Here is a 72,089-nt window from a genome sequence, read left to right as displayed (position 1 = left end):
GCCTATTACACCTGCAGGGGGCGGTACAGCGGGTGACTGCATGAGAGCCGGCTAGGTGACTGGATAGTGTAACACGTGTAGAGTAGGGAGCAGGCCTATTACACCTGCAGGGGGCGGTACAGCGGGTGACTCTGCATGAGAGCCGGCTAGGTGACTGGATAGTGTAACACGTGTAGAGTAGGGAGCAGGCCTATTACACCTGCAGGGGGCGGTACAGCGGGTGACTCTGCATGAGAGCCCGGGTAGGTGACTGGATAGTGTAACACGTGTAGAGTAGGGAGCAGGCTATTACACCTGCAGGGGGCGGTACAGCGGGTGACTCTGCATGAGAGCCCGGCTAGGTGACTGGATAGTGTAACACGTGTAGAGTAGGGAGCAGGCCTATTACACCTGCAGGGGGCGGTACAGCGGGTGACTCTGCATGAGAGCCGGCTAGGTGACTGGATAGTGTAACACGTGTAGAGTAGGGAGCAGGCCTATTACACCTGCAGGGGGCGGTACAGCGGGTGACTCTGCATGAGAGCCGGCTAGGTGACTGGATAGTGTAACACGTGTAGAGTAGGGAGCAGGCCTATTACACCTGCAGGCGGCGGCACAGCGGGTGACTCTGCATGAGAGCCCGGCTAGTTGACTGGATAGTGTAACACGTGTAGAGTAGGGAGCAGGCCTATTACACCTGCAGGGGGCGGTACAGCGGGTGACTCTGCATGAGAGCCGACTAGGTGACTGGATAGTGTAACCCGTGTAGAGCAGGGAGCAGGCCTATTACACCTGCAGGGGGCGGTACAGCGGGTGACTCTGCATGAGAGCCCGGCTAGGTGACTGGATAGTGTAACACGTGTAGAGTAGGGAGCAGGCCTATTACACCTGCAGGGGGCGGTACAGCGGGTGACTCTGCATGAGAGCTGGCTAGGTGACTGGATAGTGTAACGCGTGTAAAGTAGGGAGCAGGCCTATTACACCTGCAGGGGGCGGTACAGCGGGTGACTCTGCATGAGAGCCCGGCTAGGTGACTGGATAGTGTAACACGTGTAGAGTAGGGAGCAGGCCTATTACACCTGCAGGGGGCGGTACAGCGGGTGACTCTGCATGAGAGCCGGCTAGGTGACTGGATAGTGTAACACGTGTAGAGTAGGGAGCAGGCCTATTACACCTGCAGGGGGCGGTACAGCGGGTGACTCTGCATGAGAGCCCGGCTAGGTGACTGGATAGTGTAACACGTGTAGAGTAGGGAGCAGGCCTATTACACCTGCAGGTCAGTGTCCATTCTGGTGTCCCTGTAGTAAACTAGCGTTATATTGTAGCTGTATAATTACCGATGGATGATTCCCTGAGAGTGGAGGAATTGTATCCCGCAGATGATCTCAGCAGCGTAGAACCTGTAAATGGGAAATAGGTTATATTACAGCACAGCATGGCTGAGAGATTTCCAGCCAACACTCCCCACATTCCCTAACAACGTCCCTGTTTTCTATTCCCATCTGCCCCATGTAACGTGTCTGTTCCTGTAAGGCTGTAGTTACATCACCGAGGCTACTGACTGAGTATGCAGTCACATGATCATGGCCATTGGGGAATAGAAGCCGCAGTCACATGATCATGGCCATTGGGGAAGAGAAGCCGCAGTCACATGATCATGGCCATTGGGGAAGAGAAGCCGCAGTCACATGATCATGGCCATTGGGGAAGAGAAGCCGCAGTCACATGATCATGGCCATTGGGGAAGAGAAGCCGCAGTCACATGATCATGGCCATTGGGGAAGAGAAGCCGCAGTCACATGATCATGGCCATTGGGGAAGAGAAGCCGCAGTCACATGATCATGGCCATTGGGGAAGAGAAGCCGCAGTCACATGATCATGGCCATTGGGGAAGAGAAGCCGCAGTCACATGATCATGGCCATTGGGGAAGAGAAACCACAGTCACATGATCATGGCCATTGGGGAAGAGAAGCCGCAGTCACATGATCATGGCCATTGGGGAAGAGAAGCGGCAGTCACATGATCATGCCCATTGGGAAAGAGAAGCCACAGTCACATGATCATGGCCATTGGGGTAGAGAAGCCGCAGTCACATGATCATGGCCATTGGGGAATAGAAGTCACATGATCATGGCCAATGGGGAAGAGGAGCCGCAGTCACATGATCATGGCCATTGGGGAAGAGAAGCTGCACACATACATGTGACACAGATGTCCAGCAGTCCTGCGTAACGTCCCAATCACAGAGAGCCCAGGACTGCAATGTACTTATTACACCTTCCCCAGTCTGACAGAGGCCTCAGTTATACAGTCACCCCGAGTTTCCTCTGCAGATACAGGGGGTCAGATAGGAGATAGCAGCACAGATACAGCAGTGACCTCCCATATACTACAGACAGCATCGGTTACCTCCCATATACTACAGACCGCATCAGTGACCTCCCATATACTACAGACAGCATCAGTGACCTCCTGTATACTACAGACATCATCAGTGACCTCCCATATACTACAGACAGCACCAGTGACCTCCCATATACTACAGACAGCATCAGTGACCTCCCATATTCTACAGACAGCATTGGTGACCTCCCATATACTACAGACACCACCAGTGACCTCCCATATACTACAGACACCACCAGTGACCTCCCATATACTACAGACAGCATCGTGACCTCCCTTATACTACAGACACCACCAGTGACCTCCCGTATACTACAGACAGCATCAGTGACCTCCCATATACTACAGACACCACCAGTGACCTCCCATATACTACAGACAGCATCAGTGACCTCCCATATACTACAGACAGCATTAGTGACCTCCCATATACTACAGACACCACCAGTGACCTCCCATATACTACAGACAGCATCAGTGACCTCCCATATACTACAGACAGCATCAGTGACCTCCCATATACTACAGACAGCATTAGTGACCTCCCATATACTACAGACAGCAACAGTGACCTCCCATATACTACAGACAGCATCAGTGACCTCCCATATACTACAGACAGCATCAGTGACCTCCCATATACTACAGACACCACCAGTGACCTCCCATATACTACAGACACCACCAGTGACCTCCCATATACTACAGACAGCATTAGTGACCTCCCATATACTACAGACAGCATCGTGACCTCCCTTATACTACAGACACCACCAGTGACCTCCCATATACTACAGACAGCGTCAGTGACCTCCCGTATACTACAGACACCACCAGTGACCTCCCGTATACTACAGACACCACCAGTGACCTCCCATATACTACAGACAGCATCAGTGACCTCCCTTATACTACAGACACCACCAGTGACCTCCCGTATACTACAGACAGCATCAGTGACCTCCCGTATACTACAGACACCACCAGTGACCTCCCGTATACTACATACAGCATCACTGACCTCCCATATACTACAGACAGCATCAGTGACCTCCCATATACTACAGACAGTACGGGTGACCTCCCATATACTACAGACAGCATCAGTGACCTCCCATATACTACAGACAGCATTGGTGACCTCCCATATACTACAGACACCACCAGTGACCTCCCGTATACTACAGACAGTATCGGTGACCTCCCTTATACTACAGACACCACCAGTGACCTCCCATATACTACAGACAGCATCGGTGACCTCCCATATACTACAGACAGTACGGGTGACCTCCCATATACTACAGACACCACCAGTGACCTCCCATATACTACAGACAGCATCAGTGACCTCCCATATACTACAGACAGCATCAGTGACCTCCCATATACTACAGACAGCATCGGTGACCTCCCATATACTACAGACAGCATCAGTGACCTCCCATATACTACAGACAGCATCAGTGACCTCCCATATACTACAGACACCACCAGTGACCTCCCATATACTACAGACAGCATCAGTGACCTCCCATATACTACAGACACCACCAGTGACCTCCCATATACTACAGACAGCATCAGTGACCTCCCATATACTACAGACACCACCAGTGACCTCCCATATACTACAGACAGCATCAGTGACCTCCCGTATACTACAGACAGCATCAGTGACCTCCAATATACTACATACACCACCAGTGACCTCCCATATACTACAGACACCACCAGTGACCTCCCGTATACTACAGACACCACCAGTGACCTCCCATATACTACAGACTGCATCAGTGACCTCCCATATACTACAGACTGCATCAGTGACCTCCCATATACTACAGACAGCATCAGTGACCTCCCATATACTATAGACACCACCAGTGACCTCCCATATACTACATACACCACCAGTGACCTCCCATATACTACAGACACCACCAGTGACCTCCCGTATACTACAGACACCATCAGTGACCTCCCGTATACTACAGACAGCATCAGTGACCTCCCATATACTACAGACACCACCAGTGACCTCCCGTATACTACAGACAGCACCAGTGACCTCCCATATAATACAGACACCACCAGTGACCTCCCATATACTGCAGACAGCATCAGTGACCTCCCGTATACTACAGACAGCATCAGTGACCTCCCTTATACTACAGACAGCATCAGTGACCTCCCATATACTACAGACAGCATCAGTGACCTCCCATATACTACAGACACCATCAGTGACCTCCCATATACTACAGACAGCATCAGTGACCTCCCGTATACTACAGACAGCATCAGTGACCTCCCATATACTACAGACAGCATCAGTGACCTCCCGTATACTACAGACAGCATCAGTGACCTCCTGTCACAAACCGCGGTGTGCAGCCCCGTTTGCGACCACGTCCCTTACCTTCACGATGGTCCGCCCTGCCCTGCAGGTCCAATGCCTGTGCCGCCTCCATTGGTGGATCATGGTGTGATGTCCCCTGTGCCCCCGTGGGCAGTTGGCGATGCCCTCTGCCAGTTTCACGCCAGGCCCACGCACCTGTGACCTATGACACCTGTGACCAGCAATGTGCAAACCAATCACACTGACCGCTGGTCTGAACTCTGACCTGTACACCTGTAACAGAACCAAGGTGTACACTGACACTTCCTGGTTCTGATTGATGCTGCGGCTTGCAGCCAATCACTAACAGGCAAGGGGGATATAGATCAGGCCTTGGGTTTAACTTCCTGACCTTGAACAATTGCTTCCATCTGTTCCCTGAGTGTACTCCTGTGTCAGAGAAGTTCCCAAGGCTCCTGGCTATCCAGTCTCCAGCAATACCATCTCCAAGTGTCCTGTTGCTGCTGCTGCTGCTGCTGCTGCTACTTACCTGGTTCCGTTCATCTCCAGAGACTCCTGCTACTTCCATTACTGAGGTAGAGTGAGCAAGCTATCCCCAGCAGAGGATCCCGCTGGCACTGGCTAGCAATCCCCACTAGCTCCCAGGCTAGACCCATTGGCTCCCAGGCCAAACTGCTTTTAAAACCATCAGTGACTTTCTCCATCACAGTCCTGATCTGTCGACAGGCACTGTCAACATCCAAGTCGACTCTCAGCTACTGTCGTCTCCTAGTGACTAACAACATCTGTGTCATCTCCGACGTTCACCAGTTGCTGTATTACAGTATTGTCGCATATTCACCTGCTGCCGACATCCTGTGTCGACTGTGCACTGAAGTGCCCCCAGAGACTTTGCAACACCTTTCCTGGTTATCGACATCAAGTACTAATGACTCCCAGGTCGTCACCTCCGGCTCCCAGGCCGTCCTGCAGCTCCCAGGCTGCCAACTATCACCTCCGGCTCCCAGGCCGTCCTGCAGCTCCCAGGCTGCCAACTATCACCTCCGGCTCCCAGGCCGTCACACAGCTCCCAGGCTGCAAACTATCACCTCCAGCTCCCAGGCCGTCCCGCAGCTTCCAGGCTGTCTACTATCATCCCCGGCTCTCAGGCCGTCCTGCAGCTCCCAGGCTGCCAACTATCACCTCCGGCTCCCAGGCCGTCCTGCAGCTCCCAGGCTGCCAACTATCACCTCCGGCTCCCAGGCCGTCACACAGCTCCCAGGCTGCAAACTATCACCTCCAGCTCCCAGGCCGTCCCGCAGCTTCCAGGCTGTCTACTATCATCCCCGGCTCTCAGGCCGTCCTGCAGCTCCCAGGCTGCCAACTATCACCTCCGGCTCCCAGAACGTCCCACAGCTCCCAGGCTGCCAACTATCACCTCCGGCTCCGAGGCCGTCCCGCAGCTTCCAGGCTCTCTACTATCATCCCTGGCTCTCAGGCCGTCCTGCAGCTCCCAGGCTGCCAACTATCACCTCCGGCTCCTAGGCCGTCCCACAGCTCCCAGGCTGCCAACTATCACCTCCGGCTCCGAGGCCGTCCCGCAGCTTCCAGGCTGTCTACTATCATCCCCGGCTCTCAGGCCGTCTCAAAGACATTCTCTCAAATCTCCTGTGTCCTCAGTCCCAGCCTGCGTCCAGAGGACCAGGGCAGGGGGCCGCGACCTGCTTGTCAGACGCAGCCAAGTCCATAGTTCCTTGCGGGACTCCCTAGTGAATACCACTGGCAAGTTAGACTCCGCGCCCCTGCTTCTGGTCTCCGCCAACCCTCTGGTTCGCTGTGCCCAGGTCCCCAGTGCATGTCATACATAAAGCCTCCTGCTTTCCAGCGCCCTCCATTGGTCCACCACTGTCACAGCCAGGAACACAAGAAACCCCGGTGCTGACACCCCCCATATACTACAGACAGCATCGGTGACCTTCCATATACTATAGACACCACCGGTGACCTCCCGTGTACTACAGACAGCATCAGTGACCTCCCATATACTACATACAGCATCGGTGACCTCCCATATACTACAGACAGCATCAGTGACCTCCCGTATACTACAGACATCATCAGTGACCTCCCATATACTACAGACCGCATCGGTGACCTTCCATATACTATAGACACCACCGGTGACCTCCCGTGTACTACAGACAGCATCAGTGACCTCCTATATACTACAGACAGCATCAGTGACCTCCCATATTCTACAGACACCACCAGTGACCTCCCATGTACTACAGACAGCAATGGTGACCTCCCATATACTACAGGCACCACCAGTGACCTCCCGTGTACTACAGACACCACCAGTGACCTCCCATATACTACAGACAGCATCAGTGACCTCCCATATACTACAGACACCACCAGTGACCTCCCATATACTACAGACACCACCAGTGACCTCCCATGTACTACAGACACCACCGGTGACCTCCCATGTACTACAGACACCACCAGTGACCTCCCATATACTACAGACTGCATCAGTGACCTCCAATATACTACAGACTGCATCAGTGACCTCCCATATACTACAGACTGCATCAGTGACCTCCCATATACTACAGACAGCATCAGTGACCTCCCATATACTACAGACACCACCAGTGACCTCCCATATACTACAGACAGCATCAGTGACCTCCCATATACTACAGACACCACCAGTGACCTCCCATATACTACAGACAGCATCGGTGTCCTCCCATATACTACAGACACCACCAGTGACCTCCCGTATACTACAGACACCACCAGTGACCTCCCGGATACTACAGACACCACCAGTGACCTCCCGTATACTACAGACACCACCAGTGACCTCCCGTATACTACAGACACCACCAGTGACCTCCCGGATACTACAGACACCACCAGTGACCTCCCGTATACTACAGACACCACCAGTGATCTCCCATATACTACAGACAGCATCAGTGACCTCCCATATACTAGACAGCATCGGTGACCTCCCATATACTACAGACACCACCAGTGACCTCCCATATATGATGATGATGGACTATATATGTCGACGTCGCTGTCCATGTCGGCGATGGCGTCGGCGTCCGGAGTCCGACGAAATCCATGTGGGAACCTATGGAAGGAAACCATACTCACCTGTCCCAGGGCGACGTAGTCCAGGTAAGGGTCTTTGCAAAAAAACAAACCGACACCCGAAACCAGCCGGACAGCAGGAGCCGCACGGTGTTTGTGTACATCGTGCGGCTCCGCCTCCCGAATGCCGCTATTGGCCGCCTTGCGGCCTAGCGGCTCCTGATTGGCCTTACCTGGACTACGTCGCCCTGGGACAGGTGAGTATGGTTTCCTTCCACAGCTTCCACATGGATTTCCTCGGACTCCGGACCGCCGACAGCGAGGACGACATGGACAGCGACGTCGACATGGATCCAGAAGACGACACAGGACATCAGGACCAGGGCTACCTACGGGAAGAAGATAGGTAAGTATTAGTATGTGTGGGCTTTGTATGTATTAAAGTTTTATTTTAAGTATGTGTCAGTGTGTTTTATTGTACTATTTTTAATACTGTGGCACTACAAGGCCCAGCGGGCCCTTTAATGCCCCGCAGGCTGGGACTTGTGGTTCTCCAAGTCCCAGCTTGCGGGGGAGGCTTGCTGGGACTCATAGTGCCCCAGTATTAGACAATAGTTTAATCTTTTTTTTTTACACCAAGATCAGCTCGATGCCCACCGCCCAGGGGCATCGAGGACAGCACCAGGCTTCAGCCTGGTCAGGTAAGTCCTGGAGGGGGGGGACCCCAGGGCCCCTGGCCAGGCTGACTGGTCGGTAGGGCTGAAAGCTTTGGCCGGGGGGAATTGTATAAAAAGTCTCCCCCCGGCTGTGGCATTACCCTGCTGGCTGGGTTGGCCTGGGGCTGGTTCTTGAAATACGGGGGACCCCTACTCATTTTGTCCCCCGTATTTTGGGAACCAGCCCCGGAACTGGAGCCTGGGGCTGGTTGTTAAAAATCAAGGAACCCCTATTTGTCGGGTTCCCTGATTTTTAATTACCGGCCCCGGCTCTGTCAGCCTGGTGCTGGTTACAGCTGTGGGGAGGACCCCACGCCGTTTTTTTTTAAATATTTTTTTTTTTACACTAAAGCCTGCACGGATCTGACTGATCCGTGCAGGCTTAAAGCAAATACGACAGGGAAAGCAAGGTATTTGCGTGGGTGTTTTACACCACTTAGCAGCCGTATTATCAGTACGGCTGCTTAGTACATCAGGAACCACCATTCTTTTGAATGGTGATTTCTGTCGTATCCTATCGATGGTGTAGACATTCGTATTTGTAAATACAAATACGAATGTTCCATCTTTAGGAATACGAATTGTTGTAAATCCCGAAAATACAAATTTGTAAAAAAAAAAGGTGTATTTCTGCCTATGAATAGACCTTTTTTCTACGAATCCATTTTGGTAAATGTCCCCCAAAATCGCATGGCATACACCCAATGCACAGCCATGCGATTTTAAATTGTATAAGCCCCTATATGATGTTTAATTGTATAAGCACCCTAATGGGGGCTTACAATACTGCGGTCGCCACACTATAGTAAAAATCAACTCCATGCTGACGTGGATAGTGGGGGTATGAAAAGGTCGTAGGACGCGTACCGCCACCCCTCGCACCCCATGTTATAGAGGCCACTTTTTACATTGAAAAACCCATTAGGGTGCTTATACAATTTTAAATCGCATACCATTGTATATGCGATACAATGCCATACAATGCGATGGTATACAATTTAAAATTGTATAACATCGCCTGCCATCGCGTAACATCGCATCGCATACCATCGCATGCCTTATGGTCTGCGATGCGATGGGCTCCGTGCTAGTACACAAGTACCTATTCCTGCCCTACATTACCTCACACACCAGTCTCCATCTTTTCACTTTTGTTTTTGCATTAATACCAGCGCTATCCTGCACTGTATTATTTATCTATTATTTATTTATCCCACCCAGCTCTGTATTAATCACTCACATTTCCTAAACACATCAATCACCCAGCGTTCCATCCTCCAATCATACATTAGCAATAATAAAATGCATAAACGTTTTCCATAATTAGAAGAAGAGATGAACGGTGTCTGTCATCCAAGTATATCACAACACGCTAAGCGGGCGAGATGTACTGAGCCTTAAAAAGTGATAAAATGGTGAGTGATAAACCTCCAACCAATCAGCTCCTACCTGTCATTTTTCAAACACAGCCTGCGACATGGCTATTACCAGCTGATTGGCTGGTTGTTTATTACTCTCAATTTTATCACTTTTCAAGCTTAGTACATCTCGCCCGCTGTGATGTCAGGGCATCCTCATATACCTATTGTAGCATTAATGCGACACACAGCACAAGTCACCCGGCACAACTGAGACACTCTGAGATGCGCAGCATCAAATCATCAGGAAAATATATGTATTTCTCTTTACATTTTTATTTCATCAGCAAATCACCTCCCACAGGGCCATATGTACTAAGCCAGGTGACATGATACAGTGGGAAGGGGTTGGGATCATTTGGTCTATTGCATTATGGTCGAAAGTCATTAGGTCGAATCCATTAGGTCGACATGCTAAAAGGTCGACATGACTCTAGGTCGACATGGGAAAAGGTCGACATGATTCTAGGTCGAAAGGTCATTAGTTCGACAAGGTCATTAGTTCGACAAGGTCATTAGTTCGACATTGTCTATGTCGACATTCACAAGGTCGACATGGGGTTTTTCACTGTTTTTTTACCTGAATGTCAACACAGTCGACATGGACACAGTTTAAAGTGCACTGCATCCCCTCGCATCGCTTGCTGCGCTCGCAATGCGTCGGGCACGGTGCCTCGCTACGCTCGGCACACTATTTTATTCTCCCACCATGCCCTAGTGGATGGTAGGGCATGAAATACCGCCTGTCGGCACATGTTGGCTCAAAAAACAGTGAAAAACTCCATGTCGACCTTGTGAATGTCGACATAGACAATGTCGAACTAATGACCTTGTCGAACTAATAACCTGTCGAACTAGAATCATGTCGACCTTTTCCCATGTCGACCATAATGCAGTAGACCAAATGACCGCATCCCGTGGGAAGTGATAACGCACCAACCAATCAGCTCCTAACAGGATAGGTTTAACATTGACAGTTAGGGGCTGATTGGCTGGTGCAGCTTCATCAGGCTTAATAAACCTGTCTCACGGTGTATTACAGATGCTGGGTTGCTAGATTAATGCACAGAAGCTAGTGTTACACATGTACATATGTCTGGGTGTCTGTTTTTGGTCATTTCCCCTGTCCTGGAAGAGGATGATGTGGAATATAATGTAGATGTGATGTGCCGCACGGCCATCACCAACTGCCGCCCGCATGCCACATTTGAATGATGCAGCCTCAGCACTGGCATTTCCTGGGCAGAAGTGGACGAGGACGCAGGGAAAAAAACAGCTGTCAGGTAAGAGCCATTTTCAGGCAAAAAAATCGCAGCCAGTGACTGTAGTGAGTGACCAGTGAGTGGAGCTCAGCGCACAATTACATCTGTGCTTTTTCTTTCTCTTTTCCCCCTTTTTTTCTTCTTTTTCTCACTTCGATCACCTTCTGCCTCCGGCTACAATGAGCCGTCGAGAGTTGTCCCAGCTAATTGGAAACCAAGGTCAGTAAAAAGTTTGTTCAGTAAATTAAATATTTTAGTGGCAATACACACGCAGATTTATCTTCAGATCTGGCTGGTTGGAACAAAAACATGGTTATGGATGAGAGCAAATGGCAGCTGACAGCTTGGAAATGCTGGAAAACTGACAAACTGTCACTCATCCATCACCATGTTTTTGTCCCAACCAGCCAGATCTGAAGATAAATCTTACTAGTGTATGGGCACCTGTCCTTTGTAGTGGGAGGGATTATAGCAGTGGTGGTTGGCCAGTGTCCCTGTGTTACTGGCTGGCACCTCCCATGCTGTTAGTTACAGATCAGGAAGCGCTAAACATTGGGGCCTGCATCCGTACACGCATACTGCTGCAGCTCTGTATTTCAGTTGTATGGTAATTTAATATATAAAATCATGTTATTGCTGGAACTCTTATTGTACACCAGCAATATCTGATCCTCACATGTCACATATGGCTATTTGTTATATCTACAATATATGAAATATCATTTTAGATGGACCCAGCCAGAACATCAGAGAGGCTTGGCTGAGGTCAGGACGCCGCAGACCAACCGATGGGAGTCGATCAGGAAGAAGATCTGGACCATCATCGGAAAGAGGAAGATTTGGACGGAGAGGAAGAGGAGGACATGAGCCCAGTGGCAGTGACCATCAGGCAGAGGCTGTGAGACCAGATCACCTCCTGCTGGAAATATTCCTGCAGTTCTTCAAGCCCCGTCTCCCCACCTTCTGCAGGCACACCATTGCGGAAGGAGAGAAACCAGAGCACTGCGCCATCTGCATCTCTAACATTGAGGTAGGTACAGAAATGGCTTTATCACACTGTCGTGACACCTTCCATGTTCCCTGTCTTACAGAATGGCTGAAGGTCAACAACACCTGCCCTCTGTGCCGCGAGGGACTCTTCAGCCTGGACGTTCTCTCCCACCTCACCTGATGGCTCCCCAGCGAACAACCAAAATGTAAGAGCAAAGGTCTAAAGCGGTAAGTTCCTATTTAAAATTATTAATACATTTTTCCATCTTTTCTTTTACTCCTTTTCTTTTAATCCTATTCTTTTTTTTGCAAACAATCAAATGATTGTAAAGACTTGTTCCTGATCCCTCCAGTTTCTGCAATCATTTTTCTGGAGGGAATTGACGGTAACAAGCTGGGGATTAGGGCTAATGGCGACACCCCACAAAAAAAAACGACATTGAGCAGCCACCTCATGGGTGTGTTGGAAGAGCTGCTGATTATTATTATGGTGACTGTTACACCGAACTTAATGATAACTTAATAACTTGATCATTTAACATTTAAACTTGGGTATGACCGGGTACTTCAGCTAGTAATTAGTAACCCTGACGATTTTCCTCGCCAATAGGTCTCTGTCATTATTTTCGATTTGTTTATTAGTGTTTTACGTGTGTATAAATAAATGTGGGCTAATGGTGTGTACACACGGTCAGATGTGCCTTAAGATCCTATCCACGATCTGATCAGATAGGATCGTGGATAGGATCTTAAGGCACATCCGATTTGCTTCCTATCTTGACTATATAGTGCAGATCTGCATTATATAGACAAGGCAGCCAAGACTTTCTGGCTTCCGATACGTGAATGCGCATCGGGATCGGATCGGGATCGCAAGGGTTAAAACCCTTGCGATCTGCATCCGATGCCGATCCGATGTTGACTATCGTCAACATCAGAAAGGAAATCGGACCGTGTGTACACAGCATTACATTAGCTGATGCAGTGTAACATATTCATTTTATCATGATTTATAGAGCTCCAAAATATAACATTACATTGTGTCACAGGTCTTGCCATACATCATGGAATTAACGCCACACGAGATACAGAAAAACAGTGTTATAGGCTAAGGGGGTTATTTAATGTGTAGGTCACGGCGGACGAGCTTGCTCCTGTCCTGTTCTCAGTCAGCTCGTCCGAGAACATGCAGGCGGGAGTCAATGTCCCCCCTGCCGGGGAGCGAGAAGGGGGCGTGGCCTCGAGTTGTGTCCGGGAAGAGGCGAGCTGCAGCCGGCAGCTGGTCACTTCCTGGCCGTTCTCGGCAGAAAGAGCCCGACAGCTAGTGAAGTCGGGCTCGTTTTGCAGAGAAACCTTGCTCAATGTTGTTGGGGAAGATGGCATTGACTAGGACCCGACGACCATCTCCCCTGTAGGGAGATGGTCGCCCGCGATTGAATACCCCCCTAAGGCAGAATTTCCAAAGCTCCATAATTACTGGCCAGGTTTTAAGGATGTCCATGTGAGAGCACAGATGACTTAACTACATTACTCATTTTGATTTAAATGCCTGGACTCAAGCATGGCTATCCTTAAAACTTGGACTGTAAGGAATATTTTGGGAAACTCTAGGATAAAGTGTGATTTTGGCAACAGTATCAGCAAGTAAACCAATCAGACGGAGCTGGATTAAGGATTGGGGGGGTCTAATGCATCTAAGAAAAGCCCTAAGGTCTAAAATTAAAATCAGAGCATCGCAATCACTAAATTCATTTATTTTTTAAATGATTGGGTAACTGGCCTTATTTGCATGAAGCAATTCATATACCACCGGTGCTCATATATGTAAGATTAGCAGGGCCAGAATCTTAGCATTTATTTAGTGGAGATGGAGCTGAAACTTCACGTTTTCATCTGGAACGCTAAATGCAGCAGCAGTATTAGGAAATACTACTAGAATATCTGTCAGTGGTAACAGACTAGGAAACAGCGAGTAATTATACAGGTTATATTGGAAAAAGAAACATCTGCAATGTAGCCACAATGAGGAAAATTAAATAAGGCACAATAGGCCTTACTGAATGTGAGCTGGAAAACAAAGAACAGACGATCGCTTCTGTATACATGAGCAAATACACTGTGGCCCTTATTCTAGTTGACTCGGTCGGATGCGTATTTCGGACGGCCACCCAGTGTTCTTAGCCCCGCCTACCATACAGATCGCCCACACCGTCCGAATGCTATGTCAGCTGTCCGCCCCACACACGTGCGTCACGGACAGATTACCATACGCATGCCCAGCTATTGCCAGAGGGGAAATAATGCCGACATTGCAGTCAAAGGTCACGAGGGACCAGTTAATAACCGCATAACCATGGACCAAAGTTCCCCACTGATTACTGAAGATCTGATGTACAAAATAGCAGACAGCAAGTAAAATGGCTGCCACCAGTATGCATAGGCGACATATTGTCCTGTGGCATACATCCCTACCAGCTACCACCATGGGAAAATATTTCATTTATTTACCGTTTCTTATATAGCGCAGCATATACTGTTGCGCTTTAAGATTTTGGCCAGGATATAACCTTACCCCCATCAAAAACTACATCCAAGGCTGTGGCACCCTGCAGATCTCGTACCAGCGCCGCCAGTGGCCGACTTGAACTCTAAAATGGCGCCAATATCAGACATAAAATCCTACCAATGCCACCCACAGGAAACAAATCTAAATGACATAGATAGCAACCTCAATCTACTGTATATTATAAAATAATATACCATAAGTCCTGAATAAAACACAAAGGAATGGTAACAAGAGAAATACTCCCTCTAATAATGGGGGCCAATAGCTCCGCAGATTTGCCTACCAAACATGCTGGAAAGGCTAAAAATCATTCCTGTTACTTAAAGCCAAAGCCGTGCAAATGCTTGTACAAGATTAACTGAAATACCGCCCCCGGCCTGGGGTAACCCGGCCCCGCATAGTGTGTATATAAACCCTAACCCTAACTGAAGGGGCTAAGCAGGATACAGCATAGCAGCCCCGGAACCTAACCGGACCCCGCCAGTATGAACGGCGCCAGAGAGATACTCCGCGCGCCAGAGAGATACTCCGCTGCACAGCCGAAACCTGCAGATGTCCCAGAAGGACCCGCGAGTAATGGCGGCCGCAGCTTTAGAGGCTCCATCACAGGCCGCGTCGCTGCTGCGATAAACTACCGGCAGCGCTGTGACCAGGAGGCCCAGCGCCGCAAACCTAAGCGACCCGCGGAAGTTAAACTGCTCATTACACTGTGACGTGACCCGATGCCTATACAGCGCAAGGGGACACGGCAAATGCTCAGGCCCAGCAAATGCAATATGGATAGATGAAGGAGAGAATATAACAAATAGGAAGAAATACAGATTAGAATATAGATGAGAGATTTAGCAGAGAAAGAAAAAGAAAAGTGAAAACAGAAAGATGATACAATATGAGCAGAATTTAACCACTTCAACAATATACTTATCAGCACAACGAATCTGACTGAAAACAGATGGAACCTTCTAGACATAGGCATATATCAGATGTAGAGCCACTCCCCTGACATTCCATCAACCAATCAAATCAGTACTCCCTTCACACAATGTTCCTCCCCTTAAAACCTCACCCACCTGCATGTGGGGGCGCCGGGGCCTGCGGTGCTATAGTCACCCCCCCCCCAATCCCCCGCAGACTTACCTATCTCGCTGGTCCTAGCGGCTCCGTTCTTCTGCTGAGGACCACCACAAAATGGCTGCCCCCATATAGCACACAGTTCTCTGAAACTGTCTGCTGTATGGGGGTGCCATTTTGTGGTGGTCCTCAGCAGAAGAACGGAGCCGCCGGGACCAGCGCGATAGGTAAGGCTGTGGGGGATTGGGGGGGTTTGCATGGGCGGTGGGTGCTTGGCGGGGTGGCGGCGCCAAAACTTAGCTACGCCACTGCCTATGGCCTTCTCTTCGCATCCCCCGCCGCCCTGCGCGTCCCCGTCGATCCGCGCTGCCCTCCCCTGTGTCCGGGCAGCCTCCTGCTGTGCTGCCCAGACAGTGACCTCCTCCTCCCTGCACAGCTTCCGGGTGCAGGGAGGAGGAAACGGAGCCCTTACAGCCAGGTAAGGGTGCAGGGAGGGAGGGGGGTCCCGCTACACATCGCCGGTCATCGCCTTTGAGTTAATAATCGCATATGTTACTGCATATGCGATTATTAACAATGAGAATGCCGGCGATGTGCGGCGGGGGTTATTGGAGAATCCCGCCCATACTCTTTAGTTAATCTTTTTCTCTCTCTTCTCCTCTCTCAACTGAAGTCTGTATCATCACCACACACAGGGCCAGATGCACTAAGCTTCAAAAGTGATAAAGTGGAGAGTGATTAAAACCAACCAATCAGCTCCTGTATGACATTTTGTAAACATAGTCTATGACATGGCAGGTAGGAGCTGATTGGCTGGTGGTTTATCACTCTCCATTGTCTCCCCAGTGTGTGTTACTGTTTTGTATCTGTGTTGGTTGTCAATGAATATAAAAGGGTATGGGTGAAAACCGGACCAACACAAAACCTCCGGACCGCCGGACCGGACATCAAACTCTGCATTTTGTAGCTTGTAGCCTCCGGTCCGGGGGGTGTCCTGTCCGGGGGTGTCCTGTCCTGGGGGGCTGCCTGTCACACCTGTCACCAGGTAGAGGAGGGCGGGGTAGAATAAAGTCTCCCTGTATGGTCCGGCCATGTAGCAAAAACCGGACGGTCAGGACCACCCGGGGAGGCTGTAATCTCCCCTTCCCCATGTCCCTGGTGATAGCAATCACAGGGACCCCCCCGGACAAGACACCCCTGGACAGGACACCCCCCAGACCGGACCCTACAAGCTCCGGACTGCAGATTTTGATGTCCTGTCCGGCAGTCCGGGGTTTAGTCTGGTCCGGTTTTTACATAGTCCCAATATAAAACAAGGTGTGACAGCACCACATAGTGACACACAACAGAAAAATAAACATTGGAAAATTGAGAAAAACATCGGCGGATAAATCTAGTGATGTTGAGGAAACATTGGATTGGGTTAAACATCGAACATTGGAACCATAAATCCGATGTTGTCGATGAAACATCATATGATTACCCATCCCTACCTACCAGTGTCCCTCTTCGCAAAAGCTACAAGTTGGGAGGTATGGGGGAGGGTACAGAAGAGCCTCTGCCTCTCACATCTCCTCCATCCCATGCAGAGCTCTTGTTAGGACTTACCACAGGCGCCTTTCTCAGCATCTGCCGCATACTCCCTCCTGCCGCCTGTCTGGTGTCCATGCCGGCGGTACCAGTGCTAGGGCCACTTGTCACTATATATATCATGGTGGGGAATCAGGGTGTCAGTCTCCCCTGGGCTGCGGCTGGGCTGAGCAGGGCTCCGATCATCCACCCTGCTGCTGCTGGGCTCCCTGCAATCTGGTCTGCTGAAGCGGGGCTGCGGACAGGCTGTACACAGGGAGATGCTGGACTCCTTCCGCCGGATACACTGACTGCTGCTGCCGGCTGCTTCTCTCGCTGCGAATGCGCCCCCGCCCGGCCCAGCAGCAGCATGACAGGGAGCCGCACACATGATGACAGAGGCAGCTGCAATTCCGCCCAGCAGCCACTAGGGGCAGAGTTCCCCGGGGGCGGCGCTGTGTGTGTGATGCTGCGTCACTGTAGGGCAGGTTCCCGCCCGGGCTGCTGCGGTGACAGAGGAGGAGAAGACTCCCGGTACCGGGCATGGGAATGGCCCTGGAGGCACCTGTCAGCACCTGGGCCCAGCCGCTGTGGAGGAGAGGTAGGCGGCCCTCAGGGAGAGCAGGTGATTGGTCAGTGTGTGTGATGTGGGCGGGGCTGGCTCCCTGCGGCCGGTGTCCCCTCAGCTCTCACATTTCTCTCTCATTTATGCTCATTTGTTGTTTTTATGTCTCATTTATTATTAGTTTTATACAGAATTATTGGGGTTATTATATTGATATATAACTGATATTATGTCACATGTCACCGCTGCTGTATACCCGGGGGGGGGGGGGGGGGGGAGAGTGGGAGTTGTGGTGAAACAATACACTAATCACATAAGCAGCTGTATGCAGTGATCTGTGTGTAATAAGAGGGGGCTGCACTGATGCCACCACTGTTATATACACACGCACATTACACTCACACTTCTGATACATACAGGTGACTGGCGTCTGGGATGCCGGCATACAGAATACCGACACCGGCGTCCCGAAGGAGGGAATCCTGACAGGGGTCAGGTAATCTTACTTACTACTCATTTGGTTCCCCCCCCCCCCCCTTCATCATCCCCCAAAAATAAAAAACAACTTCCACAGCCTGTCCCTATCCCTCCACCCCCTGTAACCTGTCCTTAACCCTCCCATCTGCAGCCTGTACCTATCAGCAGGGTCTGTCCTACCATTACGCTGAGTGCGCTGCTGTGTGAGGTGCCAGGCTAAGGAGGGCACCGCAGCCTGGCATGCCTCAGCGCCACTCTTGTGGTCTACGCCTGCCTCGGACACTGACCCCTCTGACAGGTGACAGGACAAGAGCAGCGTTGCCCAGACTGCTGTGTGACACAGGGCAGTTATAGCGACCACATCCTGTGCACTGGAAGACAGGACACTATCAGCCTGGCCAGGGGATTACATCCTCCATCATCAGTCCCTCTGAGCTGCAGGAAGTGCTGTGACTGGTGCCTGTGTTCCCCACACATCCTCCCACCCAGCTCTGTAACTATATACACCCCGCAGCCCCCAGAATATGTACCCCCAGAGTGTGGCTCCTCTCACATCCAGTCTTGGTCCTATACCCAGGTACTTGTGTTGGCTTGCTGAGGGAGGAGGAAGAAGATGGGGTCGGTGATGCCAGGGGTGGAAGAAGGATGGCAGCAGGAGGAAATGGGAGCCCCACTGGCCCATGATGGATGGCGGCTCGGTTACCAGTGTTCTCGGAGAGCACAGGCACTGTCAACTTGGGAAGAGTTACAAGAAGGTGAGTGTGGTCTGGGACCGGAGGCCGATATCTGGATGTGTATGGTGGAGGTGGGCACTGAGATAGTGGTGGGTTCTGTGACTTACTAACAGGGAATATAGGACACAGCAGGGACACAGTAGCGTGGAGCAGAGGGCACAACAGTTAGACAGTCGCATGGAGCAGAGGGCACAGCACTGAGACAGTTACATGGAGATGAGGGCACAGCTCTGAGACAGACTTGTGCAGCAGGGGGCACAGCATTGTCACAGTAGCATCAAGCAAAGGGCACAGCAGGGACACAGTATTGTGGAGCAGAGGTCACAGCAGGGACACAGTAGTGTAGAGCACAAGGCACAGCAGGGACACAGTAGCGTGGAGCAGAGGGCACAACAGCGAGACAGTCACATGGAGAAGAGGGCACAGCATTGAGACAGTCACATGGAGCAGAGGGCACTGCACTGAGACAGTTACATGGAGATGAGGGCACAGCACTGAGACAGTTACATGGAGATGAGGGCACAGCACTGAGACAGTTACATGGAGCAGAGGGCACAGCTCTGAGACAGACTTGTGCAGCAGAGGGCACAGCATTGTCACAATAGCATCCAGCAAAGAGCACAGCAGGGACACAGTATTGTGGAGCAGAGGGCACAGCAGGGACATGGTAGTGTAGAGCACAGGGCACAGCAGGGACACAATAGTGTAGAGCAGAGGACACAGCAGTGAGACAGTAGCTTGGAGTAGAGGGCACAGCAGTGAGACAGTAGCATGTTGCAGAGGGCACAGCGGTGAGGCAGCGTGAAACAGAGCGCACAGCAGTAAAACGGCATGGAACAGAGTACACACTAGTGACACAGTAGCATGGAACAGAGGGCACAGCAGTTAGACAGTAGCATGGAGCAGAGGGCACAGCAGTGAGACAGCATGCAGCAGAGGGCACAGCAGTGAGACAGTAGCGTGCAGCACAGGGCACAGCAGTGAGACAATAGCGTGGAGCAGAGGGCACAGCAGTGAGAAGGCATGCAGCAAAGGACACAGCAGTGAGACAGTAGCATGGTACAGAGGGCACAGAAGTGAGACAGCATGGATCAGAGAGCACACTACTACTGAGACAGTGGCATGGAACAGAGGGCACACTAGTTAGAAAGCATGCAGCAGAGGGCACACTAGTGAGACAGTAGCATGGAACAGAGGGCACAATAGTGAGACAGTAGCGGAGAGCAGAGGGCACAGCAGTGAGACAGCATGCAGCAGAGGGCACAGCAGTGAGACAGTAGCGTGCAGCACAGGGCACAGCAGTGAGACAATAGCGTGGAGCAGAGGGCACAGCAGTGAGAAGGCATGCAGCAAAGGACACAGCAGTGAGACAGTAGCATGGTACAGAGGGCACAGAAGTGAGACAGCATGGATCAGAGAGCACACTACTACTGAGACAGTGGCATGGAACAGAGGGCACACTAGTTAGAAAGCATGCAGCAGAGGGCACACTAGTGAGACAGTAGCATGGAACAGAGGGCACAATAGTGAGACAGTAGCGGAGAGCAGAGGGCACAGTAGTGAGACAGTAGCATGGAGCAGAAGACACAGGAGTGAGAAGGAATGCAGCAAAGGGCACAGCAGCGATACAGTTGCGTGGAACAGAGGGCATAGCAGTGAGACAGCATGAATCAGAGGGCACACTAGTGAGACAGTATGCAGTAGAAGGCACAGCTAGGGGGGATGGATAGTCTCTAGGGGGAATGGATTATCTCTAGGGGGGATGGATAGTCACTAGTGGGGATGGATTGTCACTGGGGGCAGGGATAGTCACTAGTGGGGATGGATAGTCACTATGGGGGATGGATAGTCACTATGGGGGATGGATAGTCACTAGGAGGGATGGATAGGCACTAGGGGGGATGGATAGTCAGAAGAGGGGATATATAGTCACTAGGAGGGATGGATAGTCACTAGGGGGGATGGATAGTCACTAGTGGGGATGGATAGTCACTATGGGGGATGGATATGCACTAGTGGGGATGGATAGTCACTATGGGGGATGGATAGGCACTAGTGGGGATGGAAAGGCACTAATGGGGAGGGATAGGCACTAAGGGGGAAGGATAGTCACTAGTGGGGATAGATAGTCACTATGGGGGATGGATAGGCACTAGTGGGGAGGCATAGTCACTAATGGGGAGGGATAGGCACTAAGGGTGAAGGATAGTCACTAGTGGGGATGGATAGGCACTAGGGGGGATGGACAGGCACTAGTGGGGATGGATAGTCACTATGGGGGATGGATAGGCACTAGGGGGATTGATAGTCACTTTGGGGGATGGATAGGCACTAGTGGGGATTGATAGTCACTAGTGGAGATGGATAGGCACTAGGGGGATGGATAGTCACTAGGGGGATGGATAGTCACTAGTGGGGATGGATAGTCACTATGGGGGATGGATAGGCACTAGTGGGGATGGATAGTCACTATGGGGGTTGGATAGGCACTAGTGGGGATGGATAGTCACTATGGGGGATGGATAGTCACTATGGGGGATGGATAGTCACTAGGGGGAGTGATAGGCACTAGGGGGGAGTGATAGTCACTAGGGGGATGGGGCCGCGAATCGCGGGAGTCACCGGGGGTGCCGCGAATTGCGTGGGCTGTGCTACAAATCGCGGGAGGGGGGTCGTGGGGGCTGCCGCGAATCGCCACAAGAAAAAAATCAACACAGAAAGGTCAACACATGTAAATGCTGACATAAGTGTGGCACTTCATTGGTGTCCATGTCGACACATGAGAATGAATATGAAAACATTGAAAAAGTGAAAAATAATCTTGTCAACCTTCTTCATTGTCGACCATAGCCATGTCAGTGTTTTCCATGTGCCATTTAATCGTGGGGATGCCGTGAATGGGGGGGGGGGGGGGGGAGGGAGGTGCATACCCAATATGACCCTCTCCAGGAGGGACACATTGCTCTGTTTCTGGACTTTCTTCTTAATTTATGGATTACCATCACCTGTGCTTAAACACCTTTCTTATCAATTACCCTGTTTAAAATGACAGGTGATGACAATCATAAATTAAGATGGAAGTCCACAAACAGAGCATTCTGTCCCTCCTGGAGAGGGTCATGTTGGGAGGTATGGAGGTGTGGGGCGCTCACCTGGTGTGTAGCTGTGTCTTTGCTGTTATTACTGTATTATTGTGAATCTCCCCGTCATCTTTCCTATTAAGGATATTTCCACGGGTCGAATATCCCTTCGACTCAACAGGGGGTGGTCCCCTCGGTGTAAAACATTTTTGCCTAGTCCATGTGACTTTCAATTGTTATTATACACTTATAATGTGATGCACCATTGTAAACTGTATTTACTTGATATATTGCATTTGTTTATTATTGACGCCAATTTATTTTAAGTGAACTCTAATAAAAGTTATGTATTAATTTCAACCATCTTACTACCTTACACCTAATGATTCTAAGAAGAGTGCCCCAAAAACCTAGTTTTGTTCTTCCTTTGTCCTCCTCTGGATACCCCACTTCTAACTGTCTGTGGGCTCACTGGGCTGGTTCTCTGTCATGTGAGTCAGTCATGTGAGTCAGAGGCTCCACCCAGGGTTATATCTCCAGACACACTTTGAGTGACAGATGTAGCCAAATATATAAGATATATATATATATATACACGAATAGAATGATAAAAACAGTGGGGACAGTAAATACATATTAACTTAAAGGGGAGCTTGTGATAAGAATATACGGTACTTGTTTCCTAGCACGGCGCCCACTACGTTAATTGTATAGAGGCTATTCTGCGTAATAAAATCACATCGCATGCCATGTTAGCGGCATGAGATGCGATGCGATTTTTTAAAGTTCATTTATTCACTGCTTTTATGTCCCCAAGCAATTGCATCACACCTCCGGCAAAATCGCATACGATGTGATTTTTTAGTTAATTTATTCACTACTCTTATGTCCCCAGGGCCATCTCATCGCACGGCATCGCACCTCCCGCAAAATCTAATTTTCTGGGGTGTTATGCCATGACATTAGGTATACAATAATATGATTGTATGTCCCAAAAATAGGTTTAACGCACCCCCCCACTATCCACGCCACCCCGAAGCATGGCAAGCGCAGCGGAACGCGTCCTCAGACTTTTTCATTACCCCACTATCCACGTCTGTGTGGAGCTGATATTATATAGTGTGCAGCGAGCCCCGCGAGGGCCCGCGGAATACATGTAAAGTAATCCGTGGCCCCTCGTGGGGCTCATTGCGCTCGTCACGCTTCGGGCTCGGCACACTATGTAAAATCAACTCCACACCGACGTGGATAGTGGGGTAATGAAAAAGTTGGAGGACGCGCTCCGCTGCGCTCGCCACGCTTTAGGGTGGCGTGGATAGTGGGGGGGTGCGTTAAACCTATTATTGGGACATACAATCATATTATTGTATACCTAATGTCATGGCATAGCACCCCAGAAACTCGCTGCGCTCGCCACGCTTCGGGGGTGGCTTGGATAGTGGGGGGGTGCGTTAAACCTATTTTTGGGACATACAATCATATTATTGTATACCTAATGTCATGGCATCGCACACCCTATAAAATCGCATGCGATCACATGCGATGCGATATAGTGGGGAACAATGGCCATAGAAAAAAATTACATTTAAAAAAGATAAAAATCGCATGGCATGCCGCTATAATGGCCCATGCGATGCAATGCGATTTCCCTATGGTGCCGTACGTAGGAAATCTGGGCGCCGTGCTAGGAAACAAGTACCGAAATAATTATTAATATGATCTGCTCTTACATTGTCCCCCTGAAGAAGAGTTCCACTCTCTGTCTTTAGTCTTATTATTCCACTTTTTGATTTTCTCCTTTCACTTATTTACCCACTGACTGGGCCATTTTCTCTTCAGCCTGTTCTTTTGCACATCTGGTTACCTTCTTAGCCTCCTTCTGTCTAACAAGATACACCTCTCTGTCCTCATTATTCTGCGTCTGCTTAAATTTCTTAAAGGCCAACTTTTTTGCTTTCACAATACTTGCTACATCTTTCGAAACCACAATGGCTTCCATTTCCTTGTGTTTTTCCTAACTCTTTTGACACAAAGTTCTGTTGCTTTTAGAATTGCACTTTTAAATTTTGCCACTTCTCCTGCACTCCTTCCAAGTTCCTCCACTCTGCCAAAGAATCCCTTACAGAGTTTCCCATCTCTACAAAATCAGCCTTCCTAAAATCTAACACCTTTGTTTTCGTGTGCGATGAGACGGTCTCTGTCTTTATTTTGAACCATACTGCTTGATGGTCACTGGATCCCAGGTTTTCATCCACATTTACATCAGATATTCTGTCACCATTTGTAAGTTTTAAGTCTAATATTGTGTCCTTACGAGTGGAGTGGGCTCCCTCACCAATTGCTGGAGGGATGCTCCTTGCAAGGAATTCAGCATGTCCCTACTTCTGGTGGAACTTGCAACAGGTAGCTCCTAGTTTACATCAGGTAGATAAAAGTCTTCCATGATTATCACCTCTCCTTTTAATGCCATTTTATTGATGTCCTGTAATAGGTTCTGGTCAAGTTCCTCTTCCTGACCTGGTGGTCTGTAGATCACCCCTATGTGAAGAATCGCCTTATCCCCTGTTTCTATTGTCACCCAAAGGGCCTCAGTTTTTTCTTCAATACTTTGTATTAAGGTAGTCTTTATGCTTTTTTTCACACATATTGCAACCCCCTCCTCCGATTCTGTCCTTCCTAAATAAAGTATATCTTGGTATAGCTATGTCCCAGTCATGTAATAGCCACAATATCCAGTTCATCCATTGTCATTATTGCAATAGAAGACGGGCATGTGTGGGAGAAGTTGGGAAGAAGACGGGCATGTGTGGGAGAAGCTTGGATGAAGACGGGCATGTGAAAAGAGAAGCTGGGAAGAAGACAGGCATGTTGTGAAGAAGCTGGGTAGAAGATGGGCATGTGTGGGAGAAGTTGGGAAGAAGACGGGCATATGAGGGAGAAGCTGGGAAGAACATGGGCATGACCGGGATAAGCTGGGAAGAAGACGGACATGGGTGGAGAAGCTGGGTAGAAGACTATGGGAGAAGTTGTGAAGAAGACGGGCATGTGTGGGAGAAGCTAGGAAGAAGATGAGCATGAGAGGGATAAGCTGGGAAGACAGATATGTGGTGGAGAAGCTGGGTAGAAGACGGGCATGTGTGGGAGAAGTTGGGAAGAAGACGGGCATGAGAGGGATAAGCTGGGAAGAAGACAGGCATGTGGTGGAGAAGCTGGGTAGAAGATGGGCATGTGTGTGAGAAGCTGGGTAGAAGACGGGCATGTGAAGGAGAAGCTGGGAAGAAGATGGACATGTGGTGGAGAAGCTGGGAAGAAGACAGGCATGTGAGAGAGAAGCTGGGAAGAAGACAGGCATGTGAGGGAGAAGCTGGGGAGATGTTGGGAAGAAGACGGGCATGTGAGGGAGAAGCTGGGGAGATGTTGGGAAGAAGGGCATGTGTGGGAGAAGCTGGGTAGAAGACGGGCATGTGAGGAAGAAGCTGGGAAGACGCGCATGTAAAGGAGAAGCTGGGAAGAAGACGGCATGTGAGGGAGAAGCATGTGAGGCGGATAGGCATGTGAGGGAGAAGATGGAGGGCAGATGGAGATGTCTAGCACCCCATCTATACACAACACACCCCATATATACACAAAGCAATATCTGCATGTGTCTAGAACCTCATCTTTGTACCCCGCAATATGCATTTATCTCTATGCGCTGCTTTTTTAGTTACCCCCTGATAGCGTATGCCCCATGTCCTACACCCCTTCTAGGCATGGCATTACAAGAACCAGAATGCCTTTAAGCCCTGACTGGGCTCCTAGTATTATTAGCACCACTGCACCCCGAATGTTTGTAAACGTCACCCTGTCTTTGCTGTCCGCCTCGCTCTAGACATCCATTGGACGGATGATTTTTTCCCCCATGTGTAACCAGCGTTAGGGTCCAGACTGAGGTGGGAGATTACATTGTACTGATGGTTTGTACTTTGTACCCCACATATCAAGTCCCGAGGGACCAGGCTGTGTCGATGCATCGGAGGCTGGCACAGAGGGTGGGGGAGGGCAGGTAAGTTGGGTCTGTCATGGTCCTATAGTTTCCCAATCTCAGGTATTTGAGGTAATCCATGCTCCATTGACGTTTATGCAGCTGGACTGAAGCTTGTGTGGACTGTAATGGCTAATGGTTACATTATACTGATCTTTTCTATTTTACCCCACAAACCGCCATCATGGAGCCCGGAGGATGGAGGTCTGGAGGCACCAGCCTGCATGGAGGCATCGGAAGCTGGCATACATCTGCTTGGCAAACAGCAGCTGGTAAGTCATAGAGGTGGGTTTCCTCGCCTTTGTCTCTTTCTTTCCGATGTCGTGGTTCATCATCTCTATGTTTAGTGTATATATTGTCCACAGCCGTGGCATTATAATACTGGTACAGTAGGGTGATATCCATGCTTGGGTACATTTATGTGTGTGTATACGTCAGATGTACACAAGCATGGATAGCCTGGCTAATGGGGCACTATTAAGGAACCCATACATTAGTCTGACTTGTCCTGAGGACAGTTTGACCCGATTTCCCTTGAGCTCCCCTGGCTCACATGAGGGGAGCGGAAGGGGGCAGGAGAATTAAAAAATAAATGGGCGGCCACTGATTGGCTTAGAAAACTCTTAGACAATCCGGACCGCCCATTTATTTGTAGAGGATTTTTTAAATGTCCCGCCGCTGTAGCAGAGGATGCTGAGCGGTAAGAGCACCGCTCCTTCCTGGTGATTCCCCGCTCTTCAGATAGGTGTGTGCCAGTGGTGCTGCACTACCGTATCTGATGCGATACATTGCAGGTGCTAAAAAGCACCCACCATGTGCCGCTGACAGCTGCACACACACAATTTATCTTATGTGTACGTCCGATCTCCGATATGATGCGCATAGGGCCGCGCATCCGATGTCATACACGTGTGATCTCACCTGATACTTTGGCACGATCCGCGGGTGATATCGGCCCCAAATCGCAAAGTGTATCTGGGTCTTGTGTTTTAATACTTTTGTTTTAGAAAAGGCCAAATGTCTGTATTTATGTCAGGGTCGTGTGGATGAGTTACTGTACAGTTACATGTGTCTGTGTCTTCCCTCAGTCAGTTTCCCAGATATCAAGGTTCCAGCTGAAGAACTACTGTATCACCAAGAAGCGGAGGGTCACAGAGGTTCACCCCTCACAGATATGTGACATCGGGTCATTTTCCCCAATAAAATATGAGCACTTCCAATTGTTCTGTCTCATGTGTCTGAGTTGGTTCTTTATGTACATTTAGGGATTGTGTGAGAACCTGACGTAGTTCTAGGCCAAATGTCCAATAATGACAGCGCCCTCTCCTATTTCCCATTATGGGAATGCTGAGCGTTCTCATGCTAATGAGGCCATGACGGACATGTGGGTGCCAGGCAGCTGACATCACCGGATGCCAGCTCCCCGCCCACTTCTCCCCGAGGGTACACGCATATGTAAGGTTGCTTAGAGCGGCGACCATGAAAAGATGTGGGACGGTCCCAGTGGCTTGTGAATGGATGTTTCTGTAAAACATCCATTCACAGCCAATGGGAATGTACGCGCCCTGCGAATGGTGGTATGCGGGATCCGGCTCACTCGCAAGGATGATAATTCACATCTGTTAGGGGCCCTGAGAGATGACACAGGGTCTGACAACTACCTTCAATGTACAGTCAGAGGTTCCATGATTGACAGCCGGCTGGAGACCAGAAATGAAGAGATAACGCACACAGAGTATCTCAGCGACCTTTCTGATCTGAAGTTTATTCTTAAGGTGCTCATAGTTATACCCAAAATGTGGAATACAATCCACGTCGGTGCTCATTAAATATTTATTTGGATGTTTTAAGCTAAAGCAATAAATTGATACTTTTTAATGAGACATCAAAACAGAAGTTTGTTTATAATAGAAATAATTGGATCAATGTTAATAAGCAAGCGGTAACTTTGCCTCCTCCTTCTGATTCTCAAATCATTCCAAAACGCTATCTCCATGTCGCAGGTGCAATATCTTTGTCGGCTCATCTTCTGACCTTGGTAACAACTCTTACAATCACCTCAAACATTTCCATCTTATACTGAAGATAAAATCTGTTCTGCTAGAAGAATGTTAAGTAAAATACATTTAAAGGGACAGTAATAGAACTAAGAATAACATATATAAAACGTAAACCTTATATGTATATAAAAGTTGAGAATCATATCTATACTCTATCATTTCCCTCCTGTTGATTCCACCTTTTACTGATAATCTACAGGGATAGACGAGGATACTAGCCTATACCTGCGTTGCGCTGATCCTTGACCATTGGCAATATGTGGGAGTGCATATTTCCTATACAGACTATTAGATGGTCAAGGGATACATGATATACTTAATATCACTATTGGTTATAATCTCCTATATATTTGGCTACATCTGTCACTCAAAGTGGGTGTCTGTGTCTATAACGCTCTGTTCCTGGACTTTCCTCTTAATGTGTGATTGCCTTCATCTGTGCTGAACACCTTTCTGAGAAATTAACCTGTTTAAAACAGGTGATGGCAATCATACATTAAGGGGAAGTCTAGAAACAGAGCATTGTGTCCCTCCTGGAGAGGGTCATGTTGGGAGGTATGTGACAGAGAACAAGCCCAGTGAGCCCACAGACAGTGCCAGACACCCACTGACTTCCCATGTTGCCCAGCACTGCTACTCCACAGCCACCAGGTGAGCGCCCCCCTCCCGCGATTTGCGGCAAAACCTTCCCCCCCGCGCGCCCCCCCCTCCCGCAATTCGCGGCATAACCACCACCCCGCGACCCCCCCCTCCCGCGAATCGCGGCAAACCCTCCCCCGTGACCCCCCCGATTCGCGGAAAAAACACCCCCCCGCGACCTCCCTCCCGCGATTCGCGGCAAAAAGAACCCCCCCGCGACCCCCCCTTGCACGATTGGCGGCACCCCCCTGCGACCCCCCTCCCGCGATTCGCGGCACCCCCCCCCCCGCAATTCGCAGCAGTCCCAGGATTAAATGGCACATGCAAAACACTGACATGGCTATGGTCGACAATGAAAAAGCTTGACATGAGTTTTTGAAGATTTATTTTTAATTTTTTTAATTTTTTCATATTCATTGTCATGTGTCGACATGGACACCAATGAAGTGGCACACTTATGTCAACATTTACATGTGTTGACCTTTCTGTGTTGATTTTTTCTTGTGGCGATTCGCGTCACACCCCCCCGCAACCCCTCCTCCCGCGATTCGCGGCACCCCCCGTGACCCCCCACCTCCCGCAATTCGCGGCAACCCCCCACCGGAACCCCTGTGAACCCCGCCCTCCCACGATTCGCGGCACCCACCCCCGCGACCCCCCCTCCCGCAATTCGCGGCAACCTTCCCGTGATTCGCGGCAGCTCCAGAATTAAATTGCACATGGAAAACACTGACATGGCTATGGTCGACAATGAAAAAGGTTGACATGAGTTTTTGAAGTTTTTTTGTCATTTTTTGAATATTTTCATATTCATTCTCATGTGTCGACATGGACACCAATGAAGTGCCACACTTATGTCAACATTTACATGTGTTGACCTTTCTGTGTTGATTTTTTTCTTGTGGCGATTCGCGTCACACCCCCCGCAACCCCCCCTCCGGCGATTCGCGGCACCCCGGCACCCCCCCGCGACCCCTCCCGCAATTCGCGGCAACCCCCCACCGGAACCCCCATGAACCCCGCTCTCCCGCGATTCACGGCACCCACCCCCCGCAACCCCCCCCTCCCGCAAATCGCGGCACCCCCCGCGATTCGCGGCAGCCCCAGGATTAAATGGCACATGCAAAACACTGGCACGGCTATGGTCGACAATGAAAAAGGTTGACATGAGTTTTTGAAGATTTATTTCATTTTTTGAATGTTTTCATATTCATTGTCATGTGTCAACATGGACACCAATGAAGTGGCACACTTATGTCAACATTTACATGTGTTGACCTTTCTGTGTTGATTTTTTCGGTACTTCTGTACTTTCACGGTGGCAGCATCGAGCCGCGCGTCAGAGTCCCCTTGCGGGGCTCGCTTCGCTCGCCCACGCTGCGGGCTCGGTGGCTCCCTACGCTCGCCACGCTAATTAAAATCAACTCCATGCCAACATGGATAGTGGAGGTATGAACTATCCATGTTGGCATGGCGTTAACTTAGTTTATTTTACTTAGTTAGTGGCGAGCGTAACCCGGAAGTACGCGCGGCGCCATGCTGGCGCCGTGAAAGTAAAGAAGTACCATTTTTTCTTGTGGCGATTCGCGTCACACCCCCCCGCAACCCCCCCCGCGATTCGCGGCACCCCCCGTGACCCCGCAATTCGCGGCAACCCCCCACCGGAACCCCTGTGAACCCCGCGATTCGCGGCACCCAACCCCGCGACCCCCCCCCTCCCGCAATTCGCGGCACCCCCCGTGATTCACGGCAGCTCCTGAATTAAATTGCACATGGAAAACACTGACATGGCTATGGTCGACAATGAAAAAGGTTTACATGAGTTTTTGAATTTTTTTTTTTCATTTTTTGAATATTTTCATATTCATTCTCATGTGTCGACATGGACACCAATGAAGTGCCACACTTATGTCAACATTTACATGTGTTGACCTTTCTGTGTTGATTTTTTTCTTGTGGCGATTCGCGTCACACCCCCCCCCCCCGCAACCCCCACTCCCGCGATTCACGGCACACACACACCCCCCCGCGATTCTCGGCACCCCACCCCGTGACCCCCCCTCCCGTGATTCACGGCACACCCCCCGCGACCCCCCCTACCATGATTCGCCGCAACCCCCGCCCCCGCGACCCCCCTCCCACGATTCTCTGCAATCCCTCCCCTCCCGCGATTCGCAGCATCCACCCCCCCACAACCCCCCCTTCTGCAATTCGTGGCACCCCCCGCGACCCTGCCTCCTGCAATTCGCGGCACCCTCCGCGACCCCCCCTCCCGCGATTCGCGGACACCTAAGTTGCAATACAGGGCATCTTTCATACAATTCTAACCATATTTCTCATATACAAACGTTCACAAATTAAGGGGGCGCAGCCCCTTACGACGGTGTGAAGAGCGCCCGTAGGGCGCGATGAATCACCTAGTCCATTATAAAAACTAAAGTATATATGCAAAATAGTTGCTTAATATAATGCGGCTCCTCTCAGTTCCTCCTGTTTGTGACAATCTATCAGTACAGTTGGCCTGCCTAACGAGGAGCAAACAGTCCCCCATAATGGTGCTAATGGGTATGTCCCCACGAGCAGATGCTGTCATCACTTCAGGTGGAGGGTAATGACCGTTTACACATATCCATCATAGTAGACTGTCTACCGCTCTTCCCTCTGTCAAGTGTTTGTGTAGTGTTATAAAACCTGGAGGTTTCAAACTGAGGTTTATAGAATCACATCTATAGTTTCCCTTATCTTTTTACATGTCATTTTCTTTGTCAGATTTTTCATCAGGGAGTCTTGTGAGATTTACAGTACTTTCAGAATTAATTGTTCATTGTATTAAGTCCTTTTGCAATGTCCTTTCATGTTTGATTTCCACCATAGTCCAAGATGTTTAGTTCTTCTAGTACATTGTTGCCAATAGTAAAGAACATCTTGTCTATCTTGTGGTGATTTTATCTTGGGACACATCAATAATTAAAATTCATGCGATTGACCAAATCTTGTTAACATCACAGGGTGCGATTCTTTTTTCTTGTTTCTGGAACAAAAACCAAGTGTGAGTATTTTACCTATTGGTTATAATACAAGTTTTACCAGAACATAGGTAACTATAAATAAAACATTTAAGCCAGGTTACTGGATTTTTCCATGAGTTTAGCCATTTATTTTCACTATAAACTTTGGCAATTTGGCTTTTTAACTCTTTGGGGGGTATTCAGACTTTAGCGTTAGGTCGTTTTTAGCGTAATCTTTTCACTTTTTCTTATTTTTTCGAATGCGAACTGTTATCGGGTATTCAAACTTTGATTTTTCCACAAAATCGTTGTTTTCGATTTTTGTGAAAGTTTTGTTTCTTTCGACCTTATTTTTGCGAAAACCTCAGATTTTCTCATTTCGCAATTTCGTAAAATCAGTGTATCTTTCACTTTGCAATGTTTTCTCATATTCACACTTTTTTAACGAACTTGTCTTCGCACTTTTTACGGTGTATTTACGGGATTCTGTTTGCGCTTTTTTTCTGCAGCGTTATCATGTTCCATTACCATTCTCCTTTTTATTTGTTCATATTTGTTATGTTCGTTTGTTCCTTTAAATGCATAAGTTTCATTCTTCCCAATCTTATTAACAGAATTTATGTTATTGAATATATATTTAATTTTAAAGTAATATTATTTTTCTCCCATGATGCTCTGTTCTGACATGTGATCCATTTTTAAGCCCACAATGCAGTTCTTCCCTTGTGTAGACACTCCTGTTTGAGACTTCAGGGAGTTCACAGCATCGTGCAGTCTGCTGGTATTTGGAATCGTTTTTTTAGGCATTTCCTCGGTTAATCCCCAGTTTTCTCTGACTACAGATATTCTCAACCATTCTCAACCTCGATTTTGATGTTACTGATCTTGACAAATTACTTAAGGTCTCGACGTCGGAGACATCAGGGTCGTGGTCAGAGAGTGACACCTTTGGGTGAGTCAGATGTACGTTTACAAATTCCACGTGCACGCCAATATCGTATTAGGCGTGCACTGGAGTCTCTCTCCGAGGCGGAAGTGATTCGTACGTTTCGCTTATCGTCTAGGGAAATATATTTGCTGTATGAGCTGATGGAGCCAGACCTTGAGCCTCGGATTCGCGCTAAACATGCAGTCAGTGGTTTCCAGAAACTGCTGGCTGCATTACAGTTTTTTGCGTCAGGTACATTCCAGCCTACACTGTCTCAGACATGTGGTTTTTCACAGCCAACAATGTCACGCTGTATTACTCAGGTCATATTGGCTTTCCGCAAATTAACAACCCAGTTTATTTGATTTCCTGACTCTGACAGCGAATGGAGAGAACTTAAATTTGGCTTTTTCCAAAAATACAAATTCCCCAATGTATTGGGCGCGATAGACTGCACTCATGTGAGAATCGTGCCATCTAGGGAATCAGAGGAATGCTTTCGTAATCGAAAGCACTTTCATTCCCTAAATGTTCAGGTGGTCTGCGATTCTAATATGCACATTTTGGATTTGGTTGTGGGTTTTCCTGGGTCGACCCACGACTCCTTCATCTTGGGCCAGTCATCCCTTTTCGAAGATTTTGAAAATGGAAGAATGCCTGATGGCTGGCTGTTAGGTAAGTGTGTTTTGTAGGTGTGTAGGTATGTATTTATGTATGTATGTTTGTGTCTATGTATGTAGTTTTAGATAAGTTTTAACATATTTATGTGTGTACTATGTGCATATATTTATATATATTTTTTGTTTTTGTATGTTGGTATGTATGTTGTGAGAGAGATGGAGAAACATAGAAGGGGCCCTTTTTTTACATACGTTCATCTCTCTCTGTGCAGGTGATGCGGGTTATCCTAACAAAACGTGGCTACTTACCCCATTGCCTAATCCCGTTACTGATGCTGAGAAAAGATACCAAGAGGCACACATAACATCGAGGGGTGTAATAGAGCGTACCTTCGGTGTTCTTAAGAGCCGGTTCCGATGTTTAGACATCTCCGGTGGTGCTCTTTTGTATTCACCTGACAAAGTTTGTGGCATTATAAATGCGTGCTGTATACTGCATAACATTTGTGTGTCACAAAATTTGCCAGTGAATATAGATGCTAGAGTTTTTCGGCATGGGGATCTCTCCTCAGTATTACAAGCGGGCATGGATGAAGGAGCAGAATCTCGTCGATTTCTTATCCAGCATTTCTTTGCATGTGAGTATTATTTTAATGGAAGGTATACTTTAGAATAACTTGATGAGAAATTAATTTTTTTTTTTTATTTACAGAGTGCTGTTCTGATTGTTGTTGGATTCATATTGGATTACATTTATTGTTCTGAATAAATTTACGTTTACTGAGTTCAAGATTGTTGTTAGTTCGACACTGTTGTTGACGTTGCATTGGCATTTGGACACTATTATTTTCCACACCCCATTTATGACACCAGGTGAGTTGGTGTTGCGTATGTGACCGCATAGTTTTTAGACAGCTAAAATTTGTGTGTCTTTGGGAGTGTGTGAGCTGCGAACTTACCTTTGCTGTCCGGTCTAATCCTCTCCTCCCTCACAGGGTCTCCGTCAGGATATTTGTCTCCATTTACCTTCATGTATGTGATGGGGAAGTGTTTAATTGTACCTGCTGTTGCCCGCTTTTAAGCTGATGAGCCCCCTCTGTTCATGGTTATATTCATTAGCAAAGTTAAAAATTGAGAATTTGTTTGCATCAATATCATGGTAATAAATTTTGTAATCCAAAAGAAATGTCTGAAAGAGTGTATTTATGCTAAACTTTTAATGCAACGCATACAAAAATTGTTAAAATATTATTTTTCGTTTCATAACATTTTTTGCTAAACATTCAGATATCGTTGTATCAGTTGTTGTTTCATTCTTCAAATATTGATGTTCCGCTAACCAATCAGTGTTTCTTATGGTTGTTGTTAGATGTTTTTGATTTTTGATACATTATCCTGTTTGCAGTTTTTCCTTAACTATTTCAAATTTCAACCTCGATGTTACCTGCAATAATGGAAAAATAGAACTATTTTAAAACAATCCTAAACAAATGGTTACATACATACAATATTTGTTAATTTAAATATGGCAATCTGTTAATATTATGAAAGGTTAACTGTCTGGGCAGTTGTCCTCAGACAATAATAAACCACCAACAGTTGGTGTAGGTTGTTCACAGCCCCCAAACCTTTCGGGCCCCCACACCACAAATTGTAGTAGCCAGGATCTTTTATATATCGAAAAGGGGGTACGTCATAACATTATCCCACACCCTGGAATGGCCATTGGACAGAAACGCAATGAATATATTGACAAATATTGTACTTGAAATAGAGAACATATTTGGATCGTTAACAAAAGGGGGACTAATATTGTGGTCAAGGGGGACTTTTTGACTATGGGGTGTTGAAATTACTAGCAAGGATCCCAATTTTAGAGTCAAAATTTTAGTCCATTGAAGGTGAGGGTGGTAGTGGAGAGCTTAGTACTGCGGGCGAGTGGGAGTTGTGTGGAACAGGGGGTGAGGTATTGAGTAGTAATGAACCGGTGGGTGGGTGGGGGGAGGATTGAGTAATAAGGTATGGGAGGCGGGTCTGATTAAGAATGCAGCTTACTGTATGTGGAATACATGCAGTATTTTTAATATCAGAATTTCAAATTTCATGCTTGGGCACACAAGACAATAGGTGCTCGCGGTCCATCATCCAATTAACTGTAGGATGACGATCACAAAGGAAGCATATGGTAACATGCTGCATTTAATAAAATTATTACTTACTTTTCAAATTGACTCCAAAGTATGTGTAAGCATGTTGAGTGTAACATCTGTATCTTCATGAACTATTGATTCAACTGTAAGAACTTCAACATTAACTTTTCCTTGAACGATGGTTTCATAAACCATTGCACTTAAAACAGTGTGCATTCTTTTAAACCACTTCTGAATTTGTTAGTTTAACCTGTAAATTATGGAGAAAATTGTCATACAAACTACAATACAAGAAGTAGCTCATTTATATCACTTTTTGTTGGATTACCTTCAAAAAATCTGTGTCGAATCATCCTCATCCTGAAGCTTTTCGTCAGGGATGTTTGGGCCAATGTTTGCCTGAATTTCCACAGTCTTGCCTGGTAAACCAGATGTGGTATTAGGTAGATGTTCTGTCATTCTGTCAATTCCACTAAAACCCTGGTAAGCTTGAGATGGAGAAAACGATGTGGACGGATAATTTTGAAGAGTGTTTTCTTTCACACATTCTGTTCTTTTTTTTTTAAAGGTATTGCTGTACAGTGATGTAATTTGCTTGATGTTGTCTGTCAACATTTTTAGATTATTTGAAATCAGAATTGAATTTGAAGATGTTTGTCTATTGATTTCTCTCATATCGTTAACTCCTTGCGAGAGGCATGAAGTATTGTCTACTAGTTTGGATAATGCACATGCCATTAGATTTAAAACATATCGATTTTCTTTCCTGTCATTAATTCGGATGAGTTCACTATCTTTTAATGTAACTATCAAATCACGAACTGTGTTTGTGATGAGATCTCTGAGTGTCGTCTCAATTGAATTCATCCTTGAATCCATGACCTTACAGTACTCATCCTGCCTGTCTGTAAGTTTAGAAATGAGAGAGGCCATGTTCTCAATGTCTTGATCAACAATGGTACGATTGTTATGCTGCTGGTCTTCTCAATTTGGAATAAAAATCAATTTAATTTACTGTTTGATTTAATTCCATTCTATTACATCATTAATTAATTGAGCTTACTTACTTATAGGTGTTGACACAGCTGGTTGGACATTTGCATTATTGTCATCCTCTGAGTCTGGAATACAAATATCAGGTCCAACATCTAATTCACAGGTTACTATCCCTGTCCCCGGTGGTGTGTCTACAATTTGTAACAGTATGAAATAAGTGTCATGGTAACAATGACAGAATAAAAAAAATTTACAAAAAAAATGACAGAAATAAATAATTTACCTTTATCAAGATTCATGTGAGATTTTGAATTAGCAGTATTGGTTGGTGGCAACATTAACTCAGTTGCACTTCTTGACTGGTTTACATTCAAGATTGGACTACTCTCGAAACCAAGAAAAGTTGATTCTGTCCGATCCGAATCCTCAAATAAGTTGGCCAAAGTTGATGTTTGTTGTGTTTCCACCTCAGTTGTGTGTAGCTGTCTCTTCTTTTGTAGATTAGTTCCTGCTCTGGAAGTGTGTCCAGTTGTCTGTACATCTCTTGATTTTTTCACTAATAAAACGTATTTAAAAAATAAAATCATATACAGGTAGCTATTCATTTGAAAATATAGTTCATTGCAATACCATCATATGATCAAATTAATAAAAACCAGTGTTAAAATTTGTGGTTCAAGCAAATAAAACACACTTGTATTTTGGACACCATCACACACAACCAAGATGGCATCCTATATTGAAACGCGGAAGGTGGTCCATACAGTGTTTTATCATTGTTCATCACCTAACCCTACCAACCCCCCACCACCCCCACAGGTATTGATTTGCCAGGCTGGTATGTGTCAGCACTACAGTGTTCCACCCTTCAATGATCATTTAACCGCTTTCTGGAATTGGACTCTTTAGGCATGCAGAAGGCCATCTTGGCCCGTTTTGGGATCTCATTTAGGCAGTTACATATGAGAATTTGTAGTGCATTTTTCAAAAACAACTCCAAAGAGTCTCCAACGTGAGGGACCATGAACCACAAAGAGGGACAACAGAGTAGAGGCCATGTTTACAGAGAATGTCTGAGTCTAGCCTTCCTAAATTCAAACTACTCAATTTTAAGTGATCTATGACCCATAAACCATATCCAACTACAGTGTGCATCAGAAACTCTATAGTATTGTAATACCAATTCCAAAGATAGTAGCAAAATTTACTTACCCATTCGCATCCTTCTTCTTTCAGATTCATGAGTACCTAAAACTTTCTGACATCTTTCCTCAGTTTCTCCAGACATTGTTTTTTGGCCTTGTCTTCTGGAGTCAATGAACCCGGATACACCTTTAATCATAATAGGATTGAGTCTTCTTTTAATCAATTCTTCCCAAGAAAGCCATCGTATGTTTAGTTCTGGTCCTCCCCCAGTACTTATTTCGTGTCTCCTCTGTTCAGCCATTTTTTTTTTTGTTTGCCTTCTGCAATCGCTGTATCTTTTCAAACATATTTTAGCGCTTCTTCTGTGTCCGGAAACTGAAGTAACCTTATCTGCTATTATATTCCATAATCTACGTTTTTCTTTAGCAGAAGTTGTGTTTCTTCTTGGCCCAAACAGTATGTCGTACTTTGCATCAACACCTTCAACCAAGACATAATTCTCAGTCTCACTAAATCGAATACCTCTAGTGTTCTTTTTATTATTCTCTGGACCTGACAAATCTTCATCCAAATCATCGGGATTGGGATCTGGAGAAGGATTTCCATCTGGAGGAGTACCATCTCCTTCCTGACTCATAGGATTTACCAATTGAGATTGGCTTTGCTGTTGTCCATTTTGTTTGCGTTTTCCAAAACTTCGCTTATTCAAATGTCTTCTTTTGGCTCTTCTGCTTTCAAAATTTTGGATGAGCATTTTTCTTTTCTGTGAAAAAAATAATTTGATTATTGGAAATTTAGACAAAAATGTAATATCTGGTCCCACTGCTAAACATATCTTAATGGTACCCGATCAAACTCAACCACTGCAATTGTTAACCTTCATAAAGATGTTTCAATCACAATTTACAAAATAGCCCTTACACTATCAAATTGTAGTGGCATGCGATGCATATCTTCTATGCAAACTTTGACAGTAGATACGAGTGGGAAATGGTCCCTGAGACTCGATTTTTAAGATTAACCCCACCCTAATGTTTAAATAATTGGTACATTGCAAGCCGATTGTTAACGCCATGCCATGATCAACACACCAGCATACGTCCTCCCAACCTTGTCCACAATATCCACATGTACGTGTAGTCCTTTTTATCTAGCGGGCAAAGCACAGCGAGTCACCGAGCACGAAGCGTGGCGTGCGCAACAGGCCATCGAAGAAACGTGGAATACCTGTAAAGTTATGGGTGTCCCCTGAATTGGCTCACTACACTCCCCACACTTTGGATTGGTGTAGATCATGGAATGGCATTAGCAAACCAATGGCAATTCACATAGTAAAAAACCATCACGGTTGGAGTACTATTAGAAATTGTGGTCTGTGGGACATGTAAAATTTGGCCATAGGTAAATTTTTTCGCTTGCCCAATTTTACATTGGTTCCGCAGTAACAATCTGGACTTACGTTTAATAAATCTAAATAATTATTATGAGCCGATGGCATAGAATTATAGTTGGTGTACCAGTGTTTGGAAAGATGCACTCAAAAAGAATCTACACTCATCACATTATGGAAAAAAAAAACCTCCACTACCAATGATCCAGGAATATATTGTCATTGTAACTGTTTGTTAAGAGTATTTAAAATACATCACTATACTTTATCTATCTAGTTGTGGGGATTTAAATTTTGCTTGCACTGTGTAACTAGCACGTTAAGCAAAAATAATATATGCAAAACTCAAAAAAATATTTACATGACTCGATACTCTTCGCTGAATTTCTGGAGCAGGCTGCCATTCTTCCTCTTCACTGACCAAAGAAACATCAGAAGGTGATAAACTAGACATTTGTGCTTGTTCCATTTCTGAAGTCTATTGAAAAGAAAAATAAAAATGGAATAAAAAATCTTTCTAGCAAAAAAAAAAAAAAAAAAAATCTAAAAACATACCTGTGTGGATGGATGCAGTCTTCTCTTACTTTTCTGATGTTTATGATTTCTGATTTCAAACAAATCCTCACCACTTGTTTGACCTGATGAATGGTCATCATTTGGTGACTGTGTCCAATTCCCAAGAAACATGACCTCAGTTTTTCTCTGAAATGCAATGACAATAATTAGGTTGATAATATATAGAGGAGTTACATGTACTATTTGTTGAATCTAAACCAATAGATGGACACCTCTTGTTCACATCATCGCTGACACCTCTATTATTAAAAAAAGGCCAGCCATCATTGGTGATTAGAAATCATTGATGGCAGGGAGACCAAAGTTGCAGAATCCAGAGCAGCAGTGGGACACCGTTTGCTTACTGCAAGGCAAACATCGGACACACCCTTGTCATTGTTCTTGTGCTACTTACAACATGAATGTGACAAGCACCAAGCAAGGACCACTAATAGCACCTTGAGAAGCAGCAGAGCAAGCACATGTAATCGATGGCCACCTCTTGCTCACATTATTACAAACAGCGTGCACGACCATGAAATACATGTGACTGATTTCAGCAAGTATATCAAAAACCCAACACACATCAGTACAGTGCTGCTCCTCTCTTATTAAAAACAGGTTGGCAATGCAGCCAGTAAATTAGATGGAATTAGAGCACAATGGGCCTTATTTTGGTTCATTCTTTCTGACAAAATCCTTCTTAGATGGACAAAACCATGTGCACTGCAGGGGGGCAGATGTAACATGTGCAGAGAGAATTAGATTTGGGTGAGTTATTTTGTTTCTGTGCAGGGTAAATACTGACTGCTTTATTTTTACACTGCAATATAGATCTCACTTTGAAGTAAAACCCCACCCAAATCTAATTCTCTCTGCACAAGTAACACCTGCCCCCCTGCAGTGCACATGGTTTTGCCCATCTAAGAAGGATTTTGTCAGAAAGAATGAACCAAAATAAGGCCCATTACCATGAACTTATGCTTGCCCACCATCCACTTACTGAAAAGTACAGCAAAAAAAATGACAAACCACGCTTCTTGAACATGTCCTAACAGCATGTGAGCAATTGGAAAAGTAAGCAGAATACCATATTAAACGATCTGCTTCAAAAGCCACAAATTAAAACAACGCACAAACAAATAAACAAACAAACAACATAGTGAAGTCTAACGTGTTCTTACCACTCCCACACAGCAACGGGACCACACTCTATGATCTATCGAAAGGATTGGAGTCCGCAGTCCGTGTACGAAGTACTCCTCCCTCTTCTGAAAATGGCGTCTAATCACGAGGAGCGAAAACTTATATAGACTTCGTAGAGCGGAAATGCGGAAAGTGCAACTCCCTCTTTTCACCTCATTGGTCACATTTCGCGGGTGAATATCTTTTCACTTTGCAAGTCTGAATACACGAAAACTTCGCGTAAGTGAAATCACTTTGCATTGCGAATTAACCGAATAATAAAACATATCACATTTTATACAGTTATCGGATATCTCTGCATACCCGCCTTTAACTTGGAATAGGTGGTTCTCAATGGCTTCAACAACTTCATATGTCATTAAAGTAATTAAAACAAGCTTCTTTTACACCAATGCACATTCCCACTTATATGTACACTTCTGGCAATTGTCATACTGTACTACATTGGATTATTATTAATGACCAAACAAGGGTCACAATAATCACCGTTAATGCAGCAGAAGACATTATACATCCCAAAAGACCCTTATCAGATTTTGAACCTATTAAACTGTATTTATGCATGGTACAGTACAATGATTGGATAATACTTCCTTTGAGGCTTTCTTGTATCCCAATGTCCTTATTTGCCACTTTTTGATACAATCGGTGCAGTCAGCACACCTTGGCGTGGACTTTCAAATCAGGGTTCAAGATCTTTTCTGAAGTATTTCCTTTAGAGTCACTCAGTCTTCAAGTTGCAGCTTGTAACTTATATCTACATTAGTATCTTGGATAGACAAAGGACTTGACAATGGACATTTAGTTAAATCACCATATATACATTATAACTTCTAACATTCAACTGATGCCTTATACGATATTAACTAGTATTTCACCTATTTCTCTTAATTTCTCCCGTTATCAAATAACCTTTGAATATGTTTTTAGACTGCAGCCTCAGTGTTTGCTGACTTGTAAAGCCATTTCTCCAGCCAGTGTCTGTATGTCTGTATTCACACAAGGGCAAATTCATATCTTAAGACCCTGAGCAACTGGGTGAAGATCACTTGTTTCCATTAAAAGGGTGGGTACATTGTGTGCTTTTACAACCTTTTCTCAGGTTCTATAATGTACACTTCAGCCTGTTGCAAAGGCCTGTGTGGACTCTAGGGGTTTTCTATTGTTTCCCACCTATAACTTTATACACATGCTGCCATGCATAATGTGGGCATTTGCCAGTGACTTGTTGGCAGACAGCGCTTCTTCCCAGACACCACCCAGACCCCTTTCTCAGCTCCTTGTTTCTTACCTCCTTGCTCAGAGGCTTATTGTAGGAGCAACAAGTGTGTCTTCTGGCTTAGCACTTTTGGGTTCTATGTCCATCTGATGGTCGGGTGTACTAAATAACTGTAACATGGCTTACCTGCCTTGCAGGATATTAGCCATACTATTGCCCATAGCCATAAGTGTCTGCTCCTCAGTGTGCTGTGACCTTACACCACAACTGGCTTAGACAGCATCCTTGTACTAGAGCCTTCAGCTCTGCTGTTTATGTAGACATACAGTATATAAGGGTAGAAATTCCCATATTTATACATTATGTATAGGATATCATTATCACAATGTTTTTTGTGTTTTGGAGTAGAGCTAACACGAGCCTCTCCTAGACACAGTACCTGGCGCTCGGTAGCTTGATTGGGTTTATATGTTAAAGAAAAATGGGTAAATAAATAGGTAAATCAGCTGCTGCGAACGCTTCTGTGAGTCCACCTAGACTCACGTTGAAAGAAAGAAAAAATGGGGGGGGGGGGAGGTTGCAGTGAGTTTGCGCTGCTGAATGTTAATACTAAAAACACAATATATGCGGCTGGAGAAATTGAATGATGGACACACTGTTGCAGTTATAAACTTTATATAAAAATAAACATGTAAATATACAATTTATACAGTGTATATAAATAAAAACAAAAGTCAAGTATATGACAGATCAATTGAATTGGAATCCCGATTTTATAGGTTCTGGTAAATTTGGGAAGTTCAGCAATCTTCCATTGATGAGTAGAAATTGGTAATAATATGCATATAATGATAGTTAAATGGTACCAATAAAGAAAGTCCAGTTTGTGCGCAAAAAAATTGTGAAGAGGTATGAAAAAATGATATGTTTAGGCTGACCAATGTTTGTAGTGATAGTTGCACAGGAAGATAATTTTGCAGTCACAAGTATATTATGCTCACCCTTTTTGGAGTCGCACTCTCTCCGTGTTATTTCACGTTGGGTACCGGCAAATAGTCCCAGTTGTTGTTCAAGGAGGTAATGTACCTTTACAGACCTGGCGTTCACTTTTCTCGGCACCAAGTCGGTGTAGTCCGCCTGTAGTCAGTGACGGAGTCACGGTCCTGACCGCAGCGGCACACGGGGTGAATTGGTTGTATGAGCGGTCCAATACCCGGATGGGAAGCCGGATGATGTAACTCCACTGTAGCATGGCGAGCGGTCGGTGGAAGCAGCTGATGGCCGGCAGCGTGGAAGCTGCACTTCATATATATATAGATTCCCAGCAACACAGACTTAACTTTTTATAAAAACTGTAGCATTCTTCAAAAGAATAGTGATAGAAATATCAACAATACACAACCTCATACAGTGAAAATAGCAGTGGCAGTGTGGAGCATATAATTTATCAGACTTCATACAACTGTATATTTTCAGTTCCACAAAGAAGTTTCTTAATGCCCATAAATCCTTTTGCTAAAATGCATCCCACATAACCCAGGAAGATTAGAACCATAAACAATAACATACAGATAGTCAGGATTTCAAACCGTTCAGTCATTTGTATTTTCTTTTAGTGTTCTCAAGACAAAAAAATGCTTTATGCCCCTAAAGCCTTCAGAAATCAAGGGCTACAAATATAAGGGATTTTTTTAACATCTGCTGCTTGAGTGTGTGGCAGCTTCTTAATATTATACTGACAAATGGGTTTTAAACCTGGGACTATAGGATTCCTGGGCAAATACAGTAGATTATGATATTAGAGCAATCGTCTTCAATGTGTTGTTCCAACAATTCCCTTTATAAATGATAGCCTATTATGCAGTATACTTCATTATAATTCTCTACATTACCAAATGATACTTTAGTACTTGCTACTAAACTTGGTACCACAGATCTTCTATATTCTTAAAACAACAACACAGATACACTGTCTACATACACCCCTTTAATTATGTAATAATCAAATTATTTACAAACATCATAATCTACTTTATTCATATAACACTTTACAGTATTTACCTTAAAGAGAATTTCTTCTGACAGACATTGGGTTCTTTGAGATATTCTCTGGTCCTCCCAACTGACATTCCACAGATACACACAAGAAGCGCTGAACCAAGTGAGCAGGTAGAAAGCTACACATTTATTCTCACTTACCGGTTTTTGTTCAGCGGTTCCTGAGAGATCAGAGGAGTTTGTTGTCAGGTGGGGAGATGCTGGAATATTCCGGACTGGCCCCCATAACTGTTAGGGTCCCTGAGAGATGACACAGGGTCTGACAACTACCTTCAATGTACAGTCAGAGGTTCCATGATTGACAGCCGTCTGGAGACCAGAAATGAAGAGATAACGCACACAGAGTATCTCAGCGACCTTTCTGATCTGAAGTTTATTCTTAAGGTGCTCATAGTTATACCCAAAATGTGGAATACAATCCACGTCATTGCTCATTAAGGGGGATATTCAATCTCCGGCGAGCACCTCCCATCGGGGAGATGCCCGCAGGGCCCTATTCAATGCTGTCTTCCCCTACAGCATTGAGCAGGGTATCTCAGCAGAATGAGCCCGACATCACTAGCTGTCGGGCTCGTGCTGCCGAGAACAGCCGGGCAGTGACGAGCTGCCGGCTGCAGTTCGCCTCTTCCCGGCCGCAACTCGCAGCCATGCCCCCTTTTCGCTCCCCGGCAGGTGGGACATTGAATCCCGCCTTCATGTTCTCGGTCGAGCTGAACGAGAACGGGACTGGGTCACGGCGGTCGAGCAAGCTCGACTGCCGTGACCCTCACATTGAATACCCCCCTAAATATTTATTTTGAAGTTTTAAGCTAAAGCAATAAATTCCTACTTTTTAATGAGACATCAAAACAAAAGTTTGTTTATAACAGAAATAATTTGATCAAAGTTAATAAGCAAGCGGTAACTTTGCCTCCTCCGTCTGATTCTCAAATCATTCCAAAACGCTATCTCCATGTCACAGATGCAATATCTTTGTTGGCTCATCTTCTGACCTTGGTAACAACTCTTACAATCACCTCAAACATTTCCATCTTATACTGAAACTAAAATCTATTCTGCTTGAAGCATGTTAAGTAAAATCCATTTAAAGGGACAGTGATAGAACTGAATAACATATATACAACTTAAACCTTATATGTATATAAAAGGTGAGAATCATATCTATACTCTATCATTAATAACTCTTACAATTTATTTTAAAGGTGAATTATCCTATATAATAAATGGCCTCACCTCTATGGGGGGATTCTAATGTTTTGCGCACCAGTGGCCACTAGATGGCGCCCAATGGAGCAATGCAATGCTTCTGAGGGCAATATAATCCCTGTCCCATACACTACAATTCCCCCACCGTTATGTAGATGCTTGTGGCCTTGTCCCCAGCAGAATGTAACTAGTGCAGCAATGTTGGGCTGCAGATGTAGATGATACATTACAGTGCAGGACTGAGCTGTCATCAGCTAATGTAGTAACATGTGCTGGCAGCCTGAGCCCGGGGGATAAGACCCAGCGCATCATATACCTATCCTGGGACTTGTAGTTCCACAAGGCTGATTCCTTAGCTTGATATTGCAAGCCTCCGCTATATCTATATGGCTTACCTTCCATACCTGTGGTCTATAAATTCACTGTACTACCACTTTGGCCAACTCCTAACAGAGGCGACACTGGGTCTGGTGACACCCAGTACGTGCATTACATTCATCCCCATGTGCAGGATGGGCGCCTGCCAGTAAAGGGGTGTGTCCTAATATAATGGGCGTGGCCTAGGGGTATCCCTGTTTCATCCTGCGGGGGGGACGTCCAGCATTCATATGTCAGTGTTAGGAGACAGACAAGATGCTGATGCACACACTGCGGATTGAAGGCATTATCCAATATACTGTATGTATGTATGTATATATATATATATATATATATATATATATATATACGGTACTCTTTACCTAGAACGGCGCCCGTCGCGGGCATCGCGGGTACATTTATGTGCGTCCGCGACGCGACCGACGCGATGCCCGCGATTTCCCATTGAAACCCATGTTAAACATGGAAATCGTGTCGGTCGCGTCGCGGCCGCACATAAATGTACCCGCGATGCCCGCGACGCGATGCTCCCGATTTCCCATAGGAATCAATGTTAAAAGGCGCGATGGACCCGATTTTACTGTTAAATGGCTCAATCCACCCGATTTGGCCATAGGAATCAATGTTAAATGGGCCACAGAGCCCATTAACCCTTAAATGCCCCCCCCAAATTTTTAACGCCACCCCACGATCCACGCCAACCCGAAGCGTGGCGAGCGCAGCGAGCCCGCGAGGGGCGGCGGTACGCGTCCTCCGACCTTTTCATGCCCTACTATCCACTAGGGCGTGGTGTGAGAATATAATAGTGTGGCGAGCGCAGCGAGCCACCGAGCCCGAAGCGTGGCGAGCGCAGCGAGCCCCGCGAGGGGACGCGGATACCTTCACAGTTATGCGCATCCCCTCGCGGGCTTCACAGGTGTCCGTGGCGACGCGGACACCTGTGAAGCCCGCGAGGGGACGCGTCTACCTGTTAAGGTATCCGCGTCCCCTCGCGGGGCTCGCTGCGCTCGCCACGCTTCGGGCTCGGTGGCTCGCTGCGCTCGCCACACTATTATATTCTCACACCACGCCCTAGTGGATAGTAGGGCATGAAAAGGTTGGAGGACGCGTACCGCCACCCCTCGCGGGATCACTGCGCTCGCCACGCTTCGGGTTGGCGTGGATCGTGGGGTGGCGTTAAAAATTTGGGGGGCCATTTAAGGGTTAATTTGGCCTATTTGGCCCCAAATCGGGTCCATTGAGGCATTTAATAGTAAAATCGCGGTCAATCTGCCGTTCTAACATTGTTCCCTATGGGAAAATCGCGGTGATCGCGGTGATCGCGGTCATCGCGGCCATCCCGATTTACCCGCGATGCCCGCGATCACCGCGATTTTTACCCCCGACGCCCGCGATTTCAATCGCGGGCGCCGTTCTAGGTAAAGAGTACCATATATACTGTATATCCACAATAACATCTGTCATACAGCTGCATGGTTCCCTGTCTCCATGTAGGTGACTCGACCACATCTATGCCCATAATAATGTCTGCAGATTTGTTTTCCAGTCCCCGGTATCACCCTTATGTTAAGTGTGCTACTCCGCCTTTTCCAGACACACCCAGCCAGGCCGCCACCAAGAGGACACCCGGCAATCCATGCCCCTAGGAGGACACCGCTCCAGCTGTGACAGGCCTGAGACTGAAGACGACAACGCGGCTTTCCTCAGGAAAGTATTGTGACACTGAGGTGAGGGTCACTCCTCTACCCCGGCCATTTATGGTGCCTCCTGGGGCATTACACGGAGCTGCCAGTGACCACACTGTGTACAGTTAAGCCCAACAGCCAATAGAAGGAGAGTTATCCGATAGTAACAGGGGTGGGGCCACACTGTGTAATGCGCATTGGCTGTGCACTGTATTACTCTGGCCTGCACTGTCCAGCTGCAGTCACACAGAGGTGTACGCAAGGTACCTATGGGACTGGCCAGATTAACCATCCCGAATTCTACCTATGGGACTGGCCAGGGGTGCATCTGCAACCACCCCCTTGCCCAGCCCCCTGAAGAGGAGGACATGTGGCTGCAGTGAGCATTGCCCAGTGGAGCAGGAGGAGCCGTATCCCAGAGCACGTGCCTGGGCCCCCATCTCTCAGGGCCACCCAGGCTAGATATGGACAGTGATGGCTCAGGGGCGGTGTAACGGACAGACGCCCTAATTGGGCATTTATCCTGAGGTTTGTACATTGGTGAAGCGCTAACATTGCCGTACTTTACAGAGAATATTAGAACAGTCACATCAGTCCCTGCCCCAGTGGAGCTTACACTCTATATTCCCTACCACATGTACACGCACACACAGACATTTTAGGGTTAATTTTGTTAGGAGCCAAATAACCTACCAGTATAATTTTGGATTGTGGGAGGAAACCGGAGTACCCGGAGGAAACCCACGCAAATACGGGGAGAATATACAAACTCCGCACAGTTAGGGCCATGGTGGGAATGGAACCCATGACCTCAGCGTTGTGAGGCAGTAATGCTAACCATTACACCATCCGTACTGCCCATTCATGCATATAAACACTGCTTCCATACATATATACATCCCACCTCACCACATGTCAAGGCAAACTGGGACCAATACCACCTTCCCCCGAGGCTGCCGCTGCTGTCTCCTGGGGGTGCGCATGGGCACGGCTGCTGCCAGGGGCCGTAGATACTTATTACCACTAGTATGCATTGTGCAGTCTTGGGTGGGGAGAGGGGGGATTGTGCAGCCCACTCCTAATACTGCTATCACCGCCTCTGCTTACCATACTGTGTGACAGGCAGGGCCGGTGATACCATTAGGCGGCTTTAGGCAGCTGGCTATGGGCGCAGGCACTGAGGGGGCGGCACTAAAGGGATCTGCACATAAATAACGATGTTTGTGAAAAAGACATCATTTTACTTAACACTGCTGGCGGCCACCACTGTAATATGCCGCGTCAGCCGCCCCGCACACCCCTGCTGCTGCCTGGCCGAGTAAAGGCCCATACACACTTGACGATATTTAGCTGAAACTCGGTCAAAACAACCGTTTTGAGAGATTTTCAGCTGATAATCACCTACTGTGCGCGCTCCCGCATCACGCAAGGAGAGTGGTTTATCTGCTGGATTTACCAGCAGATCTGGCGATGATGGATGGTTTTTGATCCATCATCGCCGTGTGTGTACGCTGCCGGGCTGAAAGATTAGCCACTTTCAGAACGGCGTACCGCTCCGCTGCCTCCCCCTACCCCCGCCCATCATACTCACCCAGCTGGTCCGCACCGCGATGCCCACTCATTACCTTCTTTCTGGCCGCTCCCCCACCCGGCTATACACCCTGCTGGCCCCGCCCCCGCCCTGCTCAACACGGAGCACACAGCTGGCCACCAATGTTTATATTTTGATATGCCCACTGCCCTCAATGTAATATATATATATATTGTTGGTGCATTTAAATGAATATATTGGTGGCAGTGACAATATAAAAATAGCATCGTCATCCTCCTACCCCCGGCATCAGCATCCTCCTACCCCCGGCATCAGCATCCTCCTACCCCTGGCATCAGCATCCTCCTACCCCCCGGCATCAGCATCCTCCTACCCCCGGCATCAGCATCCTCCTACCCTCGGCATCAGCATCCTCCTACCCTGGCATCAGCATCCTCCTAACCCCAGCATCAGCATCCTCCTACCCCCGGCATCATAACCCCGGCATCAGCATCCTCCTACCCCCGGCATCAGCATCCTCCTACCCCCGGCATCAGCATCCTCCTACCCCCGGCATCATAACCCCGGCATCAGCATCCTCCTACCCCCGGCATCAGCATCCTCCTACCCCCGGCATCAGCATCCTCCTACCCCTGGCATCAGCATCCTCCTACCCTCGGCATCAGCATCCTCCTACCCCCGGCATCAGCATCCTCCTACCCTCGGCATCAGCATCCTCCTACCCTGGCATCAGCATCCTCCTAACCCCAGCATCAGCATCCTCCTACCCCCGGCATCATAACCCCGGCATCAGCATCCTCCTACCCCCGGCATCAGCATCCTCCTACCCCCGGCATCAGCATCCTCCTACCCCCGGCATCATAACCCCGGCATCAGCATCCTCCTACCCCCGGCATCAGCATCCTCCTACCCCCGGCATCAGCATCCTCCTACCCTCGGCATCAGCATCCTCCTACCCCCGGCATCAGCATCCTCCTACCCCCGGCATCATAACCCCGGCATCAGCATCCTCCTACCCCGGCATCAGCAACCTCCTACCCCGGCGTCAACATCCTCCTACCCCCGGCATCAGCATCCTCCTACCCCCGGCATCAGCATCCTCCTACCCCCGGCATCAGCATCCTCCTACCCCCGGCATCATAACCCCGGCATCAGCATCCTCCTACCCCGGCATCAGCATCCTCCTACCCCCGGCATCAGCATCCACCTACCCCCGGCATCAGCATCCTCCTACCCCCGGCATCAGCATCCTCCTACCCCCGGCGTCAGCATCCTCCTACCCCCGGCATCAGCATCCTCCTACCCCAGCATCAGCATCCTCCTACCCCCGGCATCAGCATCCTCCTACCCCCGGCATCAGCATCCTCCTACCCCCGGCATCAGCATCCTCCTACCCCGGCATCATAACCCCGGCATCAGCATCCTCCTACCCCCGGCATCAGCATCCTCCTACCCCCGGCATCATAGCCCCGGCATCAGCATCCTCCTACCCCCGGCATCAGCAACCTCCTACCCCGGCGTCAACATCCTTCTACCCCCGGCGAAAACATCCTCCTACCCCCGGCGTCAGCATCCTCCTACCCCCGGCGTCAGCATCCTCCTACCCCCGGCATCAGCATCCTCCTACCCTCGGCATCAGCATCCTCCTACCCTGGCATCAGCATCCTCCTAACCCCAGCATCAGCATCCTCCTACCCCCGGCATCATAACCCCGGCATCAGCATCCTCCTACCCCCGGCATCAGCATCCTCCTACCCCCGGCATCAGCATCCTCCTACCCTCGGCATCAGCATCCTCCTACCCTGGCATCAGCATCCTCCTAACCCCAGCATCAGCATCCTCCTACCCCCGGCATCATAACCCCGGCATCAGCATCCTCCTACCCCGGCATCAGCATCCTCCTACCCCCGGCATCAGCATCCACCTACCCCCGGCATCAGCATCCTCCTACCCCCGGCATCAGCATCCTCCTACCCCCGGCGTCAGCATCCTCCTACCCCCGGCATCAGCATCCTCCTACCCCAGCATCAGCATCCTCCTACCCCCGGCATCAGCATCCTCCTACCCCGGCATCAGCATCCTCCTACCCCCGGCATCAGCATCCTCCTACCCCCGGCATCAGCATCCTCCTACCCCGGCATCATAACCCCGGCATCAGCATCCTCCTACCCCCGGCATCATAACCCCGGCATCAGCATCCTCCTACCCCCGGCATCATAACCCCGGCATCAGCATCCTCCTACCCCGGCGTCAACATCCTTCTACCCCCGGCGAAAACATCCTCCTACCCCCGGCGTCAGCATCCTCCTACCCCCGGCGTCAGCATCCTCCTACCCCCGGCATCAGCATCCTCCTACCCTCGGCATCAGCATCCTCCTACCCCGGCATCGGCATCCTCCTACCCCCGGCATCATAACCCCGGCATCAGCATCCTCCTGCCCCCGGCATCAGCATCCTCCTACCCCCGGCATCAGCATCCACCTAACCCCGGCATCAGCATCCTCCTACCCCCGGCATCAGCATCCTCCTACCACCGGCATCAGCATACTCCTACCCCGGCATCAGCATCCTCCTACCCCCGGCGTCAGCATCCTCCTACCCCCGGCGTCAGCATCCTCCTACCCCCGGCATCAGCATCCTCCTACCCCCGGTGTCAGCATCCTCTTACCCCCGGCATCATAACCCCGGCATCAGCATCCTCCTACCCCCGGCATCAGCATCCTCCTACTCCCGGCATCAGCATCCTCCTACCCTCGGCATCAGCATCCTCCTACCCTGGCATCAGCATCCTCATAACCCCGGCATCAGCATCCTCCTACCCCCGGCATCAGCATCCTCCTACCCCCGGCATCAGCATCCTCCTACCCTCGGCATCAGCATCCTCCTACCCTGGCATCAGCATCCTCCTAACCCCAGCATCAGCATCCTCCTACCCCCGGCATCATAACCCCGGCATCAGCATCCTCCTACCCCCGGCATCAGCATCCTCCTACCCCCGGCATCAGCATCCACCTACCCCCGGCATCAGCATCCTCCTACCCCCGGCATCAGCATCCTCCTACCCCCGGCATCAGCATCCTCCTACCCCAGCATCAGCATCCTCCTACCCCCGGCATCAGCATCCTCCTACCCCCGGCATCAGCATCCTCCTACCCCCGGCATCAGCATCCTCCTACCCCGGCATCATAACCCCGGCATCAGCATCCTCCTACCCCCGGCATCATAACCCCGGCATCAGCATCCTCCTACCCCCGGCATCAGCAACCTCCTACCCCGGCGTCAACATCCTCCTACCCCCGGGTCAACATCCTCCTACCCCCGGCGTCAGCATCCTCCTACCCCCGGCGTCAGCATCCTCCTAACCCCGGCATCAGCATCCTCCTACCCTCGGCATCAGCATCCTCCTACCCCGGCATCAGCATCCTCCTACCCCGGCATCAGCATCCTCCTACCCCCGGCATCAGCATCCTCCTACCCCCGGCATCAGCATCCTCCTACCCCGCGCATCAGCATCCACCTAACCCCGGCGTCAGCATCCTCCTACCCCCGGCATCAGCATCCTCCTACCCCCGGCATCAGCATACTCCTACCCCGGCATCAGCATCCTCCTACCCCCGGCGTCAGCATCCTCCTACCCCCGGCGTCAGCATCCTCCTACCCCCGGCGTCAGCATCCTCCTACCCCCGGCATCAGCATCCTCCTACCCCCGGTGTCAGCATCCTCTTACCCCCGGCATCATAACCCCGGCATCAGCATCCTCCTACCCCCGGCATCAGCATCCTCCTACTCCCGGCATCAGCATCCTCCTACCCTCGGCATCAGCATCCTCCTACCCTGGCATCAGCATCCTCCTACCCCCGGCATCAGCATCCTCCTACCCCCGGCATCAGCATCCTCCTACCCCCGGCATCAGCATCCTCCTACCCTCGGCATCAGCATCCTCCTACCCTGGCATCAGCATCCTCCTAACCCCAGCATCAGCATCCTCCTACCCCCGGCATCATAACCCCGGCATCAGCATCCTCCTACCCCCGGCATCAGCATCCTCCTACCCCCGGCATCAGCATCCACCTACCCCTGGCATCAGCATCCTCCTACCCCCGGCATCAGCATCCTCCTACCCCCGGCATCAGCATCCTCCTACCCCAGCATCAGCATCCTCCTACCCCCGGCATCAGCATCCTCCTACCCCCGGCATCAGCATCCTCCTACCCCCGGCATCAGCATCCTCCTACCCCGGCATCATAACCCCGGCATCAGCATCCTCCTACCCCCGGCATCATAACCCCGGCATCAGCATCCTCCTACCCCCGGCATCAGCAACCTCCTACCCCGGCGTCAACATCCTCCTACCCCCGGGTCAACATCCTCCTACCCCCGGGTCAACATCCTCCTACCCCCGGCGTCAGCATCCTCCTACCCCCGGCGTCAGCATCCTCCTAACCCCGGCATCAGCATCCTCCTACCCTCGGCATCAGCATCCTCCTACCCCGGCATCAGCATCCTCCTACCCCGGCATCAGCATCCTCCTACCCCCGGCATCAGCATCCTCCTACCCCCGGCATCAGCATCCTCCTACCCCGCGCATCAGCATCCACCTAACCCCGGCGTCAGCATCCTCCTACCCCCGGCATCAGCATCCTCCTACCCCCGGCATCAGCATACTCCTACCCCGGCATCAGCATCCTCCTACCCCCGGCGTCAGCATCCTCCTACCCCCGGCATCATAACCCCGGCATCAGCATCCTCCTACCCCGGCGTCCGCATCCTCCTACCCCCGGCGTCAGCATCCTCCTACCCCCGGCGTCAGCATCCTCCTACCCCCGGCGTCAGCATCCTCCTACCCCCGGCGTCAGCATCCTCCTACCCCCGGCGTCAGCATCCTCCTACCCCCGGCGTCAGCAACCTCCTACCCCCGGCGTCAGCAACCTCCTACCCCCGGCGTCAGCAACCTCCTACCCCCGGCGTCAGCATCCTCCTACCCCCGGCGTCAGCATCCTCCTACTCCCGGCGTCAGCATCCTCCTACCCTCGGCATCAGCATCCTCCTACCCCCGGCATCATAACCCCGGCATCAGCATCCTCCTACCCCCGGCATCAGCATCCTCCTACCCCCGGCATCAGCATCCTCCTACCCCCGGCATCAGCATCCACCTAACCCCGGCGTCAGCATCCTCCTACCCCCGGCATCATAACCCCGGCATCAGCATCCTCCTACCCCCGGCATCGTCGTCCTCCTACCCCCGGCATCAGCATCCTCCTACCCCCGGCATCAGCATCCTCCTACCCCTGGCATCAGCATCCACCTAACCCCGGCGTCAGGATCCTCCTACCCCCGGCGTCAGCATCCTCCTACCCCCGGCGTCAGCATCCTCCTACCCCCGGCGTCAGCATACTCCTACCCCGGCGTCAGCATCCTCCTACCCCCGGCGTCAGCATCCTCCTACCCCCGGCGTCAGCATCCTCCTACCCCCGGCATCAGCATCCTCCTACCCCCGGCATCATAACCCCGGCATCAGCATCCTCCTACCCCAGCATCAGCATCCTCCTACCCCCGGCATCAGCATCCTCCTACCCCCGGCATCAGCATCCTCCTACCCCCGGCATCAGCATCCTCCTACCCCCGGCATCAGCATCCTCCTACCCCCAGCATCAGCATCCTCCTACCCCCGGCATCGTCGTCCTCCTACCCTCGGCATCAGCGTCCTCCTACCCCGGCATCAGCGTCCGCCTACCCCCGGCGTCAGCATCCTCCTACCCCCGGCGTCAGCATCCTCCTACCCCCGGCGTCAGCATCCTCCTACCCCCGGCGTCAGCATCCTCCTACCCCCGGCGTCAGCATCCTCCTACCCCGGCGTCAGCATCCTCCTACCCCCGGCATCAGCATCCTCCTACCACCGGCATCAGCATCCTCCTACCCCCGGCATCAGCATCCTCCTACCCCCGGCATCATAACCCCCGGCATCAGCATCCTCCTACACCGGCATCAGCATCCTCCTACCCCCGGCGTCAGCATCCTCCTACCCCAGGCGTCAGCATCCTCCTACCCCCGGCGTCAGCATCCTCCTACCCCCGGCGTCAGCATCCTCCTACCCCCGGCGTCAGCATCCTCCTTCCCCGGCATCAGCATCCTCCTACCCCCGGCATCAGCATCCTGGGCAGCAGCTAAGGGCTTAATTCAAAGATCTGCAACCCAGCATGAATTAGGCCCTCAGTTCTACCCCTCACACTGTATGGTATGGACACAGCTCTAGTATCATTGTATGATGCATTATAGCTACTGTAGTGTATACATGATTTCAGCTCCAGACCTGGGAGGATTCTGGGTAACTGGAAACATTTGCAGGTGATGAGCTCACTTTAGGATTATGGGAAAATATAGATTATTTTAGTGTTGATTTGGGCAGGAGGTCCATCTAGTGATATTATTCACATCTCTAAACATTACCCGGTGCCTTTGATTGAAATAAACCCCTCAATCAACCATAAAAGTCCATGGTGCAATCACTGAGCAGAAATTACCTCACAAACCAGTCTCCATCTTTTCACTTTTGTTTTTGCATTAATACTAGCGCTATCCTGGACTTTATTATTTATCTATTATTTATTTATCCCTCCCAGCTCTGTATTAATCACTCAAATTTCCTAAACACATCAATCACCCAGAGTTCCATCCTCCAATCATACATTAGCAATAATAAAATGCATAAACGTTTTCCATAATTAGAAGAAGAGATGAACGGTGTCTGTCATCCAAGTATATCACACCACGCTAAGCGGGCGAGATGTACTGAGCCTTAAAAAGTTATAAAATGGAGAGCGATAAACCTCCAACCAATCAGCTCCAACTTGCCATTTTTCAAACAGCCTGTGATATGGCTATTACCAGCTGATTGGCTGGTTGATTATCACTCTCAATTTTATCACTTTTCAAGCTTAGTACATCTCGCCCGCTGTGATGTCAGGGTACTGTCAATGTCGAGTTTTACACACGCCATTTTAGGATAGTATGGCCGCCATTTTGGTTCGCAGAGTTGCGCAAATAAAGTATACATACCCGAGTCTGTGTGACAAAGTGGACCAGAAGCGCAGCCATACTATTACACATAAATTCATAATACCATACTTACACCAAATAAAATTAAAGGTTTAGAGCCCTACACATAGTTTAATCAGCATTACATATTTCTGTCTGTATAATGTTTGGTACCGTTACGTTCCGTTTCCCATGCGCAGTATTCCGGTCATTGCGAATAATTCGCAATTCATACGATCCGATAATTACGGACAAAATCCATATTCCAAGGACTATTTCTGTTAAAATGTGTGTGACAAAAGAATCTAGTTATAACCGGTTCTTGCTGCTATTTACGACCCCTGACGACGATGCCAACACACAAAGGACTCCAAAGTTCACCCCCCCTGCACCTATGCAAACCAGGTGTAATACTTTGCCCCAATCACTGAGGACTGGACATTCGAGCCCTGACCAATAGGAATGGCCTTTGACCTCCCCCTTCTGACCCTATAAGATAGCCAACCCTGGGCGGGCTCGGTCACTTTGGCACTGCTGATATCCCCTCACCAACCCGGGCTATAGTTCTACTTGAATATAGCGAGCTCCGACCGGACTGCGCTGCGCTATTTCCTTGACGGTAACATTTGTATTCCCGTTTTATGTAATGTGGCGGATTATGATTGTATCTGTTTCTGCATCTTTGTAAGTGTTTTAAAATACTAATTATTGTTAGATAAGTGTATCACGTGCTACCCTGTGTATTCTTATTTCTGTAATCTCCTTTTGTCCCTTAGGGACTAAATACGCTGTTTACGGAGAATTTATCTCCTCACCTTTTATACCGTGGTCTCGTCTATTATTCGCATCTAGCGATAAGGTATATTACGGACATTGTCCGATAAGTGTATTCGCAGATTAGAGACAAAGTACTGCGAAGGGATCTCCTATTAATGCATTGATTCATCCGTGTACAATACACTGTAAAGGTACGCTACGCTGCGCTACGTTTTGCTCGCATGTAGCTAGGAATAAAGGGTACGCAGGTTACGGACAAAGTACGTAACCTACGCTTTTCACTTATTGTTCTTTGATCATATAAATATCGGCATTGATAGTACCCCGATCTAAGGCACGGAGTCCCGGCAGCTCTCCTCCAATTATTGCTCTCAGTGCTCCTACCATGTGAGACATGAGTCTTGTCAATCCATGACACGTGTAATACCCGGATAGGGGTCGGAGCGCTCTAGTGCTACTCTGCACTACTCCCAGCAGAAAGGTGGGGGGCGGCCAGAGGAGGCTGCACACAGGCCTCCTCCTCTCTTACACCTGCCCTGGGAACAACCACCTGTAGTAGTAGTACGTTTATTTATTTATTTATAAATAACCTGTGTACAATTACCTGTGTACAATTACCACATTTGCCAAATGAAAGCAGGTCCTTCTTGTGAAGATGCTCACAGCAATGACATTGAGCTGGTGGTTACAGTCACACTGGGGGCATGGCAGGGCACTGTTGTCAGACCATGGTATTTTGCACCTATACGTCCCTGTTCTCTGTATAGTCATCCGCTGTGTTCATAGAAATATGACAATATAATATAGACATATCTACCTACATACATACAGGTGCGTCCTCATATAACAATTGTAGCTTTAATGCGACACACAGCACAAGTCACCCGGCACAACTGAGACACTCTGAGATGCTCAGCATCAAATAATCAGAAATACTGTATTTTTCTTTACATTTTTATTTCATCAGCAAATCACCTCCCACTGGGCCACATGTACTAAGCCAGGTGACATGATAAAGTTGAAAGTGATAATGCACCAACCAATCAGCTCCTAACAGGATAGGTTTAACATTGACAGTTAGGGGCTGATTGGCTGGTGCAACTTCATCAGGCTAAATAAATCTGTCTCACGGTGTATTACAGATACTGGGTCGCTACTTTAATGCGCAGAATGTTAGGATCCGGAGGCAACCTCGCCTGCCCTAACTCCATTGCCTCAGACTAGGGTTGGCGGGCGCGTGCAGAACTAGGCTTCGCCAATAATAGCCGCGTTCGAAGGAGCCAGTTAGTCTAGCTCCAACCCCGATGCCACCTGGTCTTAAGAGTGACAACGTGCCCACCAAGGCTAGGAGAGAACAAGGGGACAAACTACCTAAAGCCCACACGAGGCAAGGGGCCCCCGGACCCCCCACGGGGGTGGCTACACCGAGAGATAAGGAAAGCCCCCACAGGTAATGCGACAAGCTAATCTATAGCAGTACGTAACAATGCGTGACGGTGGTAACTATACACAATGGCAACAATGCTCAGAAGATGATATGAAATAGTATCAATAGCAACAATGCTAAGAAGATGGTAACAATAATAATAAACCTCAACTGTACTCCCCTGCGCTGTAAGGGACAAGCTTCACAATGCAGGTACCCAGGTTGGTAATAGGGAAACTAGGAGACAGGAAGAATACTAGGCAAGAAGGTCCTGCAGCAGGGCAGGATGCAGGAACAAAGACTGCACGGCTCAGGAGGAACAAGGAACGCCAAGGGATTGCTGCGCAGGGTCCACCAAGCTATAACTGGCGTCTGTGCCTAGCAGACGCCGGCTATTTATTCAAAAGTTTGCGCCCCGGCAGCTGCTGACGTCAGCCGCACCAGGGGACGCTCGTTTGGAGGAAGTTCGGGAGCGTTGCCGAGCAACGCCCCGACGCCCAGCCACAGTGAAAGTGAGGGCGAAAGTTCGGGGAGTTGCTTGGCAACGTCCCCGGCGCCCGTTCTCCACAATACCTTCGCCGCCTGTCCCGAACCTGCTAACAGCAGGAGACTGCCCGGGACAGCGGCGGCTAACCCAGAAGCTAGTGTTACACATTTACATATGTTTGAGTGTCTGTTTTTGGTAATTTCCCCTGTCCTGGAAGAGGATGATGTGGAATATAATGTAGATGTGATGTGCCGCACGGCCATCACCAACTGCCACCCACATGCCACATTTGAATGACGCAGCCTCAGCATTGGCATTTCCTGCGCAGAAGTGGATGAGGACGCAGGGAAAAAAAACACCTCTCAGGTAAAAGACATTTTCAGGCTAATAATCGCTGCCAGTGACTCTGTAGTGAGTGACCAGTGAGTGGAGCTCAGGGCACAATTACATCTGTGCTTTTTCTTTCTCTTTTCCCTTTTTTTTCTTTTTTCTCTTACTCCAGCTACAATGAGCCATCGAGAGTTGTCCCAGCTAATTGGAAACGAAGGTCAGTAAAAAGTTTGTTCAGTAAATTAAATGTTTCCTTTGTAGTGGGAGGGATTATAGTAGTGGTGGTTGGCCAGTGTCCCTGTGTTCCTGGCTGGCACCTCCCATGCTGTTAGTTACAGACCAGGAAGCGCTAAACATTGGGGCCTGCCTCCGTACACGCATACTGCTGCAGCTCTGTATTTCAGTTGTATGGTAATGTAATATATACAATCATGTTATTGCTGGATCTCTTATTGTACACCAGCAATATCCGATCTTCACATGTCACATATGGCTATTTGTTATATCTACAATATATGAAATATCATTTTAGATGGACCCAGCCAAAACATCCGAGAGCCTTGGCTGAGGTCAGGACGCCGCAGACCATCCGATGGGAGTCGATCAGGAAGAAGATCTGGACACTCATCGGGAAGAGGAAGATCTGGACGGAGAGGAAGAGGAGGACATGAGCCCGGTGCCACTGACCATCAGGCAGAGGCAGTGAGATCAGATCGCCTCCTGCTGGAAATATTCATGCAGTTCTTCAAGCCCCATCTCCCCACCTTCTGCAGGCACACCATTGCGTAAGGAGAGGAACCAGAGAACTGCACCATCTGCATCTCTAACATTGAGGTAGGTACGGAAATGGCTTTATCACACTGTCGCCACACCTTCCATGCTCCCTGTCTTACAGAATGGCTGAAGGTCAACAACACCTGCCCTCTGTGCCACGAGGGACTCTTCAGCCTGGACGTTCTCTCCCACCTCACCTGATGGCTCCCCAGCGAATCAGAACCACCAAAATGTAAGAGCAAAGGTCTGAAGCGGTAAGTTCCTATTTACTATTATTAATACATTTTTGCTCCTTTTCTTTTAATCCTTTTCTTTTTTTCTATATTTTTTCTGCAAACAATCAAATGATTGTTAAAGACTTGTTCCTGATCCCTCCAGTTTCTGCAATCATTTTTCTACTCTAGAAACTAGAGGGAATTGACGGCAACAAGCTGGGGATTAGGGCTAATGGCGACACCCCACAAAAAAATGACATTGAGCAGCCACCTCATGGGTGTGTTGGAAGAGCTGCTAATTATTATTATGTTGACAGTTACACCGAACCTATTGATAACTTAATAATTTGATCATTTAACATTTAAACTTGGGTATGGCCGGGTACATCAGCTAGTAATTAGTAACCCTGACGATTTTCCTCGCCAATAGGTCTCTGTCATTATTTTAGATTTGTTTATTATTGTTTTACGTGTGTATATATAAATGTGGGCTAACATTAGGTGATGCAGTGTAACATAATCATTTTATCATGATTTATAGAGCTCCAAAATATTACATTACATTGTGTCACAGGTCTTGCGATACATCATGGAATTAACACCACATGAGCTACAGAAAAACAGTGTTATAGGCTAAGGCAGAATTTCCCAAACTCCATAATTACTGGCCAGGTTTTAAGGATGTCCATGTGAGAGCACAGATGACTTAACTATGTTACTCATTTTGATTTAAACGCCTGGACTCAAGCATGGCTATCCTTAAATCTTGGACTGTAAGGAATATTTTGGGAAACTCTTGGCTAATTGGAAACGAAGGTCAGTAAAAAGTTTGTTCAGTAAATGAAATCTTTTAGTGGCCATACACATGCAGATTTATCTTCAGATCTGGCTGGTTGGAACAAAAACATGGTTATGGATGAGAGCAAATGACAACTGACAGCTTGGAAATGCTGGAAAACCGACAAACTGTCACTCATCCATAACCATGTTTTTGTCCCAACCAGACAGATCTGAAGATAAATCTTACTAGTGTATGGGCACCTGTCCTTTGTAGTGGGAGGGATTATAGTAGTGGTGGTTGGCCAGTGTCCCTGTGTTCCTGGCTGGCACCTCCCATGCTGTTAGTTACAGATCAGGAAGCGCTAAACATTGGGGCCTGCATCCGTACACGCATACTGCTGCAGCTCTGTATTTCAGTTGTATGGTAATTTAATATATAAAATCATGTAATTGCTGAAACTTATATTGTACACCAGCAATATCCGATCTTCACATGTCACATATGGCTTTTTGTTATATCTACAATATATGAAATATAATTTTAGATGGACCCAGCCAGAACATCAGAGAGCCTTGGATGAGGTCAGGACGCCGCAGACCACCCGATGGGAGTCGATCAGGAAGAAGATCTGGACCATCATCGGGAAGAGGAAGATTTGGACGGAGAGGAAGAGGAGGACATGAGCCCAGTGCCAGTGACCATCAGGCAGAGGCAGTGAGATTAGATCGCCTCCTGCTGGAAATAATTATGCAGTTCTTCAAGCCCCCTCTCCCCACCTTCTGCAGACACACCATTGCGGAAGGAGAGGAACCAGAGAACTGCACCATCTGCATCTCTGACATTGAGTTAGGTAGGGAAATGGCTTTATCCCACTGCCACCACACCTTCCATGTTCCCTGTCTTACAGAATGGCTGAAGGTCAACAACACCTGCCCTCTGTGCCGCGAGGGACTCTTCAGCCTGGACCTTCTCTAACACCTCACCCGATGGCTCCCCAGCGAATCAGAACCACCAAAATGTAAGATCAAAGGTCTAAAACGGTAAGTTCCTATTTACTATTATTAATACATTTTTACTCCTTTTCTTTTAATCCTTTTCTTTTTTTATATATTTTTTCTGCAAACAATCAAATGATTGTTAAAGACTTGTTCCTGATCCCTTCAGTTTCTGCAATCGTTTTTCTACTCTAGAAACTAGAGGGAATTGACGGTAACAAGCTGGGGATTAGGGCTAATGGCGACACCCCACAAAAAAATGACATTGAGCAGCCACCTCATGGGTGTGTTGGAAGAGCTGCTAATTATTATTATGTTGACAGTTACACCGAACCTATTGATAACTTAATAACTTGATCATTTAACATTTAAACTTGGGTATGGCCGGGTACATCAGCTAGTAATTAGTAACCCTGACGATTTTCCTCGCCAATAGGTCTCTGTCATTATTTTCGATTTGTTTATTATTGTTTTACGTGTGTATAAATAAATGTGGGCTAACATTAGCTGATGCAGTGTAACATAATCATTTTATCATGATTTATAGAGCTCCAAAATATTACATTACATTGTGTCACAGGTCTTGCGATACATCATGGAATTAACACCACACGAGCTACAGAAAAACAGTGTTATAGGCTAAGGCAGAATTTCACAAACTTCATAATTACTGGCCAGGTTTTAAGGATGTCCATGTGAGAGCACAGATGACTTAACTACGTTACTCATTTTGATTAAAACGCCTGGACTCAAGCATGGCTATCCTTAAATCTTGGACTGTAAGGAATATTTTGGGAAACTCTAGGCTAATTGGAAACGAAGGTCAGTAAAAAGTTTGTTCAGTAAATGAAATCTTTTAGTGGCCATACACATGCAGATTTATCTTCAGATCTGGCTGGTTGGAACAAAAACATGGTTATGGATGAGAGCAAATGACAGCTGACCATTTGCTTGGAAATGCTGGAAAACCGACAAACTGTCACTCATCCATAACCATGTTTTTGTCCCAACCAGCCAGATCTGAAGATAAATCTTACTAGTGTATGGGCACCTGTCCTTTGTAGTGGGAGGGATTATAGTAGTGGTGGTTGGCCAGTGTCCCTGTGTTCCTGGCTGGCACCTCCCATGCTGTTAGTTACAGATCAGGAAGCGCTAAACATTGGGGCCTGCAACCGTACACGCATACTGCTGCAGCACTGTTTTTCAGTTGTATGGTAATTAAATATATATAATGATGTTATTGCTGGATCTCTTATTGTATACCAGCAATATCCGATCCTCACATGTCACATATGGCTATTTGTTATATCTACAATGTATCAAATATCATTTTAGATGGACCCAGCCAGAACATCAGAGAGCCTTGGCTGAGGTCAGGACGCCGCAGACCACCCGATGGGAGTCGATCAGGAAGAAGATCTGGACCATCATCAGGAAGAGGAAGGTTTGGACAGAGAGGAAGAGGAGGACATGAGCCCAGTGACCATCAGGCAGAGGCAGTGAGATCACATCGCCTCCTGCTGGAAATAATTATGCAGTTCTTCAAGCCCTGTCTCCCCACTTTCTGCAGGCACACCATTGCGGAAGGAGAGGAACCAGAGAACTGCACCATCTGCATCTCTGACATTGAGGTAGGTACGGAAATGGCTTTGTCACATTGTCGCCACACCTTCCATGTTCCCTGTCTTACAGAATGGCTGAAGGTCAACAACACCTGCTCTCTGTGCCGCGAGGGACTCTTCAGCCTGGACCTTCTCTCCCATCTTACCTGATGGCTCCCCAGCTAATCAGAACCACCAAAATGTAAGAGCAAAGGTCTAAAGCGGTAAGTTCCTTTTTACTATTATTAATAAATTTTTACTCCTTTTCTTTTAATCCTCCCGCAATTCACGCCATCCACCCACGACCCCTCCTCCCGTGATTCGCGGACACCCCTCACCTCCCTCCCCCACCCCGCGCGTGATTCACGGCAACCCCAGGATTAAATGGCACATGCAAAACACTGGCACGGCTATGGTCAACCACGGTCAAGGCCAAGTCGGTAGACCTGGCCAAGCACAAGCCGGGAGAACGATCCAAGGCGGCAGACCCGGACAAGGTCAAGCACAAGCAGGCAGAACGATCCAAGCCGGCAGACACATTCAAGTACAGGCCGGCAGACCAATCCAAGTACAGGCCGGCTGACCCAGTCAAGTACCTGCTGGCAGACACATTCAAGTACAAGCCGGCAGACCCATCCAAGTACATGCCGGCTAACCCATTCGAGTACATGCTGGCAGACCTACGCATGAGAAATCTGGCAGACCCGTTCAAGTACAAGTCGGCAGGCCCATTCAAGTACATGCCGGCAGACCTATTCAAGTACATGCCAGCAGACCCGGTCAAAACCAAGCCGGCAGACAGATTAAAGACCAAGCCAGCAGACCCGGTCAAAACCAAGCCGGCAGACCCGATGAAAACCAAGCAAGCAGACGAATTCAAGACCAAGCCGGCAGACCTGGTCAAGGACAAGCAGGCAGACCCGGTCAAAATCAAGCCAGAAGACCCGGTCAAAATCAAGCCGGCAGATGAATTCAAGACCAAGCCGGCAGACGAATTCAAGACCAAGCCGGAAGACGAATTCAAGACCAAGCCGGCAGACCCGGTCAATGCTCCCAAATGCCCACCCCTGTCTGTGGCTGATTGCCCAGCTGAGCAGGTGCCCCCTGGCTCATCCAGGTCAAGGGCCTCCAAATTTCTGAAATGTTGTGGGTGCTGCGTGAGTTAGACAAAGAGACCCACATACAGGCTTGGGAACCTGAGACAAAGAGACCCACACACAGGCTTGGGAACCTGAGACAAAGAGACCCACACACAGGCTTGGGAACCTGAGACAAAGGGGTTTATTCTAGTTCATTCTTTCTGACAAAATCCTTCTTAGATGGACAAAACCATGTGCACTGCAGGGGGGCAGATGTAACATGTGCAGAGAGAATTAGATTTGGGTGAGTTATTTTGTTTCTGTGCAGGGAAAATACTGACTGCATGATTTTACACTTCAATATAGATCTCACTTTGAAGAAAAACCCCACCCAAATCTAATTCTCTCTGCACAAGTTACATCTGCCCCACCTGCAGTGCACATGGTTTTGTCCATCTAAGAAGGATTTTGTCAGAAAGAATGGACTAGAATAACCCCCAAAGAGACCCACACACAGGCTTGGGAACCTGAGACAAAGAGACCCACACACAGGTTTGGGAACCTGAGACAAAGAGACCCACAAACAGGCTTGGGAACCTGAGACAAAGAGACCCACATACAGGCTTGGGAACCTGAGACAAAGAGACCCACATACAGGCTTGGGAACCGGAGACAAAGAGACCCACATACAGGCTTGGGAACCTGAGACAAAGAGACCCACATACAGGCTTGGGAACCTGAGACAAAGAAACCCATCCCATCCCACTCCCCCTCCCCTCCCCCCCACCCCCCCCCGTGGCTGTTATTGCATGGCTATCGGGCGTGGCCCCTTGGCAATGGGGTTACCAGTTCATTCAAAATTGGTAGTGGCACAGCCACCATGGACCAACGCAATATTCATTTTGTTCAGTGACGTGCAGTGAGGTCAGTGGTTGGTGAGGCACTGGCAGTAGCATGACTTGGTACAGTGAGGGCGCCATAGCAGCTGCATCCCCTGCACCTGTAGTAGTTATGCCACTGTGTTCACAGTCGTACCATTATACGCACTCATTACACAACAGTAATACACCTTATACACAGAATGCCACACTGTGGTGGTTTTTATTCATGTGTAGTGTGTAATTTGTGAGGGAGCAGTAAGAGCAGGTGTAGGGAGAAGTAAGAGCAGGTGTAGGGAGTAGTGGGGGCAAGTGTAGGGAGCAGTAATTGTAGGGACTATTGGGACTGGTTGTGGGGAGCAGTGGAGACAAATGTAGGGAATAAGGAGAGTGAGTGAGTGTAGGGAGCTTTGATGGTAGGTGTATGAAGCAGTAAGTGTATGGAATAGTAAGGGGGATTGGTGTGGAGCACAGACTATGGGTGCCCTTCCGCACCCCTACGTTACTCACCAGACCACTGCCTTACTGCCACGGTCCTCTATGACTCCAGCCTTTTCCTGGAGAAGGTCATCCGCTTTTCAGACAGTAGTTGGGTAGAGGAGTACGGAGAAATGCCCACTCTGCAGCTGGAGAGAAGGCTGCAATGGTCCATCCACAACACCAGCAGATGGCGATAGACAACTTCTGGTGTATCCTTCTGAGGCAGGACATAAGGTATCTCAGGACAGATTGCAGTTGTGCCTGAACGGGGGGGAGGGGGAAATCTGGGACACATTAGTAACCATAAACCCACAAATGATAGAAAAGTAGTTCGAAAAATCTGTCGCACTCCCAGCAGAGAAATACCTATTATAAATATGCGGTACCCCATAAAGCGAGTAGTCACAATATATATTTTTCAGTAAATTTTGAACAAAGTCCCAGTAACCTTAAGCATTGCTCCTCATGTTACCCAGGGCAACCACAGCCACCATCTTGTGAAAAGCAGTCCAAGTAGTGCACAAAGCATTCCCCTTCAACAGAGAATGAAAAGGGTTGTAAAACGCATTTACATATAAATAGATGCAATCACAAAACCCATGTCCTCACAGACAGATGTGGATAGTAAAGAATGAGAAACAGGCCTGATTACAGCCTTTGCCCTGGGTATGACCGACACAAGAGACCATGTGATTTGGAATACTAGACATCTGCTGAGGGTGCGACAGATATAGTGACGTAAGAAACCTGGTGATGCCAGCCTGACCAATGTCGTACTGCAGTGTACAATTAAACCCAGTTACTCGAGCACTTCCTACTTGTCTACACAGTGTAGTTGCCATAGCACTACTGGTAAACAAGACTGAGAATGTGGTGTTGGGGTGTGTTTTAACTGGTTATGCTCCTCATATAGTCTGGACACTCCTAAAATTCTGCCTAAACATGAGAAAAAAAAATATTCATCAGCCAAGTTCACTAAATGGGAACTTGCATTGATGAATTCTATAAATGTTACCAGTAAAATGGGTAATATTGTAAACCCAGCAACACTCTTACCAGGTGTGCCCTCCAAGGCACAAAGGGTGGGGGCTGAGGTTGCTGGAATGGTGGAAGTTAGTGGGAGCCTAGACGAATATGATTGCATGACATGTTTGAATCAGACCTTTGCAGCATGCCCCCAAAGGGTGGTAACAACCCATTGGAAGAGGAAATTCATTTTTTTCCCTCTTTCTTTCCACAACACTGAGAGGGGAAAATTGTACACTGGATATACCGTAATAGATGGAGAAGGCATGGTAGAGGCTGGACCCCTTGGACGTCTCACTCAGCAACAGCAGCCTCATTAGTAGTGCTGCGGGCTGAGAGAAAAACAGCCACTATTCATGCCGACTCCAAGCACGTTTGTTGGGGTAATGCAGAAGATCTTGGGCCCTATGGCGCCTCAGAGATGTTTGTTTCAGTAGCTGGCACTCCAGTGGCGCAAGCGTTGTAAGTTCAAAAGATTCCTGACAGCCACACAGCTGCCGGACAGAGTGGCTGTTATCAAGTGTAAAGCCTACACCTTCGATAAGGATTCAGTGTCACTTGATAATGAACATGCTGGCAAGGCAGCTGGGCGAGCCATGCACTCTGCGGATAATGTTTGTGTTCCCCCTGTAAATGTCAGTGTATTCACATAGAAATACATGATTTGTGTCCCCTGCAGGAGAAGCAGTCTGGAAGCCGAAGGGATGTGGACAGGAATAGAAAGATGGACAAGGAAAACCAGGGACTCTGAGAACATGCCAAACTGTCAGGGCAGAGATAGCCCATTTCCTGACTTGTCTTGACAGGGAAGGTATGTGAAAATAAGTCCGAAATTACTGGTGTGCCCACAGACAGGTAAGACGACAGGGTCATGCCTTACTTGTCTGGGGAAAGATACTGGAACGGCTGTTCCCACAGAGCCATCTCCACATCCCTCCTCCAGCAGGATCCTCTGCAGGTAATACAAATTGACTTTGTACAGTCCACTCTGGAAGCGTTTTAGTTATTTATTTACTTATTTTTTTATATATATATATATATATATATATATATATATGTATGTGTTGATGTTTGTGTGTATAGATATGGTAGCCCAGAAGCACCCCTGAGTATGCAAGTATATATGAAAGGTTTTAAGTCATGTGTAAACCTCTAGGGACTGATGGTACACCCCACAATTTATTTTATTTTTTTTAGTAGTAGAATCACTCTCAGAACTCCACCTCATTTGTCCCCATCGAAACATTGCTTGGCGGGCAGCCACACGTTATGGTAATCCCACAAGGAGATCCTAGACCACACCACGAAAAAAAAATAATAATGCAAATGATGTATCCACACCTGGAAAACTGCAGCAAAAGGACTTTGTTGACACCTGTTGTGAACTGTCATAACCATGAACCAGGAGATGTTGTTGTTTCCCATGCTTTGCCATATACAGGTTGCTTGATAGACCTTTGAAAAGAACCACCCCAAGTCTTGTTGACCAGCACTACCTCAATAACAAAGTCGCAGAGAGAGAGATTCGGGTACGTTCGTCCTACTGCCAAAAGACCAGAAACCCAGAAGGTCCTTACATTCAAGAGCGAAAGAAAGGAATCGCTAGAGGCACCATTTCGGGAGGACTGGAGAGCAGCTAAGGTCAAGCAACCTGTACAAGCTACAAAAAGGACTGTGACACACCCCACTGGTAACAGGTTGGAAGGATCACTAACAAGTTTTTTTCCCTTTTCTCAGTTTTCTCAATTATTTTGGGTCCTATTCTTGTCTTCCCCCTCACTATCCGTTCTTATCCTCAAAGTCAAGGATATTGCTTTCGCACTGCTGCCAGGTATTGGGCAGACGATACAGAGTTCTGAGAGTGTTACCCGTTCCAGTTTAGGTCAAGATAGAATCTCTAAGCTTGACACGTTACCCAGGACCGGATGTTTGATAGTAATAATACCAGCATACTTATAAGCATACCAAAAAGAGAGACAACAAAGAATTCAAGGGTCTGTTGTCACAAACAATGCCTACCAAAGGATGCCATATCTGAAAAACAATTGTATATAGTGTAACCTCCCCTGTTTTTATTTTTATCCCAAAAATTGTACATTATCCTTCGTCACCCTGAGTAGATTGTTCGATAAATGCGGCAATAATTTATCCATGATCCTGGATTGGCCAAAGAGCAGATGGTTTACTCCCCTTCTATGTAAAATTCAAGGATCCCAAAATTATTGTTAGGATTATGAATTTCTGTGTTTTAGGAAATATTTTTTTTGTACTGTGACAGTTTTGTATTTACTGTCAAAGGGTGGACTGTCAATGTCGAGTTTTACACACGCCATTTTAGGATAGTATGGCCGCCATTTTGGTTCGCAGAGTTGCGCAAATAAAGTATACATACCCGAGTCTGTGTGACAAAGTGGACCAGAAGCGCAGCCATACTATTACACATAAATTCATAATACCATACTTACACCAAATAAAATATAGTTAATTAAAGGTTTAGAGCACTACACATAGTTTAATCAGCATTACATATTTCTGTCTGTATAATGTTTGGTACCGTTACGTTCCGTTTCCCATGCGCAGTATTCCGGTCATTGCGAATAATTCGCAATTCATACGATCTGATAATTACGGACAAAATCCATATTCCAAGGACTATTTCTGTTAAAATGTGTGTGACAAAAGAATCTAGTTATAACCGGTTCTTGCTGCTATTTACGACCCCTGACGACGATGCCAACACACAAAGGACTCCAAAGTTCACTCCCCCTGCACCTATGCAAACCAGGTGTAATACTTTGCCCCGATCACTGAGGACTGGACATTCGAGCACTGACCAATAGGAATGGCCTTTGACCTCCCCCTTCTGACCCTATAAGATAGCCAACCCTGGGCGGGCTCGGTCACTTTGGCACTGCTGATATCCCCTCACCAACCCGGGCTATAGTTCTACTTGAATATAGCGAGCTCCGACCGGACTGCGCTGCGCTATTTCCTTGACGGTAACATTTGTATTCCCGTTTTATGTAATGTGGCTGATTATGATTGTATCTGTTTCTGCATCTTTGTAAGTGTTTTAAAATACTAATTATTGTTAGATAAGTGTATTACGTGCTACCCTGTGTATTCTTATTTCTGTAATCCCCTTTTGTCCCTTAGGGACTAAATACACTGTTTACGGAGAATTTATCTCCTCACCTTTTATACCGTGGTCTCGTCTATTATTCGCATCTAGCGATAAGGTATATTACGGACATTGTCCGATAAGTGTATTCGCAGATTAGAGACAAAGTACTGCGAAGGGATCTCCTATAAATGCATTGATTCATCCGTGTACAATACACTGTAAAGGTACGCTACGCTGCGCTACGTTTTGCTCGCATGTAGCTAGGAATAAAGGGTACGCAGGTTACGGACAAAGTACGTAACCTACGCTTTTCACTTATTGTTCTTTGATCATATAAATATCGGCATTGATAGTACCCCGATCTAAGGCACGGAGTCCCGGCAGCTCTCCTCCAATTATTGCTCTCAGTGCTCCTACCATGTGTGACATGAGTCTTGTCAATCCATGACACGTGTAATACCCGGATAGGGGTCTGAGCGCTCTAGTGCTACTCTGCACTACTCCCAGCAGAAAGGTGGGGGGCGGCCAGAGGAGGCTGCACACAGGCCTCCTCCTCTCTTACACCTGCCCTGGGAACAACCACCTGTGTACAATAACCACATTTGCCAAATGAAAGCAGATCCTTCTTGTGAAGATGCTCACAGCAATGACATTGAGCTGGTGGTTACAGTCACACTGGGGGCATGGCAGGGCACTGTTGTCAGACCATGGAATTTTGCACCTATACGTCCCTGTTCTCTGTATAGTCATCCGCTGTGTTCATAGAAATATGACAATATAATATAGACATATCTACCTACATACATACAGGTGCGTCCTCATATAACGATTGTAGCTTTAATGCGACACAAAGCACAAGTCACCCGGCACAACTGAGACACTCTGAGATGCGCAGCATCAAATAATCAGAAATACTGTATTTTTCTTTACATTTTTATTTCATCAGCAAATCACCTCCCACTGGGCCATATGTATTAAGCCTGGTGATATGATAAAGTTGAAAGTGATAATGCACCAACCAATCAGCTCCTAACAGGATAGGTTTAACATTGACAGTTAGGGGCTGATTCAACTTCATCAGGCTAAATAAATCTGTCTCATGGTGTATTACAGATACTGGGTCGCTACTTTAATGCGCAGAATGTTAGGATCCGGAGGCAACCTCGTCTGCCCTAACTCCATTGCCTCAGACTAGGGTTGGCGGACGTGTGCAGAACTAGGCTTCGCCAATAATAGCCGCGTTCGAAGGAGCCAGTTAGTCTAGCTCCAACCCCGATGCCACCTGGTCTTAAGAGTGACAACGTGCCCACCAAGGCTAGGAGAGAACAAGGGGACAAACTACCTAAAGCCCACACGAGGCAAGGGGCCCCCGGACCCCCCAAGGGGGTGGCTACACTGAGAGATAAGGAAAGCCCCCACAGGTAATGCGACAAGCTAATCTATAGCAGTACTTAACAATGCGTGACGGTGGTAACTATACACAATGGCAACAATGCTCAGAAGATGATATGAAATAGTATCAATAGCAACAATGCTAAGAAGATGGTAACAATAATTATAAACCTTAACTGCACTCCCCTGCACTGTAAGGGACAAGCTCCACAATGCAGGTACCCAGGTTGGTAATAGGGAAACTAGGAGACAGGAAGAATACTAGGCAAGAAGGTCCTGCAGCAGGGCAGGATGCAGGAACAAAGACTGCACGGCTCAGGAGGAACAAGGAACGCCAAGGGATTGCTGCGCAGGGTCCACCAAGCTATAACCGGCGTCTGTGCCTAGCAGACGCCGGCTATTTATTCAAAAGTTTGCGCCCCGGCGGCTGCTGACGTCAGCCGCACCAGGGGACGCTCGTTGGGAGGAAGTTCGGGAGCGTTGCCGAGCAACGCCCCGACGCCCAGCCACAGGGAGAGTGAGGGCGAAAGTTCGGGGAGTTGCTTGGCAACGTCCCCGGCGCCCGTTCTCCACAATACCTTC

At 48.0% G+C, this 72,089-nt stretch overlaps 2 protein-coding genes across 2 annotated transcripts in view; both read right to left on the bottom strand.

The window, feature by feature from the left end:
- Positions 1 to 17,642, bottom strand: part of LOC146007503 (protein kinase C delta type-like) — a 28,726-nt gene extending 11,084 nt beyond the window's left edge. Inside the window, exons 1-3 of the mRNA XM_083145904.1 lie at positions 17,471 to 17,642; positions 8,073 to 8,228; positions 1,317 to 1,379 (exon numbers count right to left, since the gene is read on the bottom strand). The gene's annotated coding sequence lies outside the window, so the exon portion shown is untranslated. The remainder of the gene's footprint in view (positions 1 to 1,316; positions 1,380 to 8,072; positions 8,229 to 17,470) is intronic.
- A 17,126-nt stretch (positions 17,643 to 34,768) lies between these two features.
- On the bottom strand, positions 34,769 to 46,209 carry LOC146007501 (uncharacterized). Its single transcript, XM_083145903.1, has 9 exons — positions 40,988 to 46,209; positions 39,804 to 39,950; positions 39,610 to 39,726; positions 37,925 to 38,621; positions 36,996 to 37,268; positions 36,784 to 36,903; positions 36,045 to 36,204; positions 35,786 to 35,966; positions 34,769 to 35,010 (listed from the first exon to the last, which is right to left on the bottom strand). Exons 2-7 carry the CDS (start codon positions 39,933 to 39,935, stop codon positions 36,047 to 36,049), a joined length of 1,497 nt encoding a protein of 498 aa, XP_083002029.1. The 5' UTR covers positions 39,936 to 39,950; positions 40,988 to 46,209; the 3' UTR covers positions 34,769 to 35,010; positions 35,786 to 35,966; positions 36,045 to 36,046.
- Positions 46,210 to 72,089: the final 25,880 nt, after the last annotated feature.

Source organism: Crinia signifera, chromosome 6 (assembly GCF_055691185.1).
Source record: "Crinia signifera chromosome 6, ASM5569118v1, whole genome shotgun sequence".
Lineage (NCBI taxonomy): Eukaryota > Metazoa > Chordata > Amphibia > Anura > Myobatrachidae > Crinia > Crinia signifera.
This window is presented reverse-complemented; position numbering and strand designations above follow the sequence as displayed.

Bases quoted from the DNA above. Each gene is read 5' to 3' on its own strand.
- LOC146007501 (XM_083145903.1), bottom strand. From the start codon at position 39,935: ATGTTTCTTGGGAATTGGACACAGTCACCAAATGATGACCATTCATCA. The intron at 38,622-39,609 runs GTAAATATTTTT...TTTTTTTCACAG, and splicing joins AGCGAAGAGTATCGAGTCAT to AAAAGAAAAATGCTCATCCA. The intron at 37,269-37,924 runs GTAAGTAAATTT...ACGTTTTATTAG, and splicing joins AAGAAGAAGGATGCGAATGG to TGAAAAAATCAAGAGATGTA.